Genomic DNA, 55,906 nt, shown 5'->3' with positions numbered 1-55,906 from the left:
AGCCCTGCCCTGGATCCTCAAGGGCTGTAACAAGGAGCAGGGCTGGATTCCTTATCACTTCTATTTAGTGGTAGATGATCCCCCAGTCCTTGCTTTGACCTCTGTCATGGCCTGGAATTCCACCCTCCCTTGCCCTTAGGCCTGCCCCTTATACTAAGGCCAGCACCACCCTGAAACCCCTAGGAGAAAGTGAGATTCTCCTCATCTGACCATACCTGTCCTTGGTCTTCTGAGGCTGAGAGTAAGGAATGAATTCTATGGTTATGGGGTATGTGGTTCCCTTAGTCCTCAGGGTATTCACCTGGTCTCTGGAAAAACCTGGAAATCTTCCCACTGCTGGCCCTAGGCCACACCCCTTAGACCATGTCCCTCACCCCTGTGTGACACCATAGGAAGAAATATGTCACATCATGTCAACAAAGCCCAGGTATCCCAGGGATACCAGGAAGGGCATGGTTCCGTGGGGTTCTCTCACAGTCTAAAGGCAGAGGTTTCCTTAAGTCCTCACTCGGGGTTCTCACCTCGACTCCTGGCAGGGCTTGGGACTCCTTCGTTTGTTTACCTAAGGACCCTCTCCTCAGACTAAGGTCCTCACTCCCTGAGGTGCCAGAGAGGCAAAGTCTGGGAATGCCACATGAGGCTACTCCTACCTGTGCCCTTCCAGGGTTGACATCAGGATTCAGGCTCCTTGGGGCTCTCTCTGTTCAGGGTAGGGGTGTGCCCTCAGTCCTCATTCAGGTTCCTCACCTTGACTTCTGAAGGGCCCTAAGTTTCCTCTTTCTTTCAACTTAAAGTCACCCATGTAGACCAAAGCTCTTATGTTCCTCTAAACCCTGAAAATAAGTGAGGGGATGCTCAGCCTGGCAGCCCTGCCTTGGCCTCCTAAGTCTGAGAGCAGACACAGGCCAGTCTCTCTGTGACTTAAGTTATTATGCGGCTTTTGTCTCCTCAGTCCTCATTCATCAGTATTCACCTTGACTCCTATCTCTTCTATGAAAGGCTTCTTGGGAAATGCCACATCCTTGAAAACTCTTAATTGATCTCCCTACAACAAATCTTGCAGAGAATAGGTTGAGCCCTAGGAGTGATGTGAGATGGGAAGCTGCAGCCAAGCAAGGGCCCCAGTACAGGTGTTGTGCTATCAGAGAAAACACGCTGATCTCTTCCTTCTCTTCACTGGCCAGATATAGCCTTATATAACCTCAATTCTAATAGATTTACTTTCTACAGGAAAAGGGCTGAATTAAATGACTTTGTGAGCCCCTGATCTTTTGAGGTTTACTGACATTTCCTTCATAGATAGTTATATTGTCACCAAATGCTATCTCTCTCTTTATTTGTACCTCACTTTTATTTTCATATTTTTATTACTTATTCCTGGAGCTTTTTATTCCAAAACCATGTTTGGGGTATGAAGTCCTGCTTTTTAACACCTGAAATACCTTTTGGACTAGTGAGCAGAAAAATGAAGTGACCCAAGGTCGGCCTCAGCCTGGGAGGAGTGGCACAGTGTGGGCTCTAGAGGGATTCAGAGCCAGGGTTCAGTCCAGCTCCTGTCACTTACCAGCCTTGAATTTGAGAATATTCCAACTTCTTTATCTGCAAAATGAGTCTGAAAAGGTCTATAGTGCAGGACCACAGGCATGCATGATGTATGTAAACCACCCGGCAGTTTGAGACAAAAGTTTGGTACTTTCAATGAATGGCAGTTATTACTAAGATGATTTTGACCCCAAATGATAACAAACTTCCTTCACAGAATTTTATTTCCAGCCTACATTAGAGAATATGCAACTCCAAACAATATAGAAATCCACATCAGCCAAAATGCCACGCGAGTAAAACTAAGTAGTATTTCCCTATTAGAGCATTTGTTTTAATATTGGTATGGGGTCATCTTCTGCAGATGGATGCAACTAGGAGTTCATTTGTTTCAAGGACCAACAACTTCCCTCCCAGGTGCCTTTTCATCCAAACCACCCCTAATTTCATTCATACCATTGCCACTAAAATTTGAGCCCTCCCTTAGAGTTTGCCAAATTACACTCAAAATAACCTAATTAAAATGCCCTTTTAACGGAGCGAGCTCTGGCAATCCCATCCCACAAAAAGAGTGATAGTCCAGTGGCTTCTTGGCATCTCACTTCAATGAGTATCACCTTTCTCAGAAACTCTCTGGACAGCTCATACCTAAAACACCTAGTTTGAATGTTCACTTGCCCTGGGGCAAGTGCACAGGACCCCTTCCATTCCCTAGGTGGGGATTCTCTCTGGTTTTTCCACATCCCAAAGTTAACTGAAGATATGTTTTCCATTCCAGGTTTAGTCTCTCAACTCTGAGAAACACCATCTGAGTGGCCCTTTCCATCACTCCCACAGCTTCATCTAGCCCACCATGCATCCTGACTGATAATTACTTCCTGCCGAGGGACTAGAAGTTGCCCAAGACCCAACGCTGCCTTCATCAGGTAACTTACACTTCCTTGCTCTCACTTGGAACCTCCTCTTCCACACCCTTTTTAAAAAAATTTTCATTTGTTTATTTCTTAGAGTGTATCTCACCATCTTCCTTACATGATAGCTGATGCTAGACTCTAAAAATTCTATGGGCAGTGGCTTGGTCTTCATTTTCTTACCAACCATAGTAGTATTGGAGAGGCTTCCAAAGAGAAGATGGTCAACTAATTTGAGAGAAAAAAGAAGGAATGACCAAGAAGTCTTATTTATCATTTAATTTTCAAACAGTTTGAATAACCTAAGCAAATCTAGGTATATATTATTTAATTTTACAGGCAAAGTGACAGAGAAGAAGACAAACTAAGAATTAACCAGCCTTTACTTTTGTATCACCATTTTGAGATCCCAAATATTTTCCTGTGGGATTCTTTCTCACTTCCACGAAAAATCCTATTCCAATGCCATGTTACCCTGTTCTGTAGCAAAAGGAAAATATTGAAGGCTTTTCAGTTTTTTTTTTACAAATAGCAAACTCTTAATCTTAAAACTGAACAGCAATAAACATGACATCCATGACATTAATACACTTAGATTCTGAAGCAAAATAAACCTTCAATGAAGTAATAACACTTGAAAAGATACTAAACATCTCTATCATAAATCTATCTATCTATCTAGCATCTCTCTACCTACTTACCTACCTATCATCTGTCTATCTTTAACTAGGTATTCTTCATATGGAAAAAAGAAAAAAAGATACATATTTTATTAAAACTAACTGCACGTAAACTACCATACTACTTAAAACTGTAAGAACATATAAGTTTTGTTCCCTCTACCAATACTATTCTGCACTATTTAGGAGCTTGACTGCTCTCTTCTAAAACAAAGTGAACAAACTGCCCGTGGCCTCCCTCCCTAGATGTGGGAGGAGCTGCGGGCCTTGGCCCTGGAACGTGCACTGCGCTGAGCGAGAGCTGCGGCCCTGGCCGCGGCTCTCACTGCTGCTCTCTCTTCCTCATCTTTCAGAGCCTCCTCATAGAGATCTGGGAAGGAACTGGGGACGTCAGCATTGACCTTCGCCACAAACTCCAGCACTTTCATCTTGCTGGTTTCAGCCAGGGCTCTCGGGCCCCACAGGAACTCATAGCGCGGAGGATCGCTGTTGGGCACCTGGCGGTACGTCAGGTACTTCTGCTGCACGAACTCTTCGCTGATGAGCCTCCTGGGCTCCCCAAAGATCGAGTGCCTCCTCCCAGCATACAAACCCACCGCACTGAGGAATTCCCAGATCTCCTCCTCGGTGGCACGGTTGCCCTTCATGAAGATCATGCCCAGGAGAATCATCAGGAGACCGGACGTGGGCAGCCCCGACTCATCACTCAGACTTCCCTCGCTGGGGAGGACCAGCTTGCTGATGAGGGCGTAGTAGTGACGGATGGGGTCGACTTCCTTCAGCTCGAGGCCAAAGACCAGCTCCATGCTCTCAGAGGCTCTCCTGAGGATCTCAGGGAAGTGCTTCTTGTACTGCCTGCCGACACTCTTCAGCATTTCTGCCTGCCGGATGGGCTCCTTCAGCTTGTACTTCTCCAGCAGGAACTGCACCAACATGCCGGAATTCCTGGTCATAGGATCTATGCAAGTGCTGTGAGTGGAAGGTGCTGCCTGGAAGGTACTTGCACTTTCCTCATCTTGGCTCGCCCGGGCACCCTCTTCATATCCTGGGCAGGAAACCCCTGCATCACGAGAGCTAGTGGCTGGGGTTCCCCGATGCTCCCGGCGAGCGCCAGCAGCACGGGAGCTCGGGGGAGTACCCCGAGAAACAGAAGCAGGGGAGGAGGGCGACTCTTCTATCTCTGCTGCCGCCGCCGCCGCCTCAGTGGCCTGGGCACCCTTGAGACTCCGCGTCTCCGCCCGGGCCTGCTGGCGTCTCTCGCGGGCACGGCGCTTGCTCTTCTGGCCCCGAGGCATGATGACACAGGTCAGGGCCAGCAGGCGGGAGTGTGGGCAGGAAGGCAGGCAATGAGGGCACCTGGGGGAGGGACAAGGAGATGCTGTGAGCACCTTCAGCGGGGAGATTCCTCCCTGGCTTTAACCAAGGCCGCCTCTGCAGGGTCCTTGAGGGCACTGCTCGAGGACCCACAGGGCTCCCGTTCTCCTGCTCCGCCTGTCCCCTGAGACCCCTGTGGAGGGCGGTAGAGTGAGCCTTGGGGCACAGCCAGCCAGCCCTGCCTGGGCGGTACGGGGGTGACAGTGGGGGCTGGCAGGGGACGTAGGTCCTCGCGGTTCCCATTCAGAGTCAGGATGACAGTTGCTGGCAAGACTCCCCCACCCTCCCCCCCCACCCCATCCCGTCTGCTGCTCTGAAGTTGACACCACCATCTTCCATGACACCCAGGAGGAGGAAAGGAGGGAGCGTTCAGCCCACCACCGAAGGGTCCTGGGACCCTCCCTTCTGCTGCCTGGTGATGGCCCCTTCAGAACAAAGCTCTAACCTCCCTTGGACCTGGCAGAGGAAATTACGGGCAGTCTCAGCCTGACAGTCCTTCCTTGGGAGTTTACGGGTTGGCAGGAGGGGACAGGCCATATTCTCTCTCGTCCCTTCTCTTCGGGGTGGGTGGCTCCCTTAGTCCTCACTCGGGGTCCTCCCTGGACGGCCGGTGCAGCCTGGAGCTCCCCTCTTGCCCCGAGGGCCATCTGCTCGCACCAGTGCCGGCACCTCCTTGAGTCTCATTAGGAGGCAGTGAGGGTGACCACGCGGCCGCATGTGGCAGAGTTTTACCAAGCCTGCAGCGTGCGGCAGACAGGTCGAGGCCCTGTGGTTGGCGGCCCCACTGGTCCTCACTCAAGGGCTTGGGCTGACTCTTGGGAGTGCTCAGGGGCGCGCCTTCTGCTGGCCTGCACCTCCCCTCTCAGACAGCCGCCCTCCCTTCTCCGTGTGTGGCCGGAAGGAAGCGGCTGACAGCAGGGGAGGGGTTCTGAGGTGCCCTTGCGACGGGGAGGACGGTCCTCACCCTGACTCCTCCCGTGCCCTGGAAATCCTCCCTCTGCTGACCTGCGGCCAGCCCCTCAGAACAAGGCCCCCTCCTCCCTGAGTCTCCCGCGTCCGTCCGTCCGTCCGTCCGCGTTCGCACTGAGGGAGCCCCTCCATCTTGAGACCTGCCCGGAGGCTCCCAGGCTGACGTCAGGGGCGGGGTCTGCGTGGCCGCCATTCTGGGGTGTGGAGCCCCTCGGACCCCACGAGGGTCCCGTCCTTCACTGCACAGGGCCTGGGGCGCTCCCTCTACTGAGTTGAGCCAGGGTCCACCAACCTCAGAGCGAGGCCTTCCTTGCCCGAGACCCCGCGGGGGAAGCGGATGGACTTGGGGCCTAACAGCCAGGCCCGAGCCTCTCGGGCCGAGAGCAGGGGCGGGGTGGGCGGGGCCTGTGTGGCCGCCTCTTTGGGGAGGGAAAGGGGATTGGGGGTGTCGGGGGCGTCCCCGCACTTCTAACTGGGGTTACCTCACACTTTTAACACCTGAGGAGACGTGGGACTCCTCCCGCGGCTCACCCTCGCAGGACGGCAGCTCTCAAAAATGGCCTCGCCCCCACAGCGTGGTTAGGAGGACGTCGCATCCGGTCATGCGCATCTGGGCTCCAGGAGGACAGCAGGGGCGGAGCGGGTCCCGGCCGGCCGGGGCGGGGCGGACCCCGGCCGGGGTGGGGTGGGGCGGGGCGGGGCGGGGCGGGGCGAGGCGAGGCGAGGCGAGGCGGGACGGGAGGTGTGGGGTGGTGCCGGCGGAGCTTCCCGCAGGACTGGCACGTGGGCCTTTCATTGACTCTTGGCAGGTCCTGGGACTTTTCCCTCTGCTGAGCTGAGTCAGCAGGCGTCACACCTTGGCTCTCATTTCTGTCGGCACCCCAGCCGGAAGTATCTGGGGGCCTGAGCCTCACAGCCATGCCTGGGTCCCCCGAGACTGACAGTGAGGCCTCTTTGGGGCCCCCTGTTCTATGGTGGATGCTGCTCGCAATCCCCTCTCAGTGTCTTCTCTTGACTCCCTGTAGGTGCTGGGCTACCTCCCGTCTGCTGACCTGAGGCCGAGGCCTCGCATCAAAGACATCAGCTCCCTGAGACTGCTGGTGTGAAGTGCAGGCTCGTCTCATATGGACAGTTCTGCCTCAGGCTTCCTGGAAATGTCTGTAGGAGGTGAGAATCCTGTGGGTTTCAATGTCTTGGGTTAGGGAAGTTGCATTGAGTTCTATGAGTCTTGGAATTCCTCTTTTTTTTTGGAATTTAATTTATTTTTTTTACAGCAGGTTCTTATTAGTTATCCATTTTATACATATTGGTGTATATATGTCAATCAAAATCTCCCAATTCATACGACCACCACACCACCCCTCACCATTTCCCCCCTTGGTATCCATACGTTTGTTCTCTACATCTGTGTCTTTATTTGTGCCCTGCAAACTGGTTCATCTGTACCATTTTTCTAGGTTCCATATATATGCGTTATTATACAGTATTTGTTTTTCTTTTTCTGACTGACTTCACTCTGTATGACAGTGTCTAGATCCATCCATGTCTTTACAAATGATCCAATTTCGTTCCTCTTTATGGCTGAGTAATATTCCATTGTATGTATGTACCACATCTTCTTTATCCATTCGTCTGTCAATGGGCATTTAGGTTGCTTCCATTACCTGGCTATTGTAAATAGTGTTGCAGTGAACATTGGGGTGCATGTGTCTTTTTGAATTATGGTTTTCTCTGGGTATATGCCCAGTAGTGGGATTCCTGGGTCCTATGGTAATTCTATTTTTAGTTTTTTAAGGAACCTCCATACTGTTCTCCATAGTGGCTGTATCAGTTTACCTTCCCACCAGCAACTGCAAGAGGGTTCCCTTTTCTCCACACCCTCTCTAGCTTTTGTTGTTTGTAGATTTTCTGATGATGCCCATTCTAACTGGTTTCTTCCCTTTCCTAACTTTATTTAGCTCTGGGACCTCTCTTGCGTGGTATCAGTGTCATTAATCAGATTTTCTGGAATGAATTTTTTTCTTATGTGAAATTACTGTGATACTTGCTATTTCTATTTCAATATTTTCTTTATATTTTGACAAATAAAAGTTGCTTTTTATGTATATTTTATCAAATGTGATGTTTGGATATATGGGTACATTGTGAAATGATTGCCAGAGCAAAACTATTTATCGTATCTCCTCCCATAGTTACCATTTTTGTGTGTGTGGTGAGAAATCCCATCATTTTGAACAACATGGGTGAACCTAGGAGGACATTATGCTAAGTGAAATAAGCCAGACACAGGAAGACAAATATCACGTGATCTAACTTATATGTGGTATCTAAAAAAACAAAAGTTGAACTCCTAGTAACAGAGAGCAGAATCGTGATTACCAGAGCCTGGGGGGTTAGAGAGAAGCAGAGATACTGATCAAAGGGTACAACTTTCAGTTATAAGATGAATAAGTTCTGGAAACTTACTGTACAGCATGGTGACTCCTGTTAATTATAATGTGTTATATACTTGAAATTTGCTGAAAGAAGAGATCTCAAGTGTTCTCACTATTTTATTTCCATTCATGCCTTATAGTCTATTAAGATGACCATTAAAAAAAGCCCTGTCTTCACCAGCAGAAGAAGTTTCAGGTGGTTATTAGGACAGTCTCTGGACTCATATTACCTCAACCAACCAAATTTTGGTGCTGTTCTGATATTATCCCATAGTCCTGGCATAACCCAATTGTCCTGGCGTGTGGGCTCTGAGGAGCTGCCTCAAGTTCCCTCAAGTTCAGTGAGGCAGTGGAAATTCATCCACCCAGGGCACACTGGGAGAAATAAGGGCTAAACTTTAAAACCTTTGCTTCAAATGATCCTGTCTTCCCTAGACCTATCTCAACTGCCCTCACACAAGCACTTGTTCAGTACAGACTTAGTACCCTCAGGGTTTTCTTATTATTGCTATACTGTTAATGTTGATATCATTTTGTTTATTCCTTCTTTAGTTTTTCCAGGGTTGATTTGGGGCACAGGAGACAGCACCTGGAGTTTGGTTGTCATCTTGGAAGTTACAGGTACAGCACTAAAACTAAATAAGTTAAGGAGAATTGACTTCTTTACAATATTCTGTTCCCCTGAATAAACATATTATACTGCTCTATTTGGGACATTTTTTTTCTAACTCTATCAGTAAATTTTTATAGTTGTCTTCATAAAGATCTTGTACAGTTTTGTAAGGTTTCATTTTAGGTACGTTTTAGATATTGTTGCTGTTGTGAATGGGATTGTCCTTTACGTGTTCTAATTAGTTATCGATTTTCTGTGACCAGGTTTCTGATTTTGCTGTAGTGATTTTCAATATACTAGGTTTTTGATGTTCCTTATACATTTGAATATTGTGTTTGCCTATTACTTTAGGTATTTTAATTATAAAATCATATTGGTACTATTATTGTTTTTTTCATTGTTCATATATTTATTTATTATTCTTGTTCTTGGCTGTGTCCTGCTATACATTCACATACAGGTTTGTGGTATCATACATCTGTGTTTTTCCAGACTTTATTGGGAATGCTTCTAATATTTCACATTTATGTATATTTGCTGACGACTATGATATGGGAATTCCATTCTTATAAGTTTGCTAAAAGTTATTACCATTAATTTATGTTGAATTTTTATCAAAGCTTTTTCTTTACCCCTGCACATGATCAAGTGCTTTTTCTCCCTTACCTGTTAGTATAGTGAATTCTGATTCATGTTTTCTAATGTGATTTCTTCTTTGCATTCCTCTGACACAGCCTATTTTTTCTTATTAATTCACCACTACATTGCATGTGCTATGAAGTTATTTAAGACTTGTCTCTATATGAGTGAGCTTGACTCATGTTCTTTTTTCAGGGTATCCTTACCTCGTCTTTGTATCAAGGAGCGCTACCCCATTAGAGTGGATGAGTCATTTCCTATCTTTTGTATGGTTTGGAAGAGTTTATATAAAATTTTGATTGATTCCTCCTTCATTTGGTATAAGAAGCTTCCAGGAACATTTTGAGGGTTCCATGGGTTTTAACTACAGTTTTAGTTTTTATTGTTAGATTAAGTTTTTTGTTTCTTTATGGACCTATTTAGTCATTTATATTTTGCTAAAAAATCTTCCATGTCAGTTGGATTTTTAAATTTAGAGGCATACTATTTATAATAAAATCATGTTATTGAAATTCTCAAACATACAGTGGCACAGAGAATAGAATAATGAACCCAATATACCTGATACTCAACATCAACAGTCCTCAATAATAATAGAAAGACCCTTGAAGATGAAGGTTTATTTATTGGTAACATTACTCCAAAGATGACACTGTGCATTTCCATTAGGAGATACATGATGTCTATTATCTCCTTTGTGGTGATGTTGCCAGTCATTGAGGTTCATCACCCTCAGCCATTAATCCATTAGGGGCTGCAGAATGGTAACTCTAGCATTCCTTTGTGATTACTAGCTAAAAAATTCTCTAGGTAGAATTTTTTCCTTATCCACCATTTGTTATCCTGTTGTAAGGGTAAAAGTATTTATAGTGTTCTATTATAGCCTTTAAATCTCTTCTGTAGGTATATCTTACAGAATTTTATTGAACTAATATCACTTATTTATGCTTCTTTCTTTTCTAATTGATAATACCTACAGAAAGTATTATAGAAATATTTTCAAAGAGCTGGCTTTCATTAGCTGGCTCTACTACCTTCTAATTCATCATTTCTGCATTTATCTTCATTATTTCCTACCTTCTAATTATTTGAATGTAATGTGCTATTGTTTCTATAGCTCTTGAATCATTTGAATGTTTTAAATTTTTTTTCTGGTAAATGTATTTAAGGCTATAATATTCGAGTACCACTTGGACTATTTCTCACAGGTTATACTGTAGAGCTTTATGTGTAGTGCTTGAAATTTTTAAAAGTTGAATAAATCTCTCCATTATACTGTTAGAGTTTTTGAATATATATGTGTGTGTTTGTGTATACACACATACGTGACAGAGTTAAGTTTTTCTTAGGACTGAAAGGAGGCTTTCACATGAAAAAATAAATCAATAAAATTGGTTATCTGTAATTGGTCAACTGTTATCCAGGAAACAGAAATCACTCTATACAATTTGGAGAATTTAGTGTAGGAGATTGGTTACTTGAGAAGCCAACTGGGGAGAATTGAGCAAAACAATACTTCGCAACTTAAAAAGGCATTCCCGCCTCTAGGCTAGAGGAACAAAGAGAAAAAGTATTGTTACTGAGGTAAGTTGGAGCCATGGAGATAATGTGGCCATCGAAGGGAAACCACCTGCTTCAGAGGGAAAGAAGGTGAAGGATTCTGGGCACTTGGATCCTCCTGGGCTCTACTCTGCAGCTGTCACTCCTTGGTTTAACTGAGCTGGCATCCAGGTGTTGGAGAGCACAGAGCATGAGAAATGAGAGTCAGAGATTTTATACTAAATAGCAGAGCAGAAGAGTGAGGAATCGATCTGAGGGAGAATAAATCCACAGCTGGCATACCTTGTGGACAGATTAAATCAGAGAAAAATCATATCTAAATTGATACAGAATAGTGTTTTATAAAACTTATTCATTCATGATAAAGGAAATTATGCTACCAGGCAAAGGATATCTTTGAAAGTAAAGGATATCTATGAAAACAAGAACAATAAATAAAAACAACCTGTGAAATCAATACAGTTATTTTTAAAAGTTGGTGGGTATAAAGTCAATATGTAAACATGCGTTTTGTTTCTGCAGCAACAAACATGTGACCATGAAATTAAACAAAATATAACTTGTAAATTACTAAATAAAATACCCATGCCTCATATAAAAATATATATAATAAAAATTTAAAATATACAGCTATTAATAGAGAAATTAACAAAAACTTAAATAGGGAATTATCATATATTCATGGAGAGGAGCATTCAATATTGTAAACATGTTAATTCTCCCCAATTTTAATCTGTCGTGTATGGTAATACCCAGTCCTCCCAAGAGAAACTCAAGAGGTTTTGTATGTGAAACTTGATAGCTTATTCTAAACTTTAAATTTATTTGCAAATGGCCAAGAAGAGTCAATATGCTCTTGATAAAGAAAACAAATATGAGGACTTACTCTACTAGATGTTAAGAATTACTTCTTTAAAAAACACTACAGTAATTAAAAATTTGTGTTATAAGTGCCGATATAAGCAAATAGACCAATAGAACTGAATAGAATGTCCTAAAACACCCACTTATACGTGGACCTTTGATTATTAAAACTGCCATTGCAGAGAAGCGGAGAAAGAACACTCTTTTTATTAAGGTGTGATAATGGAACAACTGTATATCCAAATTGAAAAATAATGCAACTGGAACACTCCCTCACACTAGACACAAAATTCAATTTTGGGGGCTACTAAAAACCTTCTTTTATATATATTATGGTAATTTTCAAAGTTACATCCAGTTGAGGAGAGCAAAAAAACTTTGTATTTTCTATGAACTAGAGAGATACCAGCATTGTTCAAGTAGGGCATCTGGAAGGAAAGGGCTGAAAGGAAAAGGGGACATCAGTCAACTGAGTAACAGAAGGACTGGGAATGATGTGAGCTGAAGAGGAAGAAGAAATGTCAGCTCCTTCTGAGAAAAGGCAGCTCCTTCAGTCCCCTTGTCCCCAGCTTAGTTGGCCTGGATACCATCTCGGGCTTTCACTTTCAAAGAAAAGTGCATGGGGATTTCGCACAGGCTTGGGAGAAAGCTACCTGAGCCAATGATCTGTTCATTCCATCTACCTCTACACCAGTCTCTCCACTGACCTGTCAATCGCTAGACTTTGAGGAAGCATAACCTGGACAATAGTGTTATAGACATAGTGACCAGGGGATATAGTGCCGATTATAGACACACTGAAGAGAACCAAGAAGACATTAGTGACTTAGAGGCAGTCCCAGCTTGTCCACCTGTGATGGGGGCAGTGTCTCACCTTCTTCTCCACCAGAATGAGTGCTCCTGCTGTGGGGTGAGGAAATTGGGAGCCAGGGCCTCTCCACCGCTCCCTTTTTTTTTTTTCTTTTGCCCATGTGGAGGTATCCTGCAGATTCTGCTCTTTATCAGGGAGACTCTTTTGTAGAGGCTTACACTGGGGTTTAGAGTACTTAATGGTACAAGGGAGACATTTCTTTCCCTTGTTGTTGTCAGGGCTACTCTGAGTGGAGAGAGGTCGGGAAGCAGGGAGTGACCCTGATTCCACAATGGGCAGGCAGCTTTGCACAATCTCATTGTGAGAGCCTGCTCCTCTAGCAAGTGAACTAACACCACTCAGGGCAGGTTGTGCCCTGGAAATGCGTAAATGAGGACTTTCCATTATCTGAATGGTATTTGGAGCTCCAGTGGGAAAGACTTTAGGTTGACAGTCTATCCCGAAATGTGGAATAAGTCACCCAGAAATAAATCCACAGGGTCATAAGCTGAGGGGAACTGGAGGAGGATGGGGACTAACTTGGTTATCTCATAGATACATCTCAGCCCAGAACAAGGCCTGCCTTCACTTCAGCTCCACATACTTCCTTCCAGCTACCCTCAACTCTGACAGGAGTGAACAACTCCTACTCACTCAAATGTTTCATGAACCTTTTTCTAACTGTTACCAGGTAACCACTTTAGGCAGGGAAACTTGGTATGTAAGGAATGAAGAAAGGCCAAAAGAAAGGGTTAATAGCTAGGTCAGTATAGTAGAGTATTCTTCTTGTATCCATTTTCTACTGCTGCTACATAGCAAATTAGTGCCAATTTAACAGGATAAATGAACACAAATTTATTATCTCAGTTTCTATGTGTAAGAAGTCCGGGTAGAACTCAACTGTGGTCTCTGCTTTAGAGTCTCACCTAGCTGCAATCAACATGTCAGTTGAACTATGTTCTTATCTAAAGGCTCAACTAGAGAAAAATCCCAGTTGACTCACTTTGTTGGCAATGGTGCTAAGAAATTTGGGGTTTGTTGTTGTTGTTGCTGGCTGTTGGTTAGAGGCCAGCCTCAGTTCCTAAACACAGCTTGCAATTCCATGACACATGGCTCATTCCATACTGGCCATTTCCATAGGTCTCCAAAGACCTGTCCAACATGACAGATCTTTTCTTCAAGGTCACCAGCATAGCAAGAGCACTTCTGCTAGCAAAATGGAGTCTTATATAATGTCCATAATCAGGAAAGTACCGTCTCCCCTTTGACATACATGAGAGCAAGTACAAATTTAAAATAAGGAAGAAGTAGAAATATTAAATCATTATGTTGTACACCTGAAACTAATAAAATGTTATATGTCAATTATACCTCAATAAAAATAAAATAAAATAAGAAAATTTTATTTTTCCCAGGGCAAAAAAGAAACGAAACTCCCCTCCCCCTCCCCCGTTTTTTAGAGCATTTACTTTAAAAAACTTGTAAATTCTTTCTCTGCCTCATTGAGATCTATGTAAATCTTTTAAAAGTTAAATAAGCCTCTCGCCAGTTTTACAACCCAGGAATGTTTTTCTCAAGTAACTGGGAGCCACCTCTTTGAAATATAAATATCAAGGAAGTTAGCACCCCATCTCCTAGACTCCATAAGAGTTTAACTTTGACCTGTCTCCAAGTTGTAAAAAACTGCCTCCTTTCACAAAGGTATGACAAGTTTATTTTTCCTTTGGATAAAGGCAATTATCTAACAAAGAGGGCAGCCCCAATTACCAGATGAATTTAGGATGAAGTATGTGTAATACATGGAGCTGTCACGTCCTCTTACTTGAGGAACAGTTATCCTTATCTTGAGAACATGGGTGTAATGGGTTGTATTTGTTTGGTGGTATAAAAGGGTGAGCTCTCTTTCTGTCTTCGCAATCTTTTTAGCAGATTGCCTGTGATGAGTGTCACATTCTGGTTTAATTCTTATTAAATAATAAAACTGTTTTCTCTCTTTCCTATATTTTGCAGAAAGGCATTTGTTAGTTGGCAGGAGAGTTTGTTTCTAATAAATTACCCCAAGAAATCTGGCAATGAGGACAAGACTTCTGTAAGTTCCTGAATCAAGTGAATCAGCAGAAGTTCTGTGGACACACAACAGTCAGGTAAGAGATTTAAATTATAAAGTCTTCCTTCTAGCTCTGTGCCCTTTTGGATTATTTGTCAGAAGAACCAACCCCGTCAAATTCAAGATTTTACTATAAAATATGCATGGTAATATGGGCTCTAAAATCCCATCAGGATCACCATCAGCTTTGATGATGGAAAAATATGGGAAGCCACTTCTTTCTCAGTATTTACTAGGTACTAGCTCTGTCACATTAGACATGATATACCTGTAAGAATCTAGTCTTGCAGTGGCCTGAGGATGCTTCCTTTAATTTGGATAAAGTAACATATTTTCAGAGGTTCTCAGAAGGGCCTCATCTCAACCAAATGAATTATTAGTATTTATGGGATTAATATCAAAAAAATAAAATATAATATAATTTTTTTTAATAAAAATTAAATATAAGTTGGATAGCCAGGAGGAAAACCTGAGAAAAATGGAAGAGGAAATTAGAGAATTATAGGCACTGTCTCTGTCACAGAACCCTCCTCCTTTCCCTGATGTCCCAACTCTCTCTGCTCCCCTGCTTCTCTCTCTCTCTCTTTTTTTTTTTATTATTTGGCTGCGTCAGGTCTTAGTTGCAGCACGCAGGATCTTTCGTTGCAGTTCACAGGATCTTCGTTGTGGTGCGTGGGCTTCTCTAGTTGCAGCCTGCGGGCTTTTCTCTAGTTGTGGCGCACAGGCTCCAGAGCACGCGGGCTCAGTAGTTGCAGCGCATGGGATCTTAGTGGCATGTGGGATCTTAGTTCTCCGATCAGGGATTTAACCTGTGTCCCCTGCATTGGCAGGTGGATTCTTAATCACCGGACCACCAGGGAAGTCCCTCCCCTGCTTCTCCTTTATCTTTCCCTAACTCAAATCAGTTTCTGGAGAGGAGGAGGCAGTGATCTTTTGGATGTGTGGCTCCCTTCATTAGTGATTTCCCTGCACAGAGGGACTAAGGCATAAGTTTGTTAACTGCTAATGAATTACCTGCCCTGTTTGAGGACACAGGTTTGTGTACCTCATGCCGTAGCCTGAGTCCACTTCATGTCTTCATGCCCAGGTTCACCTACAAGATTCCCATATCATCCCCACACCAGGTAGGAAGGAAGGAAAGCAGAAATGATAAAGCAACATGATCATGGAATAATTGAGAATGTGGATAAAAGATTCTGTCCCGGTATGAAGGCAACAGGATGGAGAGTAATTCCACTAGGCACTTGAAACAAAGCAAACAAAAAAAGATGTTAAGCTGATAAAGGTCAACATGGGAAGATTAGCCAAAAGACCATATAAATTACATTTTTCTTGTTTCAGTATGAGAACAACAAGCTCTTCCTATTCGGATCACCAGCAATGCCGATGACAGCATTGAGGAGCTGCCCAGGCCTCCAAGGTAATTCACTTGCCTTTCCAGTGAGCTGATGTGACTCATTTAAAGGCTTTTTTCACTGTACCCTAGAAATACTTTGCAGTGTGTTTTCAGTTTACAGCCCCACACATGGGGATGTGCACTGCCTGCTGTGTGGAATTTTGCAACTAGCTGGCTTGGCGAGTTTGATGGAACAAGCATGTCAGGGTCCAGAAAATTACCGCATCAAGGTGTATGGTGGCCAAAGGAAGCCACTGCCCCCCACCACCACAAGTATGGAAGAACCAAGGGCTTTAAAGACCTGCAAGAAGGGTTGCTGATAGCCATGCTTGAAGCCTTTCTGCTAAAGGTGAGCTGAGAGAAGTTGCAGAGGTGTAACCAGAAAACCAGTGAGTCCCCCCAACTGATTTCAGTTGGCTGTTTGCTAAGGCGGTCTCAAAATTTATTGGCTCAGGGCCAAAGGCAGATCAAAATCACTCTCTGGCCCTAAGCACACTTGTCTGGGCTCTCTTGATGACTATCCACATTCAAGTTAGGCAGAAGGAGTTAGGATGACAAGGACAGATTGTTACTCAAATCTTAGCAGCAGCTATGTTGTTTTCTGACAATCGAAAGAAAGACAAAGAGGAAAGAAGAAATTAAAAATTGTTGTGTTAGCTGCTTAGTTAAAACTATTTAGTAGAGGAATAACCCCTACTCTGGACAACTTGTGAAGGGAGTAAAGAAGGGAGACTCTATGTCATTCTTACAAGAAACTGGGACATTGGAAAAGGAACTGTAAAGAGAAACTCCAAATGCGGAAGTTGCAGGAAGCAGGGAATCAGGAAAGCGCAGGAAGACTAGGGAATAATTGGCAAAATGGCTAAAAATGGACAGATATTGGAATCTTGGGGGTGGGAATTGGTGATACTGGTGCTACTTATTCTGAAATTTCCTCAGGGATTTTTTGCTTTTCATTTGGTGATAGATCAATACAGGTTTCTGGTATTTTGGGTCAGCCTTCTTCTTGTCCCTTTTCATCCATGGTTCCCATACAGATAGGGCCTATGACTAAGGAAAATCCTTTCTTACTTTCTCTTGATCCTCCTGTAAACCCACTGGAGAGAGACATGCCTTGGAAATGAAAGGTTACCACATTCTATACACTGGACAGAGTGTCTGTGGAGTACCCTAGGGGGAGAAAAGCACCTGATTGGGTTCATTGTGCCTTCTGAATGAAATGGGGTATGGCAGAAAGTGGCAGTGTCATACCATGCTGGAAAAGCACCCCAAGCTAAAACAAATCTATGCATCACTTTGGGCCCTAGGGAATAATGATACTGGTTTAATTTGAGATATAGAACCAATAAAAATAGCTCACCAAAGGGATGTCATGGCTACGCATAAAACAATATCCTTTGTTGAGAGCTCACTTGTAAGGAATAAAACTGGTTATAAAAGAATTAGAGAAAAAGGGAGATAATAAAAAATGAAAACAGTACTTGCCCTGTTATACTCCCATACTTACAGTAAAGAAGGAAGGTATATTTTATGAAGATCTTTGACCACTACATCATTTTGTACAAGATCTTAGAGAAGTAAGTAAATCTGTTGTTCCATTAACCCCTATAGTCCCTAAGCCTCCAACTAGTCTCACTTGTGACTTCAGTACCAGTATCTGCAGTGTTTTTTTCTCTGTAGTTGATCTGCCTTCTGATTTTTTTTTCCTCCCTCTCTGTTCCTCTAGCACACAAATCTATATTCGTGTTTGCGTTTGCTTTCAAAAGAGTACAGTATTTATGGCAAAGGATTCCTCAGAGCTCTGGGGACTCTCCTACTGTTTTCTCTAGTCATTTACAGGAAAATGTAGAGAAATTTGTGCCACTAACAGAGGGACAGTCATGCAGTATGTAGATGATTTGCCGGTAGATTCAGAAACTAAAGAGCAATGCAAAGCTGAAACTTTGTTACAATTCCTCTCTTCACAGGGCCATAAGGCTGCCCTAGGCAAAGTGCAGTATTACCAAACTGAGGGAAAATACAGCATCTGTTGTCAGCTGAAAGTGGCAAAGTGTTACAATCGAGGAGCCAGCCAATTTTGCAAATAAAAAATTATCTTAGATAATTAGGGAACTAGTAGGATATTGTAGACAGTGGATTCTAGGTTTTTACAGGGCAGTCATAACTTCTGGCAGAGCAATTGCACGTTGTTCTCTAGATCCTCTGGTTTTTGTCCCTAGAGTCTGAAGAGGCTTTTGAATAATTGAAATTGGCTACAGCCTCTCTCTCCCCACAGCTTTGGAGTCTAAATTTTGAAAAACCTGGCATGATTTATTTGACATTTCTGTTTAAAATGCAGATTTGATAATGTTTACTCCTGGGTCATGTACTTGAGATAAAAGTGGCTGACTTAAGGCTTCCTGTGGGGTGGTGAAATGAAATCTTGGAAGCCCATGTTTTGTCCAGAGTTAGGTCTGCACAAGCAGACGAGATAATAACAGTTCCTAGAGCTACAATTCTTGGTCCTAGACTTAAAATGGATACATATGCTACTAATAAATGTTTGGTTCTGCCATGCCACAGGGTAAATTTGGAAAAATAGGGGATTTATTACTTTGATAAGAACTAAGTTTTCTCATGGAAAAGTTATAACTGATTGGTTAAAGGCTTTACAACTGCCTGCTCAGATATCAGTAATTCATGGTAGAACTCACACAGGGCAGAAGGATGAAGTTTCTAAAGGTAATAATTTTGCTGATAGAGATGTAAAATTTGCTCTTCAAACATGGCAGACTCATTCATTTTTGCTTTTGTTGCTTGTGCTTTGCTGTCATATCCAGGAAATCACTGCCTAGATCAATGTCAAGGAGCCCTGTTTTCCTCCAGGAGTTTTACAGTTTCAGGTTTTAAATTTAAGTTTTTATTCCATTTTGAGTTCATTTTTGTGAGTGGTATAAAATAGGGGTCCACCCTCATTCCTCTGCATGTAGTTATCCAGTTTCCCCAGCACCTTTTTTTTTTTTAATCAGTCATCAATTTTATACACATCACTTTATACATGTCAATCCCAATCGCCCAATTCAGCACACCACCATCCCCCCCCCACCGCAGTTTTCCCCCCTTGATGTCCATACGTTTGTTCTCTACATCTGTGTCTCAACTTCTGCCCTGCAACCCGGTTCATCTGTACCATTTTTCTAGGTTCCACATACATGCGTTAATATACGATATTTGTTTTTCTCTTTCTGACTTACTTCACTCTGTATGACAGTCTCTAGATCCATCCACGTCTCAACAAATGACTCAATTTCGTTCCTTTTTATGGCTGAGTAATATTCCATTGTATATATGTACCACAACTTCTTTATCCATTCATCTGTTGATGGGCATTTAGGTTGCTTCCATGACCTATATTCAAAATGAATACATTCTTATGTATTCAAAAGAATGGAAATCAGAATCTCTAAGAGATGTCTGCATTCTCATGTTCCTTGCAGCACTACTCACAACAGCCAAGATATGGAAACAACTCAAATGTCCATCAAAGATAAGTGAAGAAAGAAAATGTGATTCATACACAAACACACACACACATGGACGCACACACACAGTGGAATATTATTCAGCCTTAAAAGAGGAAATCCTGCCATTTGCAACAGTATGATGGACTTGAAGGACATTATGCTAAGTGAAATAAGCCAGTCACAGAAGGACAAATACTGTATGGTTCTGCTTAAGTGAGGTACCTAAAATCATCAAACTCATAGAAGGAGAGAATCAACTGAGTTACCAGGGGCTGGGGTGAGGGGGAAATAAGGAGTTGTTCAATTGGTATAAAGGTTCAGATATGCAAGATGAATTAGTTCTCAAGATCTGCTGTACAACATGGTGCCTATAGTTAACAATACTGAAAATTTTTGAAAGAGCATAGATCTCATGTTAAGTGTTTTCACCATGAAAGAAAAAACCAAAGGGACACGAGGAAACTTTTGGAGGTGATGGATATGTCTGTTACGTTGACTGTGGTGATGATTTCTCAGGTGTATACATATGTCCAAACTCATCAAATTGTACATATTAAATATGTGCAGTTTTTTATATCAAATGTATCTCAATAAACATGGTTTTTTTTTTAAAGGAAAAGGATCTTAGTTGTTAAATGAGTGTGGTGGATCTATGTGTGCTATCATGGAAATATTCTGCATTCATTTTGTTAAGTGACAGGGTCAAGAGGCAGAACAATATGTACGTTGTTAATCATACATGTTAAGTTCAGTATATTTTTATAGCACATCTACATATGAAAAAGCCTCAGGTCAGCTTTAAAATGACACACATCAGTTTGTTAATTGTGGTTGCCTCTGAGGAGGGGGCTGGATTTTGAGGAAAGGGGGAGATTGTAATCTATCTGTAAGAATTTTTTGCAGCAAGAATATATGTACTGTTACCTTTGTAATTACAATATTTAAATACATCTAACCACAAAAATAGTAGGTATGTGGGACTTCCCTGGTGGCGCAGTGGTTAAGAATCTGCCTGCCAACGCAGGGGACACGGGTTCGAGCTCTGGTCCGGGAAGATCCCACATGCCGCGGAGCAACTAAGCTCGTGTGCCACAACTGCTGAGCCTGCGCTCTAGAGCCCGCGAGCCACAGCTACTGAGCCCACGCACCGCAACTACTGAAGCCTGCCCGCCTAGAGCCCATGCTCTGCAACAAGAGAAGCCACCGCAATGAGAAGCCCGCACACCACAACGAAGAGTAGTCCCCGCTCACCACAACTAGAGAAAGCCCACACGCAGCAACGAAGACCCAATGCAACCAAAAAATAAATTTAAAAAAAAATTTTTTTTAAATAGTAGGTATGCATTAATCAGATAAAGTAACTGATGCAACAGATAAAACCTGCAGACCCACAATGGCTTAAAGCAACAGAAATTTATTTCTTATACACATAACGTCCAATGTGGGTAGGCAGGGGCCTCCACTGTCAGATGACCCAGTGATCCAGTCTGCTCCCATTGGCAGTTCCGCTTCTCAACAAGCGATCTCCATGTTTGCTGCTGAATGGAACAGAAAGCATGGAAGTGGCATACTGGCTTTCAAATTCCTTGGCCTGGAGGTGACAAACATTGTTCATATTTCAGTGTCTGCGTAGTCACATGAGCCTTCCTAAGTACAAGCGGATTGGACTGAACGTGTAGGACACGTTTACAGGTGACATTAGGCACAAGGGAAAACCAGGATTTTCCTCTGGGGCAAGAACTGAGATAAGAGGCGTATGAAGGATGGTGAATTATTTTGATCTTTGTTGTTCAAAGACAGGGTATCTGTCAGGAAACCCCTGACATTTTTTTTCCTCCTAGAACGACTGTGGGTTCTGAGGAATTCAGCCTCAGTAGATGTTTGTTAGACAGTGATTTCCATGGTCTTTTCTCATCTTCAACTTATGAGGGAGGCTTTTGTAAGCTCAGTCATTGGTGTATGTGTTCAGTGGCCAGTCTCAAATAACACATTCCTTCAAAATCCTACTGACAATATCTGGGTCATTTACAAAACCCCCCATCTAACTTCAGTTATATCCCAAGAACCAGTATCTTCTGTAAGAAATAAGACTGTGATCACCAGCTCATTTGGAATATACTCTGAGACTTGTGGGCTGGGGATGGGGCTGTGGTGACCAGGTATCTAGACTTCACTGTCAGTGGTTCCACTGGGAGGGATGGGACCTTCACTGTACACGTGCAGAGAGTTGGAATGCTCTAATCAAGGGGAGGGCATATGACTCTGGACTGCCTGTATCACAGGAAACAGGGTGCAGCTCCAGAGGTCACAGTGAAGAGCTGGTCAGTGTATGAGGTTCAGATTTGGGCAGGAGGGCACACTGGGGAAGACCCAGAGGAAACATGCTGTAATTCAGGAAAGTGCTGGTACAGGACTGTGCCAGTATGTGAGCAGAGTCACCTGTCAGGGAACCCTGGGGCTAGTGACAGGGGGATCCTCCGCATATGAAACCCACAGACAATCCCCAAATTGTGCTTTATTCTCATATTCACCTTCCTTCATCAGGATCGCTTTTTGTACTTTGACTAGAGTGTCTTGTTTTTTAATTGTATGTGATACATTTGGAGTAGTGAGAATAATAGAGAATGAAAAGACAGAAGGTCTGCCTCAGGTTGGAGGAGCGGAATAGTGTGGGCTCTAGAAAAATTTGGACCAGGGGTCTAGTCCCAGCTCTTTCACTTATCAGCCATGTGAACTCGAGAAAATTACAAGTTCTTCATCTGCAAAGTATGTCAAATAAGCCCTATCTTGTAGGGCTGTTGGGATATATGTAATGGATATGAAGCACTTGACAGAGTAAGGTCTTTAATGAATGGCAGTTATCATATGATTTTTTTTTTTTTTTTTACTGCAGATGATACCACCCTCCCCTCTGGGAAGATTTATGTTACATTAATCCAAGAGATACCACAGAATATGCGGTTTCCACCAAGTGATCGCATAAAGCTGCTTAGCAGGTAAAACAAAATAAATTCCCCCATTTGAGGATGTTACTTAATTTGTATGTGGGGTTGTCCACCCCAGATGGATGCAACTCAGAGGTCGTAGAATTTGTGTCAAGGACCAACAATGTCCCCCCTGGGTGCCTTTCTATCCAAATCACCTGTATTTTTATTCATTTCTTCACCACCTAATATGGAGCCCTCCCTTAGAGTTTGCAAAATTATACTCAAGATAACCTAATTAAAATGCCTTTTTAATGCCTGAGATATGGTTCTCAGAATTCCACCTCAAGGGAGTATCACCTTTACTTCTCATAAATTCCTTGGAGATGCTATGCATAAAACAACTAGATTGTGCTCTGTGTTCAGCTGCACTTGAACAAGAGCACAGGACACCTTCCGTTTCTGCCGGAGGAGGAGCTTTTCCTCTGGTTTATTGATGATACTAAAGTAACTCTTTTTTTTTTTTTTTTTTAATTTTTATTTATTTATTTATTTATGGCTGTGTTGGGTCTTCGTTTCTGTGCGAGGGCTTTCTCCAGTTGCGGCGAGCGGGGGCCACTCTTCATCGCGGTGCGCGGGCCTCTCACTGTCGCGGCCTCTCGTTGCGGAGCACAGCTCCAGACACGCAGGCTCAGTAGTTGTGGTGCACGGGCTTAGTTGCTCCGCGGCATGTGGGATCTTCCCAGACCAGGGCTCGAACCCGTGTCCCCTGCATCGGCAGGCAGACTGTCAACCACTGTGCCACCAGGGAAGCCTGTGATACTAAAGTAACTCTTATGAACAGGTTTGCATTCCAGGGTTTTGTCCTCCAACTCTGAGAAACACCGTTTGTATACCTGGCCTCTGCTCACCAGTCCCACAGCCTCATCTAGTCTACCACCCAGCTTAAATTAAGAGGATATCCCACTGAGAGACTTGTATTTTCCCCAAACCCCAAACTTCTGTTCCCCAGGGAATTTGTACCTTATTGTTTTCACCCTCCCCCTCCCACTTCTCCCAACCCCATCCCTGTCCCATTACCTCCTTACTCCTTCTTACTTGTCCTTTAGGTCTTAGAGGGTATTTCACCATCTTCTCTGTATAATTACTGCTCCTTGACTGTACAATTCTAAAGGCAGGGTGTTTTGTATCCTAGTTTCACCATTTATAACACAATAATTTTCAAAGAGCAGATGCTCAATATTTGGAGAATGAATGAGCCAGTGAGCATGAGTTCTAGTTTATAAATATTTTATTTCTCCTACATTCTTTAATAAGCTAAGCAAATCCAGGTATGTATCTTTTATTTTTACAGAATAACAGACTAAAATGGATAAGGGAAACCAAGAACTGCACATTTTTTAAACTTTTTTTCTCCTGTATTTTTTTTTAACATTTTTATTGGAAGTCTCCTGTATTTTTTTGATCCCAGTAATTTTACTGATAAAATTTTTCACATTTCCAAAGAAATGCCAATTACCATGCCATGTTTTATTGTTCTAGTTCTGTAAATACGAAAGGTCTCCCAATTTGTGTTACAAAATAATAAAACTCTTAATCTTAACTCTATTAAGTTAAATCTAATAAATATGTAACGGAGGTCACTAATAAATTTAGATTCTGAAATTATTATACCTTCTATTAAAGAAACAACATTTAAAATATAACAAAAGGAAAGAAAGAGAGAAAGGAAGGGAGGGAGGGAAGGGGGAAAGAAAAGAAAAGAGAAGAAAAAGGAAAAGAAAAGAAAAGGAAGAGTAAAGATTAAACTCTAAGTTTACCATATAGAATAGGAACACAAAGGATATTACACTGTGTTCCCTATAGACCCACCCTGGCCATCCACAACTTAGAATGTTACTGCTCTTTTTCCACAAGGAAAACAATCTTCTCAGACTTCATCATTTGAACTATAACCTAAATAAAAAAGAAAAAAAGGTAAAATTCCAAGTTAGCAATACACAACAGGAACTCAGGGATATACCCTTCTCCAGTCCCACCCTGGCCCTCCACTATTAGAACACTGACACACCTTTTCAACCAAAAAGTGAAGAACCAGCCTTGAACTTCACTTAGCCTGGGAGAAGTTGCTGGCCGTGGCCCTGGAGCGTGCACTGGCCATGGCAGCAATACGAGCCCTGGCTGCCATTCTTGCTTGGGCTCTCTCTTCCTCGTCTCTCAAAGCTTCTTCATACCAGGATGGGAAGGCACTGGGCACTGTATCATAAACCTTGGCTAAAAACTCCAGGATATTCATCTTGCTGATTTCAGCGTGGGCTCTTGGACCCCACAGGAACTCATAGCGTGGGGGATCGCTGTTGGCCACCTGGCGGTACTCCAGGTACTTTAGCTGCACCAAATCTTCAGTGATGACCTTCTTGGGATCCCCATAGATGAAGTGCTTCCTTTCAGCATGTATACCCATCATATTCAGCACTTCCCAGATCTCCTCTTCAGGGGCACAGTTGCCCTTCATGAAGATCACACCCAGCACGATCATCAGGAGCCCGGTCTTGGGCAAGTTCTCTCCTTCATTCATCGTTCCATTGAAGGTGAGGTCTAGTTTGCTGACAAGGGCATAGCAGTGCCTGGTAGGATCCACTTCCTTCAAATCAAGACCAAAGGCCAGCTCCATGTGCTTAGAGGCTCTCTTGAGGATCTCATTGAAATGACACTTGTACTTTTTGATAACAAACTTCAGCATGTCTGCCTCAGTAATTGGCTCTTTTTTTTGATACTTCTGCAGCAGGAACTGCACCAACAAAACCACCTTCTTGTGTAAAGGATCTCTGCGTGAGTCCTCAGTGCCCTTGGAGGATTTTGAGCTTTCCTTCTTTTGGCTGTTGGTACCTTCATCTGAATTGGTGCATGAAACAGCTGCACTAGCATTGGTGGTTCCCTGAGGTTCCTCAGGAGTGCTAGATGTCCCAGCAGCAGGCATATTCTGAGGCCTGTCCTCAAAGAGAGGATAGACAGAGGAAGGGGACTCTCCTGCTGCTGCTGCTGCTGCTGCCCCAGTGGCCTGAGCATCCTCCAGACCCTGGGTCTCAGCACGGGCCTGGCGGCGTTTCTCACGGGCACGGAGCTTACTCTTCTGACCTCGAGGCATGATGACTCTGGTCAGGGACTGCAGGCAGTTGTTCACTCTTCCAAGGTTGATGAGAGGTCACCGAAGAAGACAGAGGAAGAGATGGTGTGTATAGCCTCGATAGGGAGATTCTTCTACCTTGGCTCCAAGAAAAGCTGCCTCTGCTTTTCCCCTTAAGGGTACTGTTTTAGGAACCCACGAGACAGCAGCCGGCAGGACTCTGTGGAGCGCCTCTAATCTGCGGGAGCTTGTCACCTCAGTTCTAACCCAGGATACTAAACTTGACTCCTGACCAGTCCTTTGACTCCTCCCTCTGCTGATTTGAGGCTACCCCTTCAGACCAAGGACTCCCATCCCACAAATTCTGCAGGCGGAAGTGGAGGAGGGGTTGGGCATAACAGCCACGCTTGAGCCCCTTGGGGCCGACAGTAGGGTTGGGTCATGTCGGTACAGGGCGGGGCTCTGTGGGGCCGCTTCACTTCTGGGAGGAGTGTATCCCTTCAGTTCTAACAAAGATTACTCACCTCGACACCTCTCCAATCCTGGGACTCCTCCGTCTGCTGATACGAGGCCACACCTCTCAGACCGAAGCCTCAGGCTCTATAGCTGGTGTGACAGAAGTTAGGGAGAGCGCTTCCGGCCACGCCCACCTGGGCTTCCCAGCGTTATAGCAGAGGTGGTGTTCTGGGGGCCTCCCTCTCTCTTCTGGGAGGCGGAGGAGTCATGCAGAACTCACACTGGGGTCTTACCTGAGTCCTGACAGGGCCCGGGGCTTCTTCCTCTGCTGAGATGAGTCAGCTGGCCTCAGACCAAGTTCTCATTTCCCTCAGAACCCCCAGTTGGAAGTAAGGGGGAACCTGAGCCTAGCAGCTGTGTTTGGGGTCTCCCAAGACTGACAGTAGGGGGGCTCTTTGTGGCCTCTTATTTTGGAGTGGGTTCTCCCCTCTGTCACCCTTCAGTGTCTTACCTTGATGCCTTGTAGGTGCTGGGCTACTTTTCTGCTGACACGGCACCAAACCCATCAGGTAAGGCATAAATCTGTAAATAATTTAAGGAGAATTGACATCTGTACAATATTCTACTCACCATGAATAAACATAATATGTTGCTGTATTTGAGACTTCTTTTACCTAAATCGATCAGTAATTTTTTATATTTGCTTCCATAAAGATCATGTGCATTTTTGTTAGTTCTCTTTTTAGGTATATTTTGGATATCGCTGCTGTTTTGAATGGTGTATTTTCCATTACATATTCTAATTAGTTACTTATTTTGTGTGATAAGAGTCCTCCTTTTGGTATAGTGATCTTCTACACCAGCTTTCTGAAGTTCCTTATACATTTGAATATTTGGCAGCCAATTTCTTTGGAGTTTTTAATTAGAGGATCGTATTACCTCTTTTCATTATTCATGACTTTTATTTTGGTATTGCTGTGTATGGCTGTATACTGGCTATGCAATCCAGTCCAGGTTTGAACAGCAAAGTTGGTACCATACCTCCGTGTCCTCTTCTGGACTTTATTGGGAATGTTTCTAACATTTCACACTTATATATGTTTGCTGTTGATTTAACAATATGGAAATTCCATTCTAATGTAAGTTTTCTAAAAGTTATTACCATGAACAGGTGTTGAGTTTTTATCAATTTCTTTACTCCCACACATGATCAAATGCTTTCTCTTCTCTGTCTGTTAACATAGTGAATTCCAATACTACTCTTTGTTAGGAAAACCATTCCAGAGGTGACGCTGCAATTCTATTAGGAGATACATAATGTCTGTAGTTTCCTTTGTGGTGATGTTGTCAGTCATCGAGGATCATCACTGTCATCCATTAATCCATTAGGGCTGCTGAGTTGTAATTCTCTAATTCTATCATTCCTTCTCAAGATTATTAGCTGAAATATATCTATAGGTAGAACCTTCTGTTATCCTCCCTTTTGTTTTCTTGAGGTGAGCCTTACAAGGCCCTGTTTTACTGCCTAGAAAGATAGATAGATAGGTAAAGAAAGCTAAGTCTCTCTTTGTCTAATCAATATCAGAACAGTCTTTAGCCCAAAATTGTTTCATATTTTTTATAATTTTAAATAACAAAAAAATCTTGCTTGAGAACAAAACCAGTTAATAACTGGTTGAATAATTCATCTGTCATTAATTACTATTAATGAGCAGCATTGGAATAATCAATGTTCAGGCCCTAGAATTTATCACATGACATATTATTTGTGCCTACAGATGGTTATAATTTTGGAAGACATAGAAAATTTTCCTATGATTTATTCAAAGCCAGCTTTCTTTGAAGGGATATAGTTTCTCTGTTCTTTCTATATAGCTATCCAGTCGTTATGCTAGTTGAGTTTTACTTTTTTCTTTATAAATTCCAATGTGGATATGGCAAGTAGTGTAAGTGTTATTACTATTTTAGTTTATGCATATGTAGACATAAAAACAAATTGTGGCACTCTGTCCTCTGGGTTCACAAATTTATTCAATATAGGGCTGTCCTAATGGACTTCATATAAGGACTCCATTAATGTGGTCAATGCAAAAATATCTGATTTGTTTGAATAAATATGCTAATATGTTGCCTCAGTTTATTAAAATAATTTTTCCAACTTCTCATTTCACTTGTTAGTAAATTAAATGTTTAGATTTTTGAATGAATATTTACTTCTTGAGTAGGTAACATTGTTGGTTGTTTCTAAGTTAATAAGCCTGGAAATATAGAATGTTATAGAGCAAAGACACTCAAACTGTGGGTAAGGAGTCTTAGGTTATAAACTAACTGTTACAACTATTTGAGTTCTTTATCTATTATAACCTCCTTCTCCCCCTGTGCTTCCGCCCATCCTGCTTCCCCCTGAATGGTATAATAATGCCTTCTCAAGCAGAAGTCATTTAGAGTGATTCAGCCCCTAATAATAACTTGAGCCTTTCAATGGCTGAAGACTTTGTTCCCCTTTACTTTCTGTTTCAGTTCGACTTGAACAAATTGTCCACACTTAAATCTGCTGTGTCCAGTACCATTTCAACCCTTTCAATGGCCACACTGCCAATGAAGGACTGAATTTCTGAAAGCTTCCTCATCCCCACGCCTCATTCTCTAAAACATCAGCTCCAGCCAGGATAATGATATTAAGGAGGAACAAGACATGTTAGTGATCAAGGCCATTTTAGAGGAATGGGTGCACTGTCTTCAGTGAGCCCAATACCTGTGACACCATGCTTAGACTGACATAGCCAGGAGTCACTTTGTCAGCTTAAGAGAACTCTGCTTTTGAATACATAACTTCGCCCCTTGCCAGGCAACCAAAATAACTGAGTAGAGAGTTTATTTAAGAAATAGAAAATGTTAATATGGCCTAGTAAATGGAAGATAAGGAAGTGTCCAAGGGTACATGTTACTGAGTTAGGGCCAGGACTAAGGTGAGGTGAGTGATAAAATAAATAAATTTTCTTTATTTTAAATAATGAAATAAATAAATGCAAATAAATACAAAGTTTTAAATAAAGACAGGATCTGACGCTGCACTTGTATGATGCTGAGAGTGAGTGCCTCACTTGTTTAACCCTATTTTTAGCCAGTGGATGGTGTTTTTATTTAAAAGTGTGATATTTTCTTATCATGGATTTTGGCATTTATTTTGACTTTTTAAAATATTGAATTGAGACATAATTTATCTTGATTACTGAGATTTTTTTGGTTCCCCCCTTACCTTAAATTTTTTTTTTTTAATAAATTTATTTATTTATTTATTTATTTTATTTTTGGCTGTGTTGGGTCTTCGTTTCTGTGCGAGAGCTTTCTCTAGTTGTGGCAAGTGGGGGCCACTCTTCATCGCGGTGTGCGGGCCTCTCACTATCGCAGCCTCTCTTGTTGCGGAGCACAGGCTCCCGACGCCCAGGCTCAGTAGCTGTGGCTCACGGGCCCAGTTGCTCTGCGGTATGTGGGATCCTCCCAGACCAGGGCTCGAACCCGTGTCCCCTGCATTGGCAGGCGGACTCTCAACCACTGCACCACCAGGGAAGCCCTACCTTAAATTTTGAACTCAAGGTGAAGGCCTGACTTGTCTCACCCTAGCCCCAGTCCTGGTAGGTCTTTAGTGTTTAATATTAATCCTGGCCTCACACTTTTAAGAGCATCATTACTTAATTATACCTTGCCTTGTTTTAAATTTTAGGCATCATTTCACTGTCTGCTTTTGTGATCTTGAGCAGTAAAACTACCCTATATGAGACTCCATTAAAAAAAAAAAAAGGTTTAGAGTAGATAATAAAGATATTCTTTTTACTGAGTTGGTGGGATGATTAAATAAAAGTATATATGAGAAAATACTTTGTAAACTTTACAAATTATTAGTTGTTTAGAAATATTTATTGGGTTGAAACTTTGAGAAAGTCCTAAAAATCAGTCTTGATCCATCCTTTGAGATACCCAGTGGATTAATTTTCCATTGCTGCATAGCGAGTTATCACAGACTCAGTGGCTTAAGATAACACCCACTTATTATCTCCCAGTTCTGTTGGTGAGTAGTCTAGATGCAGTTCATTTGTGTTCTCTGCTCAGGTCCTCACTCTCAAGGTATCTTATTGGCTGAGCTGTGTTCTTATTAGGAGGCTCTGGGCAAGGATCCACTTCAAGGATTCAGGTTGTTGGCAGAATGAAGTTCCTTGTGATTGTGGAACTGAGGTCTCCATTTCCTTGCTTGCTGTCAGACAGGGGCCATTCTTAGCTCCTAGAAGTTGATTGCATTCCTTGCCGCATGGCCCTCTCCATTTTCAAAGCCCACAGTGAAGAATCTCCTTCATGTAGAATCCCCAGAACTTTGAATCCATTTCACCAGGAAGACAGAGTCTTGCCCCTTTTAAGGGCTCACTTGATTAGGTCAGGTCCACCAAAGATAATCTCCCTTTCTTAAAGTCAGCTGTGCCATGTAACATAACCTAATCATGGAAGCAATATTCCATCATATTCACAGGTCCCTCCTGCACTCAGTGGGAGGGGATTAAACAGGAGTTTGAGCCATGTAGGGTAAGCTTAAAATTCTGCCTGTCACAACTAGAAGAAAATAAATGATTGCAGAATTTCTGACCACAGTGGTAGCTGGAACTCCCAAGTTGCATATGCTATACTAAATTTAGAATGAAGGGTTTTAAAGTCTCTAATGCTATGGGTTGTGTTTTTGCTTTTTTTTTTTTTTAAACACTTGTTCCTGATGGCCGTTAGCAAATACCAAATACTGGGGTATTTGGAACATTTAAAATCTGATCATTTAAGAGGTTTTGGTTTTTTGTTCATTTGTTTTCTTATTATTTTCACTCTTAGTGGAATGTTAGAACTAACCCTCTCAGTATATATCAATGTATGTGCACTCATGGGGCAGGCAAGAAGGCATGGGAAGACAAGTTATCAACTACTACAAGATAAGTGAGAAGTACCCTAAGAAAGAAGTGGTTGTGACTGGAAAACTTTAATTAGCCTAGTGTCCTACACTGTTTTAAATCTAAAGTGTGACTGAATTATGGAATGGGGCACATGGGTTCCCCCACCCCATTCTCTAAAACATCTGTTATTGAGCCACAGAGATATGAGGGGAAATAGTAAGGAGGGAGGACAAATATTTTAAAGTAAAAATAATAATAACTACTTATTTGTTGAGGACCCATTATGTTCAAGGAAGTGTGCTATGTCCATTATAGTACTTCACCTGTGGTGTAGGTTTTATTTATTGGATTATACAGGCAAAGGAACTGAGGCTTTTAAGATTAAGAAGCTTTCATTCATCCATTTAGTTTTTATTTACTAAACCAGGAACTTGACCACAGTCATGAAGATACCAAAGGCTTAGACTAAACAAGAGATAGAGAAAAGGGGTGTCAGCGAAGTTTTTTTTTTTTTTTCCTGGTCAGAAGTGGCAAAGATTCCTTGACAGTAGATAAGCAACTTTATTTAGTTTTATGTGTTGCATTCAACCCTGTTCATTACTTTCTGTCTTAGCCTTTTCTTTGTTTTTTTCTTTGTAATATTACTCATAATTTTGATAAGCAAAATGATGGTTAAAAATTGGTCTCAACTATAAACGAGTATTAAAGTCATTATAAGGAAAAAATTAACATCGTATTTATTATAAGGACATTGTTCACTATAATATCATCTTAAGCATTCAGTTGAAAAGAGCTTTAAGGAAATATGCTCTTAGTTTAGCTCTTTTATTTAAGAGAAACTATGTTGTTTTAAAATTTATTTATTTATTTGTTTGTTTATTTATTTTTGACTGTGTTGGGTCTTTGTTGCTGCACGTGGGCTTTCTCTAGCTGCAGCAAGCGGGGGCTACTCTTCATTGTGGTGCACAGGCTTCTCATTGCAGTGGCTTCTCTTGTTGTGGAGCACAAGCTCTAGGAGAGTGGGCTTCAGTAGTTGTGGCGCACGGGCTTCAGTAGTTGTGTCTCGCGGGCTCTAGAGTGCAGGCTCAGTAGTTGTGGCGCATGGGCTTAGTTGCTCCACGGCATGTGGGATCTTCCTGGACCAGGGCTCGAACCCGTGTCCCCTGCATTGGCAGGTGGATTCTTAACCACTGTGCCACCAGGGAAGCCCTATGTTGTTTTTAATCTGGTGGACAATTAGATGTCGGTTTTTACTGAAGTCAAAAGTAGAATCTCAAAGTCAGATTTATGTATTCTTAGAGCAAGTGAACATGTTCTTTTTTTTTTTTTTTTTTGGCTGCATTGGGTTTTCGTTGCTGCACGTGGGCTTTCTCTAGTCGCTGTGAGCGGGGGCTACTCTGCGTTGCAGTGAGCAGGCTTCTCATTGCGGTGGCTTCTCTCGTTGCGGAGCACAGGCTCGAGGCGTGCGGGTTTCAGTAGTTGTGCCATGTGGGCCCTAGAGCGCACGGGCTTCAGTAGTTGTGGCATGCAGGCCCTAGAGCGTGCAGGCTTCAGTAGTTGCAGTGCGTGGGCTCAGTAGTTGCGGCACATGGGCTCAGTAGTTGCGGCTCGCAGGCTCTAGAGTGCAGGCTCAGTAGTTGTGGCACACGGGCTTAGTTGCTTCGCAGCATGTAGGATCCTCCCAGATCAGGGATGGAACCCGTGTCATGTCCCCTGCATTGGCAGGCAGATTCTTAACCAAGCAGGTGAACATGTTCTGATTCTATGCACTTTGAATACCAAGTTGACCTCATATATTTTGTTCCCACTTTAATATTTTTCTGAATGTAAAACATTGTCATCCTTAATGCAGCAGTAAGTTATTGATAAGTAATTCAACCATGCACTGTGCTGGGAGCTGAGGAGAAAATGGTGAGCAAAATGTGAGCAGACCCTGCCTTCCTAGAACTTATCGTCTAGTGGGAATGACAGATGTAAATCCAATAGATACGTATATACATTTATTACAAACTGTTAAACATTACAAAGGAAAAGGACAGAGAGATAAAATAGTGGAATACTATCTGATTCAATAAGTTTGGGAAGGCTGTCCTGAAGAATTAGTATCTTAACCTAGAAAAAAGGATGAATGTGAGTTAGGTTAACAAGGGTGGGGTGAGGTTTGGAAAGTGTTCCTTATGGGAACCGCCTGTACAGAGGTCTGATTGAATAATAAAGTTGGCGGACTGGAAGAAGACCACTCAGTGGACTGGAAGGAAGACCACTTTAGCTTGAGTGTGAAAGTCAATGGGTAGAGTGTAGTAAAAGAGTTTGGGTGTCTTCTTAGATGCAAAATGAAACAACTAAAAGTTTTAAAGCAGGCGAATGACCTGCTCAGATATGCATTTTGTAAAGATCACTGTGGCTGCAGTGTAAAAAAAAAAAGGGAAACAAAGCAAAACAAACAAAAAACACATAGGAAAAAGAATTCCAGATACTTGTACAGTATTCCAGGATTGTGACATCAGAGATGGAGAAATTTGGACAGATTAGAAAGTTGTGTATAGATAGAATTTGCAAGACTCATGTGCTAGTTTGCACATGGATGGTGTAGGAGAACATAGTGTCAAAAATGCCTGCTTATATCCATGGCCTGTGCAACTGCATTCACAGTTGCATCACCTACTGAGATTGGGAATTCTGCAAGTGTACAATTTACCAAGAGTAGGACTGATAAGAATGGATGTAATTTGGAGGTATGGTTGTGAGTTCAATTTAAAGAGGGTTGTGTTTGAAGCACTTTTAATAAATATGCAGGTGAAGATATCAGGTAAGCAGAAATATATATGAAGCTGAATATTAGAGGAGAGGCCTGGGCTTAAGATGCACATCTGAAATCATGAGCAGGTATTTGAAAATGGAAGCAATGAACATGAATGAGATTGGCAAGGAAGAGCATACAGAGTGAAATAAAAAATATGTAGGCAACCCAACATTTTAAAAATGGGCAGCGAAGCGTAGGAGAATTAGAATATATAGAAAACAATTTAATCACCCATAATTCTGTTGCATATATATAAAAATTATCAATGTTTTGGTGCCAGAGCTTGCCATTCCTATGAATATCCAATAAACGTTTTTACTTTTAATCAGTAGAGATAGCAATTTCTTATTCAGTGTTGATGAATAAATTAATCCACTCATAACATTGTTGAACTATAAGCATAATAAAGTAATGAATAAAGAAATAAATACATTCTATAAAGAGTTAAACCCATATACTCAGTAACTCTAGTTATGACATCTAGAGAATTTGGTGAACTTCAGTTCTATACTGTATTTGCTTCAGAAAAACCTCATTATCACCAGTTGAAAAACAGCACAAAGCATATGTTCTATTGATGGCAGCATTGTGTTCCTATGTGAAGGACAACTCATTAAATGTACATTATGATGGCAAAGTAGAAAAACTCATTATCGGCTTTTCCTAGACTGAGTCATTTGTGTTCCTATTAAAATGAATATTAACTGTTTTTTTTCTAATTTGATTTCAATTTAAACAGCTTTTTAAAATGTCAATACATTTTTTAATGCAACTAAAATTCATTTAAAAGAAAAGAAAATGATTGTGTGCATTGTACTTATATGTAAATGTGAAACTGATGGCAAAGCATATTGTGATTAATATGTGATATTTGGTATTTACATTAGAGAGGTCCTTTTCTATTTTCAGTGGTACATAGTTTATGGGGTCTGTTGCAATCATTATGTATAATGTAAGACACCAGCTGAGCCTTAGGATGAATATGATATTTAAAAATTTATTTTTTCAGAATGAATCAATAAGCTTTGAAGTAATTAACTTCTTCATGGCTTAGAGTCATGCTTTTCCAAAACTTAAGAAACTCTCCAGAATTATTAAATTTCAGGTTCCATTGCATCTAAATTTAATGTTGTGATGACTATTGAGATGTGTACATTTATTGTCATTCTAAGGAAGTTGTTTATAAAGGATATTGGGCTTTTAAATAAAAATAAGTATTTCCTATTAAACTTTAGTTTTAATCTAGGTCTTTAAACATGAGTTTCATGTTAGCAACTGGATAGTTTTTCTAAACTCAGTTTTCATGGCTTGACATTTTTAAATGTGTAGAGGATTTCACTAAACAATAAGAAATCTCTGATATATTCATGACAGTGAAGTATAGGATATATAGATAATAAAATATATACAGAGAAGTATATAATACAGAGCTAATATATGAAAAAATCAAAAATGGTTTTAACAAACTCTTCCCTTTTATACTTCTACTATGCCAGACCATTTACTATTTGAATGAAACTAGTTTTTGTTTCCTTTTCCTAGTTCTTGGACTGATGACTGGATAAATAGCCCAAAGACAAACACCAAGAAAGAAAGGTCATGTAGCAGTGACCAAGCCATAGCTGAATTAGACACATCAAGTTCAAACAAAAACATCATGGAGAAATAAAATAGAAGAAAACCAAATAAAACAAAACAACATACATATTTTATGAAACACAACCCTGGTGCAAGCATATCAATTGTAATAGCAATCTATTCTTTGACAAGATCTATTTTGGACCATTTGCACCATTGTGTAGCAATAAACTCACAATTGAGCATATCCATAATAGCAGTGTTACAATAGAAATTTAGAAAAAAAGTTTTTCCATTTAAAATTTTTACTTGGTTTTTGTAAAGAGGAAATGCTTTTTTTTTAGTGGAAGACTCTGTACAAGAGCTATATTATTGAAATAGTGAAAGGCAGGTTTTTTGTAAGGAGAAAATTTGATATTGCTGAAAACTGCCTCTAAATAAAGAAGAAAAAAATGACTTATATTACTTTAGTGTTTTCAGACACAGCATTTGATCGTCTCAATGCTGAAATGTGTGGGTATATATTATTGTTTTTCCCATCTCATGGATGAGAAAGCAAACTGAGGCACAGTTATTTATTTGAATTGTATAGAACATACATTTCACAGAGCATAGTGGTAAAAATTTGAATATTTTACCATTCTCTCCTCCTATTCCCAGGAACCAATTGCTCTAAATTAGAAAGATATCTTTTCTGGGAGAATTTTCTTCTTGGTGACACTTTGTTTAAAATGCTGTAAAAAAAAAAAAAAAAAAAGAAAGTAATAAAAAAGAGGTAGAGGAATGTAGTGAACAGTAATAGTAGTAAAACTTCTAGTAATAGCCAAGTCAACAGTAAATATAGTAACCAACTCAAGACACCATGAGATGACGGTGATGAGGAGAATGTATCAGAAAGTTCCTAGATGAATCTTCTTTCCTGTGCTTATTGAACTGTTGACCACTCCTTGTGTACAACTGGTTAGGGGTCTAAATGATGCTTGCATGTGCCTGGTAACTTATAATAGACATTAAAAAATATTTGGTGAATGTCATGATGAACATATTGTTGATGGTAGAAAATAATTTAAATTTATGTGTATTTCAACATATATAACAACATATTGATAGTGTGATAATTGAAATTTTTATGCATTTTAATATGAATGCTTAGTAATTTTGCATAAATAATTTTTGTAGGGAATGTTATTTTCAAGTAATTTCATGTTGCTTAAAGTTTCAGTTTAACAATTCTAGCAATGAATCTAATGTATTCAGTACCTTGCCTGAGTAGATATGGAACCAGATTTTGCCCTGGAAGAGCTATACTTGTGTAGTTCTTTAAATAGTTTGTTGAGTCAGTTAGCTATTGTCACAATCGTGTTGTAATTTTAAGAAGCCCAAATTCAATACATATAGCAAGTATTTATTTCTCCCTCATGCTTCTGCAAGTTTGCTGATATTTTGTGATCTTGGCTGAGTTTGTTTGGGCTTGGATCCAAGCTGAAGCTAGGATCCAAGTCGGCTACATGTGTCTGTCATCCTCTTTGCTCCAGGGGCTACTTGTAGCCTCTTCTTCTCATAGCAATGATGCAATATGCATGCATGAGAACAAGTTCTAGGCCACAGTCATATAAGCACATTTGAAGTCTCAATTTGTCATGTCCACTAATATCCTATTGGCAAAAGCAAGTCATATGGCCAAACCCAACATCAGCGTATCGTGGATGTATACTCTTCTCATCCAGGTCGGGGCGGAGAAGGTGGGGAGTGAATATTTACTCAACCGTAGTCTAATCTACCATCCATACCTTAATCAAAATGCAATCTGCCTTTGAGTTTTTATTGTGGATCCCCAGAACACAAACTATTTTCTACTTCTTGTTACACAAAGAAAATAGTACAGTAACTAAAAGTGTTTTAAGGTCAGCAGATCTTTAAGACTTTATTTGTTCATAAATAATGCAAAAACTTGAGTGTATGTTACACCACAGGCCTATGTAATCAAAGCTCTCTCACATATATACAGAGATTTTGCTTATTATCCGTTTTTTTGAAATTCTTTGTCAACATTTGTAAAAGGTGGGGAGGACTCGCTAGATGCTTGGACTTTCATATTAATGTTTAGAAACAAGAAGGCATAAAATGTAATCCACTGCCTCAGTGTAATATTCAAAATTATTGTATTTTTAATTAGAGATTTGTCAGGGAAATGCAAAAATAGAATTCAAACTGCAGATTTGTTGATTGTGCTTAATAAAGACTTGGGATTTTTGAATAAGCTAAAGATTGGCAGTTTTCTTACTAGGGCTGTCATTGCTTAGAAGCAAACATTTGGTAATCCCAGTTCTGTGATGGAGACTGAGTTATCATGATGTTTTCTGTGAGGACACAATGAAATTTGATTTACTTCTTTATATTTTGAAAGCCACTGGAAACCATGAGGCTTCCCTCACTATCATGGCCTTTATTGGGTTGCTTAACTTGGCCACTTGCTTATATTTTATCTTTTTAAGTTTCAAAATATGAAGGTTTCTGAAAATCACCTGATGTTTTATATCAAAAAAAAGAGAGAGAGAGAGAGAATTCCATCATTCCTAAAGCTCATCATACTGTTATTATACTTAACTTTATTTGTAAAAAGAGCTGCTGTTTTTTGTCATGAAGATTGCCTTTGGCAGTTGAATCACTTTATTCTGCATAATGAAAATGATTTTTCTGACAGTACAGGTACTACTCCTGGCTGAGTGAGTACATGGAGAACTGAGTGGGCCACAAGAGACACCTCTGGGTTGACACTTAGGGAGAAAGTGTCTACATGTCACTGGTCCTCCTCTGAATAGTTAATGAGGAGCTTTCAAGTAACATCCTTTGGAACATCTGTCTCAGGAATCATAAAACTTCTTGATCTTTCTCTCTTCCTGATAAAAATACATAAAATAATATAGTAATAAATAATGAAGTAATATATCATTAATATAGGTATAAATCTGCCCTCAGTAGTTATTTGTTGAATGGTTGAATGACATTTTTTTTTTTTTAAAGATTGATTGATTGATTGATTGATTGATTGCTATGTTGGGTCTTCGTTTCTGTGCTAGGGCTTTCTCTAGTTGCGGCAAGCGGGGGCCACTCTTCATCGCGGTGCGCGAGCCTCTCACTACTGTGGCCTCTCCCGTTGCGGAGCACAGGCTCCAGACGCGCAGGCTCAGCAGTTGTGGCTCACGGGCCCAGTTGCTCCGCGGCATGTGGGATCCTCCCAGACCAGGGCTCGAACCCGTGTCCCCTGCATTAGCAGGCAGACCCTCAACCACTGCGCCACCAGGGAAGCCTGAATGACATTTTGTCTATGAATACTTTATACATGTATCTGTTTACTCATAAGCACATATAAACATTAAAAATTTCTGGTCAAAATTATATGAATTCATAGTTAACAGTATGTTGAAGTGAGGACCAGCTAAGTAATTTGCCAGTGAAAAATGAAAATGTAGGGCTTCCTTGGTGGTGCAGTGGTTAAGAATCCGCCTGCCAATGCAGGGGACACGGGTTCGAGCCCTGGTCTGGGAAGATCCCACATGCCGCGGGGCAACTGGGCCCGTGAGCCACAACTACTGAGCCTGCGTGTCTGGAGCCTGTGCTCCGCAACAAGAGAGGCCACGACAGTGAGAGGCCCGCGCACCGCGATGAAGAGTGGCCCCCACTTGCCGCAACTAGAGAAAGTCCTCGCACAGAAATGAAGACCCAACACAGCCAAAAATAAATAAATAAAAAATAAATAAATTTATAAAAAAAAAAAAAAAAAAAAGAATCCGCCTGCCAGTGCAAGGGACATGGGTTCGAGCCCTGGTCCGGGAAGATCCCACATGCCGTGGAGCAACTAGGCCCATGCACCACAACTACTGAGCCTGCGCTCTCGAGCCCGTGAGCCACAGCTACTGAGCCCGTGTGCCACAACTACTGAAGCCTGCACGTCTAGAGCCCGTGCTTCGCAACAAGAGAAGCCACCGCAATGGGAAGCCCGCCGGCACCGCAACAAAGAGTAGCCTCTGCTCGCCGCAACTAGAGAAAGCCTGCGTGCAGCAACGAAGACCCCACGCAGCCAAAAATAATAAATAAATTAAATAAATCAATAAAAAAAAATGAAAATATAGAGCCCCTTGTTCAAAAATTACTGAGGGTTTCTAGATGGTGACAACAGAGCATTGAAGCCAGCATGGGGACTTCTAAGCGTGGGCCCCTTTTTGACTTCAAAGGTAGCATGTCCATGAACTGGTTCTGATTGAAGTATGTTCTATGTATAGAATGCCCTTTCTTTCATATGACAAAAATAATATATCATTGTCTTTGGGAAGCTTAGCAGTATGAATCTCTTTTAGCCTATGTATATGTATTTGCATATATATGTAATAGATACGAATACACACATATTATATATTATGTCATACATAATATTTCAACATGGAGAGTCTACTTTATATAATTATATTACTATTATTTATTTGAGTTATGTAGTCAAAGCATTTGATAGGAGGTCTATAGTATCCTGTCCTATATTTTTCCTCTCAGGATCTTATCCGATTCCTATGTTGAAGAGGGGTGAAGATCAGCATTCCCCACAACTTTCAGGGTCAAACTTAAATTCTGAGTATGTGGCTTACCCTTTCCTTTTTTCTTTTTCTTTGGTTTTTTAAAAAAATTATTTATTTATTTGGCTGCGTTGGGTCTTCGTTGCTGCGCGTGGGCTTTTCTCTAGTTGCTGCAAGTGGGGGTTACTCTTCGTTGCGGTGTGCGGGCTTCTCATTGCGGCGGCTTCTCTTTCTGCCGAGCATGGGCTCTAGGTGTGCGGGCTTCAATAGTTGTGGTACACGGGCTCAGTAGTTGTGGCTTGTGGGCTCTAGAGCACAGGCTCAGTAGTTGTGGCATATGGGCTTAGTTGCTCCACGGCATGTGGGATCTTCCCGGACCAGGGCTCGAACCCGTGTCCCCTGCATTGGCAGGCGGATTCTTAACCACTGTGCTACCAGGGAAGTCCCAAGTGTGTGGCTTATCCTTCATTCTCTGAAATTTCCTCCCATTTAAGAGGCTTCTGACATTTGAAGGCCAGAGTGTTTCAGTTATTTGAGATGTCTCAGAAGAGCATCACAGTTTTCTTCTACTCTTTCAATTCCCTTTCTGAATAGAAAGGATTCTAGGTAGAAGTATGCTAGAAAGCCGTTCCCCATCAATCATCTAATAATAACAACAACAACAACAAACATTTTTAAGCACCTGATATATGCCAGTCTCTTTATATTTGTTTCTAATTCTTGTTACTATCCAAGGTAATAGCATTACCCCGATTTCATAGATTTTGAAAACAACGCTCGGATGGGCTTTTATTATACTGCATTACTTAATTCAGAAGAGATAGAACCACGATGCAACTCTAGATCTGTTCAATATAAATTCCCACATTGCCCTATACTTGCTTATACCACATTGCCAGAAGATGTGCTTAAGGTCAGGAAAGCTACTCTGGGGACAGGAGGAAGGCCAGTCTGGGACACTAAGTATCCAACATAGAGATACAGTGTTCAATTTGTTTCCACAGTTGACCACCATCACTTCTTTCCCTTTTTGTACACATACCATCAAGAGATGGAGTCAACTTCCTCTCAAGCTGAGTCTGAGCTGGCTTTGTGATTTACTTTGACCAGTAGGATATGGCAGGTATGACACTGTGTGAGTTCCAGGCCTAACTTTGAAGAGGCATCTTCTGCTTTCTCTTTACAGGGAGCCAGCCTCCATGATGTAAAGAAGCTGAGATCAGAAAACTGATATATGAGACAGCATATGAGGATAGAGAGGACCAGCCATGTAAGTGAAGCCTTCTTGTATGTCCCAGACTAGCTCAACCACCAGTCAAATGCAGCTGAGTGAGTGACTTCAGCCATTGTTATATGTAACAGAAGAACTGCCCAGCCAAGCCCTGCCTGAATTCCTGACCTAGAAAATTTTAAGAAATGAAGAAATGATACATTGCTGTTTTTTTAAGCAACTAACTGATTTGTTTTATAGCAATAGACACTGAAACACAGGGAAGCTTGGGGGCTATCATGTTTTAGCATAGCTGGCAATTTCAACAGCTACAAAGCCCTGGCTGACTATCTTGAATAGAGGTATGCTTGGGCAAAAATGTGTTCTAAGACTCCATGGGAGTTCTACTATAATTGCTTAGGTCTCCTTTGGGAGAAAGTCTATCTGCAGAAGTTTTGATGTCACTTAATTCTGCATCAGAGCAGCCCATGAATACCCTTAATTGCTGGAGGAATGAAATACATAAGGAAGAATACCCTGCTTGCCTTAGGATTAAATCCATCAATGCTGTTTCCTTTCCAAGATGTCAAAGTCATTACGTCTCTGTATTCTGTTCTCTTTGTCATGGTTTCTGCTCTCGTGAGAAAAAAAAAAAAGATTTAAGATAATTTATATTAAAAAATGAACTTTCCATGGAGGATACAGCTGAAATTCAGCCCTGTTCATGACTTTTTCAAATTCCTAAGTTTACTTGGGTGTCAGTCCTCTTTGATCATATTTTGCATCTACAACAGAACACTTGGGGATAAGTACTTGATAACTTTAATATGGCCTCAAACTTTGACATAAAAGGCACAATAATATCTTGAAAAAGTTTTCAATATTAATTTCATTTGGTGGGGAATTATGTGATGAAGGCAGGCACATTTGATCAAGATTTAACCATTTTCAGTAGAATGCAGTCAACTTTTTCTGTTGCATAAAGTTGAGAACCTCATTCAGAAGATAAAATTAGAAGCCTCAGCTTTCTAAGTCATGATTATAAGGAAACTAATTGCTAAGTAAAAGCTTGCTACATACATGGAAAGTGTATAAGAGGAGTTTTAAAGAGCCATTCCTGTTACATATTTTATTTGATAACTAAAATTTTCACTAGTATCTTAAAGGAAAAAAAAACTTCTTTGAAAGCGAGAGTATTTTTTTTCTGCAGTACATCATATTTTGTTATCCAAAAATAGTTGCCCCTTCACTTAAATAGATATTATTTGACATTAATAACAACAGTACCTTGGTTTTCTCACTTAGTACAGTCGTCCCTTGGTATCCACAAGGGACTGGTTCCTGGACCCCCATGGATACCAAAATTCTCAGATGCTTAAGTTCCTTATATAAAATGGCATAGTGTTTGCATATAACCTACGCATATCCTCCTGTAAACTTTAAATCATCTCTAGACCACTTATAATGTCTAATACAATGTAAATGCTATGTAAATAGTTGCTGGTGTGCTGCAAATTTAAGTTTTGCTTTTTGGAGCTTTCTGGAATTAAAAAAAAAAAATTTTTGACTTGAGGTTGGTTGAATCCATGGATACAGAACCTGCAGACACGGAGGGCTGACTGTATCTTTATGCGATGGTAAAGCATAATGAGTGGTTTGAAGCTTATGTCTTATAAGGTTTTCCAATTACCAGAGTTTTTCTCTGGCTTTAAATGCTTCCACAACAGTCACACAGTCAGTAGGATCATAATAATTTTAATTAATGTTCCTAACAGTTCTGTCCAAATGAGCCATATTAATTATGTCACACAGAACAAGACCAGAAAAAAATTACAGCATAATGCTCTCCAGAAAAATAAGCAACAACACGAACAACAAGACTCAGCAACTTCAGTGAAAACATTACAACCTCCTTTGGCCTCTGGATTATAATAGCAATAGCACCCCTTTTGCCTAGCGCATCAAAAAGCAACAGCTCTATTTGCTGTTTAAGGCCTTAAATATCCCTACTCCTATGAAATCTCCTTCTGACCAGCATAATCTCACAGCTCCAGATATGCCTGCCTCCTCATCCTGGCTGTGCAGCATGCTTACTCCCACCTCTGTGCCTGTTCTCAGATTGTTTCTTCTCGGAGGCATACTGCCTCTCTACTAAGTCATGTCAGTTTATTTGTTGGTTTCAGATCAAACCTTACATTCCTTATAGCCTTCCCTACCCACTGCGCCTTGTACTGAAGTCTAGTTATAGTTCATTTACTTATCCATCAAGTCATCAAATACATATTGAGCCCTCCAAGCTGCCAGGCATTCTGCTTAGTGCTGAAGGTGTAGAAATGGAATACACTCTTCCATTTCTCAGGTTGCTAATAATCTCTCTATGGGAATAGGTAAATAGAAAGAAGAATGCTTGGAGAGAGTGATTTGATGGAGATATTTACAGAGAGCTAAAGTGGTACATTTTAGAAATACCTAACTCATGAGGTGAGAAGAGGGGCAGATGTAACCCTAGGGAGACTGTCATTGTGAGAATTGAAAAATAAGCCAAACAGAGAAGGTAGGTGAGGTCATTTTGGGAAGAGGGAACAACTTGAGCAAAAATGGTATTTCCTGCATGCCTATATCTGGCTGTATTTTAATTCAGGGATTTAATATTTTTCCCTTGACCAGGTATAAATAACCTTCCTATCCTAGTCTTTTTGCCTTATTTTTTGAATCTGCTCTTTGCTGTTTTATCTTCCAAACCATGTAAGAGTTAAATATAAGTAGGATGTAGTTCAGTAATCAAAAGTGAAAATAAATAAGGAATAACCAAGTAACAAAAAAGAGAGAAAACCCACAAAATAGGATTTACAGACATCAAACTACATGTATTGTGATAAATGTAATTGGACTAAAGTCTTCTAGTTGGATAAAAAAGCAAAACTAAGAATATTTTTAGTTTAATGAGACAAACTGAAACAAGATAGTATAACTAAGGAAATGTTTTAAGTTAAATTGTTCCAATTCAGTTGATCCCTTTTTTAGATAAACCCTGAAATCCAGTAATGGGTTCAGAGGAGCCTGAATATAATCCGTGTTTCATTAAATATTTTTGAGTTCTTAGCATGTGATAGGCACTACACCAGACACTGGTGATTGTTTTAGTTATTATTGCTGCATAACAAATGACCACAAAGTTAGCAGCTTAAAACAACTCCTATTTATTATCTCATAGATTCCATGGATCAGGAGTTTGGACACAGATTAGCTGGATCCTCGGCTCAGGGTTTCACAGGGCTGCAGTCAAGGCTGTTTTCCCGTCTGGAACCTGGAGTCCTCTTCTAAGCCCTTGTGATTGTGGGTAGAATTCAGTTTATTGTGGTGTGGGACTGAGGACCCCATTTTCTGGCTGGCTATTAGTTGTAGCCTGTAGTTATCTCCTAGAGACTGCCTTCACAGGCCCTCTCACCAGCCCTCTCACAACATGGAAGCTTACTTCTTCAAGGCCAGCAGGAGAATCCATCATTCCAGTCTGTAAAGACAGAATCTTATATAATGTAGCTCTATCACAAGAGTGCCTATTCCTTCACCTTTGCCATATACTATTGCCTAGCTTCAAGTCATTAAGTTCCACTCACACTTAAGTAGAAGGCATTATACAAGGGCAGGACCCATTGAGGGTAACCTTAGAGTGTGTCTGCTACAGGGCGCAAGGCAAATCCAGATTTTGGGGGCCTAATACTTATTAAATATGGGAGCCCTCTTGAAGAAAATAAAAATAGTATAAATTTATGAATATAGGTCAAGCAAGTACCTCTGAAGCTTACACTTCACTGGTGTCACTGGTGTCACGGTCACTCAACCTACACTTGAGATACAGTAACTTTATTGATCTTATATTCCAAAGAGAGCCACACAAATTAAACAAATAAACAAATAGAATATATTGAAAAATTATAATACGGGGAAAAGTGAATGCTATGAGAATAATGGGGGTGCGTGTGTGTATGGCAACACTGAATCAGAGAAAGCCTCTCTCTGTAAGTATCTGCCATTTAAGTCAAGACCTGAGGACAAGAAAGAGTTGGGCAAAAACCTTCCAGGCACAGGAAAAAGCGTACGTAAACTTCCTGAAGCTGGAAGGGGGCATGCGGTATTCAAGAAACAGAATAACCAGTGTGTTTTCCATTGTGTTTAAAAAGAAAAAAAATCAGTTCTTGAAGCTTTCTAGGTAAGAGGTATGAGAACTTGTCTTTTTGTTCATTATTTACAGTTTGTGAAAACTGTTCTGGGCTGCACACAAGCATGGGCATTCAACTAACATCTATTTACTGATTTGATTATGGGTAAAATTTAATATAGCAAGATCCCAGAAATATAATGGGCACTGATGCCTACAATATGAAATATGTCACCCACATTTAACCTTTTAATTGGTAATGGTTATTTTTGGGGTGGGGTCTGATTACTCCAAGAACTAAATTATTCAAATAATGGCTTTTTCTAACCACAGTCATATCAAAGATGAGAAAAAATACAAAGATCCAGCTCCTTGCTCACTTTGAAGTATATTTTTAATTTTCCTTTTGATTCTTTTAGTCTTACTAGTGATTCATAAGCCAAGAAGCAAATCGATAACTCTTCAAGGAAGACTGAGTTTATGGGAAAATCTCTGCTCAAAAAAATAATTTGTTCATTCAGGCGAGAGTGTTCTTTTCTGCCAACACCGAATTTTCAAGAAAGATTCTCTGTTAAAATGATGCCTAACAGAAAACACTTCATAACTCACTTCCTATGTACAATAAATCTATTGTAATCCTCTTTATGATGCAGCCTGGGAGTTTCCGAAGGTCCCTGGCTCCTCTGAAGAGCACTGTAGCCCCAGTAAAGTGTTATATGTCCACTCAGAGCTTCACAGTAGAAAACACAGGGAAAGTGAGAATTCAGAAACCAAGCTTTACCTCAGAAAAACTCTGTACTACATTAAGTAAGTTATCAAGAACTTGGAGGCAACAGAATTGCTTTGGTGCTCTACTGAAAAGGAATTTTCAGAAGTTCCAGTGCTTGGATGACTCAGAAAATTTGCCATGGAAAAAGAACTTTGCAATTGAATGTTTATCTATTACGCTTTTTGCCAAATCTAAGTTTATGTTCTTTTGTCAGTTTCTTTTGGTGGAGCACCATGAGACTTGTCAAAAGTGAAAACAACAGATATTTATTAGAGCACATTTGAACGTATATGGCCATGCTAACAACGTTTTAATGAGCTGGAGATTATGTTTCTCACTTACAGGATCACTAAGGCAGATACAGAGGTGAACACACAGACACAGCTCCCATAATGTAATGACACTGGTCTTGATCCCACAACTACTTGAGATCTATCGAATCCTTAGTGTTCACACTGTGGTTGATGAATCAGTCTTCTCTTGCCTTGACTCCTCACTCTGAGAAGGCAACATACTGCATAATTTGAGGCTCTCCTCTTACAAGGAATCAAAGTTTTAGCATTTCAGAGCCAGAAAGTACTTGTGGGACCCTTGAGGTGGCAGGACGTTAATGGGGAGGGTATCGTCTTTGGAACCAAGAAACTTGGGTTTAAGTCCAGGCTGGGAAACTCACCAGTAGTATGTTAGTCAAGTCAATCACATTCACAGAGTAAGAATCTCAGTTTTATCATCTGTAAAATAACGATATCAATACCTGTTATAGGAAATACACTTTTTAAAAAGTAAAAACATTGCTTCTTTATGTATGTATTTTGTTTGTATGTACATGTACACCTATGCATATGCTTAAGTGTGCTTGTGTCTTTGTCCTTGTAAAGCAGGCAAGGATTGTTCTGAGATTTGGAGGAAGATATTTAGGTCTGCAAGGAGCCTTGCTGGAAGCATTGGATATCAAATTGCAGGTGGAACAAATCATGTGGCCACATAATACTAGTCCAACTTTTATTATGGAATAAATAGTTTTCCCTGTGCAGCCTCTTTAGTATGTTTTGTGTGCAGAACCTGACTTTGGCAGTTCCCACCTGCTCACAATTACCCCACTGGGTTTAAGAAGTGAGCACAGAGGACTCTAGTGCATCTCCCGGGGAAAAGAGGACAAAATGGGAGGGTGTCTCTACAGTGTCTGGCTCATCCTGTGCTTTCAACACTGATTAATGTGTACAATTTTCTTTTAATTCACTGGTGATAAATCTCTGATTTTACACTCCTACTCTGAGTATATTCTAGAGGGAATTTTTGCTTAGCCAAAACAACACAACTTACAGAGTTGTTTTGAGGGTCAAACTAGATACTGTTACTTAATAGTCTTAAAAACACAAAATAGAGTTCAAGACAATGCTAATGTACTGACTTAAAATCTGTTCTAACTCCTGTGTTTTAATTTGCCTTTTTGCTTCATTGTTTTATTTTTACAGGTAATAAATGTTAATTCTAAGTTTAAAAAAAAAAAAGAGAAGAAAATATGGAGTAGTAAAAATTTCTACTAAGTTTAAAAAAAAAAAAAAAGAGAAGAAAATATGGAGTAGTAAAAATTTCTTTCTAATTAAAAATCACCACCTAGAGAAAAACACCATTTTTCACGGCATTTGTGTACTTGGATTTTCAACAAATAAAATACTATACATATTAGTCGGAAAAGTTGTATGTGGGTAAAATAGTTTTAGATCATGGCTTGTAATGGTGCATAGTACTCCATTAGAGGGGTGTAACATAATTCCCTTACCCATTCCCCCTTTATTGACTATTTACATTGTTTCCATTTTTTTTTTTTTTTACAATTTTAAGCAATGCTATAAGAACCTTTGTGCCTATGTCTATATATATGTAATCACACATATACATATATTATGAAATAATTTAAATATAGTTTGACAGTTACATCCAAGAAGTTGTCAGTGATTAATGCCTATTTCCCAACATTCAAGTCCACATTGGCTATTCTTTTTTTAATCATTGGCAATTTGATCAGCTGAAAATTATATTTTATGATTGTTTTAAGTGTAAGGCTGTATTTATTTTTTGATAGTTATTGAACACTGATATTATTCCTATTAAACTGTAAATCTCCTATAAGTTTCCAATGAATTTTTCGTTTCAGATATTCTGCTCTATTCCCAATACATAGCAATATACTGGGCAGAAAGTAGCACTCAATAAATATTTATATTTGTTTTCAAAAATTCTTATGTCATTTTTTTTCTATTGGAGAATTTATAGTTTTCTGTTAATTATCAAGAGATATTAATATATTAACATAAGTATAATGTATATCATGTTTTCATATAATTAATATATTAACCCTTTATTATATGTATGATTATATATATATGTGTGTATACACCTACTAAAATATGTACCTTCTGTACCTACTATATACCTCCTATACTATAAAATACATAGTGTTTTTTCATTTGGCACTTCCCTTCTAACTTACATATTAGGTTCTTGCCAAAATTTTTAATTTATTATTCAAAACTTTTTGAAAATATATCAGTCTTTTATGTTATTATAATGCTTTAAAAAGTTTTTTCAAACCCCAAATTATATAACTGTGTGTCTATGTTTTAGTCTACTAGTTTGTACAAGTTAACTTTTTATATTAAAAGAAATCCATCTGGTACTCTTCTAAGATGTGAGGAGGGTTTTGAGTTAAGGAGAAACTTATCTTTTGTCTTTTTACTTCCCACAGCAAGAGCACACCTGCCCCTTGGCCCTGAAGAGCATGCAGACCATTAGCAGCAATGAAGCTAGCTTGTTTTCACCAAAGGTAAGAAAAAACCTGCTGGAATTCACTATATGCCCTGGTGCAACAATACTCACCAGCAACCTGGTCTCCTTGTTCTATTTTGACTTCTTGTGACAGTCCGGCAACGAAGGACCATACTGTTGATGGTTATTTTTTGCCTGTTTGATGTTATTTTTTGCCTGTTGGCTTTCTTCTTCTTTGCTGTTATTTCATCTAAAGACTCAGCACTGCTCATTAACATCACTGTATGTTTTTGTTGCCCTCTAGTGGAAAAATAACCCCATCTGCTGCCCAAACCTAGTGAGCAAGTCGTATCACCCCTCTGAATGCACCATGGGAAGAGTGTCACTTCACATATAAACTAGAAAACTGAGCTCTGTCAAGCCCTTTCAGAGTGTCTATGGTTAAGATTGTGGCCCTGTATGCCTCTTAATCAGTAGATATGGCCACCTTTGGTCTGGCTTCTGTTCCCAGAGATAAAGAGAGTAGAGCCCAAGGGTGGTAATAGCAGATATTACAAGGGGACATCCAGGGAAAGCCAAAACACTGAGCCAGATAAGAGACAATATTTGCTTGACATTGGTCGCATGCATTGTACTGCATTGTACTGTGCCCTTGCTATTAAAAAGAAAGGTTATATACTGTTTGATTCCATTTATTAGCATTTATGAAATGACAGAATCATAGAGATAGAAAACATATTAGTGGTTGTTAGAGGTTAGGTACTAGGGACTATGCTACTATAAAGGAGTAACCCAAGGGAGTTCTTTTTTTTTTTTTTTTCAAAAGGGTAGATGACCTCCAACAGAAGTTATGGGGGTAAGACCCCTCCTGGCAGAGCTGTGGCATGGCTGTGGCTGCCACAGAGAGCCAAGGCATGAGCAGCACCCTGCTGAGTCATGGGGGTGATGTTGCTTTCCCAGCAGGTCTGGAGGGCAGAGCATTGAGTCAAAGAGGATTGTTCTCAAGCCTTAACATCTCATGGAGTTTGCCTTGCTAAGTTTTACACTTGTGTGGGACCTGTCACTCCTTTATTCCTTCTTATGTCTCCCTTTTGGAATGGAAATATCTATCCTATGCCTGTTTCATTTAGAAGCACATAACTCGTTTGGTTTTGTAGGTCAGAGCTAGAGAGAAATTTTGCTCAGGATGAATTATAGGGAGTTCCTTTTCAATGATGGAACAGTTTGGTATCTTGATCGTGGTCGTGGTGACATGAATCTATACATGTGATAAAATTGCATAGAACTTCACACGCACATACACACAAACACACATACTAGTGCTTGTAAAGACTGGTGACATCTAAATAAGCTCTGTACTCCTGGTTTTGATATTATACTATAGTTCTATAAGGTGTTACACTGGAGGAAGCTGGATGAAGGGTACATGGGACCTCTCTGTACTATTTTTGCAACTTCCTGTGACCCTATAATTATTTCAAAATAACTTTTTAAAAATCTATGAAAAACCTCCTTCTAATGAATAGTGATATTTTGAGTAGTTATTTCCAGCTTTGTAAATGAGAAGAGATAGTTTTTTTACATAGTCTGAGGCAGAGGATAAACCAAATACCCCAGCACCTGCAGGGTAAAGAGAAAGCACTAGCTTTTCCCAGTATCCTGCATGCCTTAAAAACAAATTCAACTCCAAGACTAGAAGTCAGTGAACCTTTGATATTCAGTTCACTTTTTACATCATCTGTGTTATGGACTGAATAACACAGTGTCCCCGCAAATTTGTGTGTTGAAACTCTAACCCCCAGTGTGATGGTATTTGGAAGTAGGGCCTTTGGGAGGTAATTAGGTTAGATGAAGTCTTGAGGGTGGGGCTCCCATAATGGGATTAGTGTCCTTTTAGAAAGAGGAAGAGAGACCAGAGAGCTCCCCACCCCCCTGCCATGTGAGGATACAGCAAGAAGGCAGTCATCTACAAGCCAGGAAAAGGGCCCTTGCTAGGGAATTAAGTTGGCCAGCACCTTGATCTTAGAATTCCCAGCCTCCAGGCTGTGAGAAATAAATTCCTGTAGTTTAAGCCACTCAGTCTATGGTATTTTGTTATGGCAGCTTGAGCAGACTAATACAATCTAGGAAACACTCCTGAAATCTCTAGCCTAAATAAGTGATTTTTTCTTTATTCTCCCATAAGACTTTGTTCTTTGCTATTCAATACACTGTGATGGTATTTCTTTCTTTACATGTTTGATATTCCACTGGATTGAAAACAAGGGAGGATTCTACTCATCTTCCTCTCCCCCATGATATGGCATGCCTGGAAAGTGTAGATACTGTCTTAGTCCCTTCAGGCTACTGTAACATAATACTATAGCCTGGGTGACTTATAAAGAACAGATATTTATTTCCCACAGTTGTGGAGGCTGGGAAGTCTAAGGTCAAGTGCCAGCAGAATCAGTGTCTGGTGAGAGCCCACTTTCTAGAAGGTTGTTTTTTTGCTCTAACTTCACATGGCAGAAGGGGTGAGGGAGATCTCTGGGGCCTCTTTTATATGAATACTAAGTCCATCTATGAGGGGACCTAATCATTTCCCAGTGGCCCCATCTCCTAATACCATCACCTTGAGGGATAGGATTTTAACATATGAATTTGGGAAGGGACACAAACATTTAGTCTATAGAAGGTACTAATAAAATCCTATAGGAAAGAGAAAGTCTAGGACAAGCAGCTTTACCTCTAAGGAGATAACGTGGTTGGTTTTATACCATGTCTTGGGCCTACTGAGCTGCAAGGGAGTCTAGGAAATGTAGTCTATACCTGAGAGGCATTATGTCCAGCTCAAATTTTATACATTCCATTCTAGATGGACATGTAATAACATACAACTGTTCATTTTTCTACATTTGAAAATCATTGAAGTATATTTACTCAGTAATATATTTAATCATACTCATTTTTTTATGAGGCTATATTTGAGTTCAATTCCTAGCTGTACAACTTATAAGTATGTTGATCTTGAATCTAAACTTCAGTTGTTTTTCATCCTTAAATGGTTATACTGATACCTTGCAGGATTGCTTTGTGACAATTGTGATAATTAAATGAGATAATACATCGTGACTACTACATGTGGTAATGAATATAAGTTGCTTATCATAGATTCTGTGCTCAAAAATGGTAGCTGTTATTGGTAGATGGTCACATTTCACTGTAATCTTTTAAAATGTGCACTAGATTTCCTTATTTGTAAAACTGTTCCTGTGGCAAATAGGTAACCTGTGTTGCTTGACAAAACTTATGTTTTTGGCTTGCTAGTTTTAGTTGAAGGTTGAGGGTTAAATTCCTCAAACCAATGCAGAAAAAATGACTAATTCACATGTCAGTTACTAGGTGCAGAACAAAATATTCCAGCAATCAGTGTATTTCACATACAGTAAAGACAGCCACATTTGAGAAATATTGTCCGGTAATTTTCAAAGCCTAATATATTCTTAGATTTTATCTACTTGAATATATAAAAGAGGGAGAGAATATATTCTGGGAAATTTTTAAACTCTGCATTAATCATGTTGGTGACTTTGCATTTTGCATTTTTGTAAATATATGAGGTGGATAAAAAGGAAGGAAAAATGTGTACATGTTTAGCATATAACCTATAAATCAGGAGACAAAGAACTGCTATAATATAGTAATGCACATGTGATTACTGTGCTTTAATTAAAATGTGTATTTCTAGATTTAAATAAGAACTCTGAATTTTTTAAGTAAAAATCTGTTTTATTCGTCACACTTAACTAAGGTTAAAATCTGGCGTATGTACAATGTACTAGATAAGGATGAGAAATAAGTTATATCCTGCATGCCAAATTCCAATCAATGGCTAGTCGTGACTTGTTGGGTTGTGTTGGTAACGTTTCTGAAGTCATGTTTGGCATGAGTGGGAAAGAGGTCTGGAATTAATTAATGATTTCTGTTACGGGCATTGCAGGACAAGCTTAGGCATTCGTTTGGGTTCCTGTCACCTTGCATTATAATGCAGACTGGATCTCCAGTGATTAGTAGGGTGCCTAGAACGAATGTGCTGATTGTTAGCCTGATGAATGAATAAATGAATACCCTTTTAGTGATTTCATGCTTCCCAAATAACTTATTATTATTTGACTTTTTTTAAAAGAGGCTTTCTATTTTTCGAGCAGTATCAGGTTCATGGTAAAATTGAGAGGAAGATACAGAGATTTCTCATGTACCTTCTGCCCCCACACATGCACGTGTCCCTCTTTTGAATTCCTGGACCCAGTTTCAATGTGTATGTGTGGAGGCTTTCCCACACCAGCAAACAGTTCTTGGATGCCAGCATATGTCCAAGATTTCAACTCAATTCTAACACTATCTGCTTGGAGACAGAACCAGATTCCACAGGTAAAGGGCTCAATTCCACAAGACTGCCCTCTACTTCAGACACCAGTCCCAAGTCCAAGTTGTTTTCTGTGCTTCTGGCTGACTGGCTATAAATCGGAGGTTCCCACAACTCCCTCCTCAGGTTGATTAATTTTCTAGAATGGCTCACGAAACTCAGAGTAGCATGTTACTTATTAAATCACTGATTTATTATAAAAAGATATTAAAGGATACAAATCAACAGCCAGATGAAGAGCTGCATAGGGCAAGGCATGGGGAAAGGGAAAGAGTTTCCATGCTCTCTCCAGTATGCCACTCTCCCCAGTCTTCACATGTTCACCAACCTGGAAGCTCTCTGAACTCTATCCTTTTGGGTTTTTATGGAGGCTTCATTACATAGACATGATTGATTAACTCATTGGCCATTGGTGATTGATTCATCCTCCAGCCAAAGTGTTTTTCAAAGTGACTGTGCCATTTTGCATTCCCACCAGCAATGACTGAGAGTTCCTTTTGCTCCACAGCCTCACCAGCATTTGCTGTTGTCAGTGTTCAGGGTTTTGGCCATTCTAATAGGTATGTAGTAGTATCTCATTGTTGTTTTAATATGTATTTCCCTGATCACACATGATGTGGAGCATCTTTTCATATGCTTATTTGTCATCTGTATATCTTCTTTGGTGAGGTGTCTGTTCAGATCTATGGCCCATTTATAATCGTGTTGTGTGCTTTCTTGTTGAGTTTTAAGAGTTTTTTGTTTTTGGATACTAGTCCTTTATCAGATGTGTCTTTTGCAGATATTTTTAATTCTACACACTTTCCCTGGACCTTTTGCCATAGATTGAAATGCCATCTACATTTTGGGGACTGCTTTTATTGCTTCACTAACCCAGCTGCTATTATTAGTCTCCTCTTTATTCCTTGCCATCTCCCACTTTAAAGGCAATGAACTGCAAGGGAAGTCTGCTAGGGAGCTTTCTGATAAAGGTGAGGAAATCTTGTTGGGCCCATCCCTTCCCTTTTCATCCTTTGAACTCAGACGTGATGCCTGGATCTGTGGCAGCCAGCTTACCACTTAGAGGAGACATTAAAAAAAACAAAACCCTCTACGTATAGGAGAACAGAAACCTAAAAAGAGGTGAGATTTTGATAGCATTTTTGAGCCACTAAACCAGTGCCTGAAGCTGCCACCTCGAATTGTTTTTAGTGTAAGAAAAATAAACCTGTGCTTTACAAGCCACTATTAGTCATATTTTCTGTTTTGTGGTATTAACAGCCTTCATAAAATCCAGTGTTTATTACCTTGATTGTGGTAATGGTAACACAAATGTATACAATGCATATGTTCAGACTCACCAAGGTATATGCATCAACTATGTGCAGTTTTTGTATACCAATTACATTTCAATAAAGCTAGGGGGGAAATGATATAAAATCCAGATTGCTCCCCTGAATTCTAGAACTGAGCTGTCTATCTAGCATCTGCATATAGATGTCTCAGAAATACTTCAAATCCAGCAAGCCCAGAATGGGTATCATCATTCTCTCTCTGCAAGACTGCTCTTCCTCTTGTATCCTCTCATTAGTGAATGGCACGGAAACTTTGGTGTCATTCTTGCTGTCTTTCTCCTGCTTTCTCACTCCTACATCAAGATCAGTAAGAATTGCTGATACTACCTCCTAAATATCTTTGACATTTGTCACCTCATCCCAACTTCTGCTATCTTATTTTAGAACATTTCATTGTATTTTTTAAAATGTGAAATATAATAAATATACAGATGAGGGAATATCAACACATGTGCAATACAGTACATTCTTATGAAGCAGGTACCTGTTTCCCATTCCCCTCTCCAATGTATTTTCTGTGTGATAGCCTGAGTAGTATTTCAAAACAATGAGTAAGATTATGCCACTGCCTATTTTAATTATTCAGAAGCATCCCATTTGCTCAGAATAACATTAAAACTTTTAAACATTCCTTACAATGCAATTCTTGAACTTTGCTGTGGTCAATTTCTCTTGCCTTGTCTCTGAAATGACTTTGCTATCTGCCTAGCACCTTGCACTTAGCTCTTTAACAAATAGAACTTAACAAACTTGGCTTTACTTTACATCCTCCACCAGACTCTGACCTCCACCAGGCTAGGGATAATATCTAATTGACTACTCTATACCCAGTGCCTAACACTGCCTTGCCCATTTAATCATTCGTAAAATATACGGAGAATCTGAATGGGAAGATTCCAAGGCTTCTTTACAATTAGGTCTCTGTAAATGCCTTTATACTTTAAAATTGCTTTTTAAATACTAAGCTAATATAAGAATTCATCCCCATTGTACAAAAAAAGTTAAATACAGTAGTATATAAAGAAAAAAAATCCTCCTCTCCTCTTCCTCAATTCTTCTCCAATTCGGAGTAACCACTTTTATCAGTTTAAAAAAGTAACTTTATGTGCATTATACAGAGATTGGCTCTGTATTAGTTTTATATTGCTGCCATAATAAATTAATACAAACTTAATGGCTTAAAACAACACCCATTTATTAGCTTATATTTCTGTAAGTCAGCAATCTAGCACTGCATGGCCAGAATCTCTACTTAGGACTTCACAAGTCCAAAGTCAAGGTGTTCGCTGGCTGTGTTCTCACCAGGAGCTCAGAGTCTTCTTCCAAGCTCACTTCTGTCATTGGCAGAATTTAGTTCCTTGTGGTTGTAGGATTGGGTTCCCTGTTTACTTGCTGACTATAGACTGGGGACTATTCTCAGCTCTTTAAGACTG

The 55,906-nt window shown here is 40.4% G+C and overlaps 1 protein-coding gene across 1 annotated transcript; it reads right to left on the bottom strand.

Moving 5' to 3' along the window:
• Nucleotides 1-3,368: 3,368 nt before the first annotated feature.
• On the bottom strand, nucleotides 3,369-47,493 carry LOC309652715 (uncharacterized protein). The gene is made up of 5 exons (XM_082446745.1): nucleotides 24,478-47,493; nucleotides 24,268-24,323; nucleotides 6,008-6,346; nucleotides 5,472-5,895; nucleotides 3,369-4,542 (listed from the first exon to the last, which is right to left on the bottom strand). Exons 1-5 carry the CDS (start codon nucleotides 25,513-25,515, stop codon nucleotides 3,376-3,378), a joined length of 3,024 nt encoding a protein of 1,007 aa, XP_082302871.1. The 5' UTR covers nucleotides 25,516-47,493; the 3' UTR covers nucleotides 3,369-3,375.
• Nucleotides 47,494-55,906: the final 8,413 nt, after the last annotated feature.

Source organism: Balaenoptera physalus, assembly GCF_965194825.1.
Source record: "Balaenoptera physalus genome assembly, chromosome: X".
Lineage (NCBI taxonomy): Eukaryota > Metazoa > Chordata > Mammalia > Artiodactyla > Balaenopteridae > Balaenoptera > Balaenoptera physalus.
This window is presented reverse-complemented; position numbering and strand designations above follow the sequence as displayed.

What these genes read in the sequence shown, in the direction of transcription:
- LOC309652715 (XM_082446745.1), bottom strand. Translation starts at nt 25,515, where the DNA reads ATGCCTCGAGGTCAGAAGAGTAAGCTCCGTGCCCGTGAGAAACGCCGC. An exon ending in GCAACTTCTCCCAGGCTAAG is followed by an intron (nt 24,324 to 24,477) that starts TGAAGTTCAAGG and finishes TTTTTTATTTAG; the next exon opens with GTTATAGTTCAAATGATGAA. An exon ending in TTCCTTGTGGAAAAAGAGCA is followed by an intron (nt 6,347 to 24,267) that starts GTAACATTCTAA and finishes GGGTGCCGACAG; the next exon opens with AAATGAGAGCCAAGGTGTGA.